Source organism: Neomonachus schauinslandi, chromosome 8, assembly GCF_002201575.2.
Source record: "Neomonachus schauinslandi chromosome 8, ASM220157v2, whole genome shotgun sequence".
NCBI classification, from domain to species: Eukaryota; Metazoa; Chordata; class Mammalia; order Carnivora; family Phocidae; genus Neomonachus; species Neomonachus schauinslandi.
The window spans coordinates 112,123,976-112,194,272 of record NC_058410.1 but is presented as its reverse complement, the minus strand read 5'-3'; the positions used below and the strand labels follow the sequence as shown (position 1 = coordinate 112,194,272).

Below are 70,297 nucleotides of genomic sequence, written 5' to 3'. Positions count from 1 at the left end.
CCCCCATTCTACAGGGAAACTGAGGCCCAAATGGGGCTGCTTATTCGAGGCCACAAGCCAGATTTTGGGTCCAGGCGTCCCTGCCTCTCCTTAGAGGGCTCTTTCCACCGGGCTCCATCTCTGTGTCTTTCCCCTCTCTCTACCTCTCACCGGTGGAAGCAGGACCCCTTCTCTGACTCTCGCCTTGAGGCAGAGATCAGCAGAGGCCTGGATACATCTAGTCAAGAGTCTGAGTTTCCAAGAGGGCTGTATGCCTGCTGGGGGCGGCGGGGAGGGGAGCGGAGATTGGCAGGCGCAGAGGAGTCTGAAAAGGGCCCAGCCAGAGATCTTGCCCCCTCTCCTCCAGGCCCTCCCCTGACTACAGAAGACAGCCCTCCTGCTTCCCCCTGGGTGGCATGTTTGCCCACACACTCACCTCTGCTGGAGTGAGGCCTTGTTAAAATCATGAGGGAGGGCGACAGCAGTGCTGCACTGAGAGAAGAGATCTGGACCCCCCACCCCACCATCACCGCATGCCAAAGAGAGCATGCACCAACACACACATGCGCGAGCCCCACGCACGGGACAGGCGTCCCTCACGCATGCTCCAGGGCCAGGTGTCGGGCACATTTCAAACGCTAGTATTTGTGGCTGGGTAGTGTTATTCTCCCTGGGATTCCTCTTGTTCACAGTTTGGCTTGACAGTCCCACCTCCTCATCCTTGGTCAAGGCAAACCAGTTCTTCTCCTTCACCTCCCAATTATCCGAGTATTTTTATTTGAATAAATCAGCAGGCAAAGATTTCGAGGCCTAAGTTCAAAGCCCTTTCCCCATCTCTGTGATGTATGGTTATAAAAATAAGGCTAAGAACAGAAAATGGTCCTTATTTCTAATCCGTAGTCCTCGATGGCTTCTGGCTTTTCTCAAGAAAATCTATTTTTTCCTGGTTATTAAAAATCAGACATGTTCATGTAAAAATAATCAGACAATACAGAAAAGTCTAAAAATGTGAGTCAGGAGCATCTGCAATTTCATCACTGAGACAACTACAGATAATCCAGTGACTGTTCTTCTAGACTTAAATGTACACACTTATACACACAGATATTTTTGTATAAAGAAATGCAATAGTACCTGGCAGACTTATTTCTTCTCTGCCCTTCTGTCTCAGCAATATATTATGGACATCTCTAAATGGCAGCAGAGACACCCACTGTGCGGACATTTGGCACTCTCGACCTCTCTGACTCATGTTTCACTCTACTTCTCACTGCCTCCAAGAGGAGAGTTGACTGGTAGGTGGTTCTTGGGGGGATGCCCCCACCCCTGAGAGCAGGTTGTTACTTAGGGCAGTGTGTGGAGATGGAATGAGGCCTTGCAAAGTGCTGAGTCCACTCAGCTGAGCTTTGGCTGGTCTCACGGGGCCTGAGGGAAATGGAAGGCTTAAAACGTGTTTAAAGACCAAAAACTGCTAAAGAGACAGCGTGATGGATTCAGTGGTAGGATTTGCATTTGGGGGGCTTGCCAAGCTGACCTCAGAGCAGGGAGACGTGCTGGGTGCTGACAGGGCCGCAAGCTCAGGAAAGATGAATTTAGGAGCAGGGGGTTTGGGAAGCAGTATGGAGAGCCTTCCACTTGGGGTTGGGGTGACTTCAAGGAGAAGAGTTTCGACTTTTTTCTTGGATTTATTTATACCCAACCTCTTTCTAAAAAGGTGTTATAGTAGCTTTCCACAGAGGACATATGCAAAAAGGTCAGGCAGCTAGAAATAGAAAATCAGAGCCAGGAACCATTTCCATCTGAAGTAGAGGGCTGCCCGAAAAGGGTCCAGCTTCTCCCAGCCCTTGGGGATGAGCTGGTGAGAAAAACAGAATGACCCCAAAGGGGAGGAAGGAGAGGAGGCGATCTGGTTGATGTAAATGGACACAGTCTTGACTTGTCTCCAGGTTCTTCCCCTTCCTAATTTTATGAGCTCGGGTAACCACAGCACCTTTCTGAGCCTCAGCTTCCTTATCTATAAACATGAAAATAAAAATATCTGTATGATCATAAGTTTAATACAGACACTGTTCCTGTAAGTTACCTGACCTCCCCGTGTAGTTTACACTGGGACTTGCCCTTGGATGGGGGTCCCTTTCAGGGTGTACACACTGCACAACTGTGCCCCTGGGAACAGATGGTCATTAGAGGAAAGATGAAAGAGGGGAGGGAACTAAGGAGGTACATTTATGGTGCCTGCCAGCCACTGCCCCTCTAAAGTGGGCCCACTCACAGCCTTTCTAGAAGCAGCAGGCCACAGGCAGCCATGTTTTACATGCATGACCCCTTCCTCCAACCCAGCTGATTGGATCTGAGTGATACCTGACCCAACAGTGGCTGGTCAACAGGTTGCCCAATGATGTGTATATGATTAGGCACAAAATGGCGGGCCAGTCCAATCGGCCCTTTCTCTAGAGAGGCTGAGTCAGTGAATGGGAGTGAATGGGAGCTGCCATTGGAAGGTCATGAGGGAGAGTTGGAGCCAGGAAAGGAGCAGACACCATAAATCAGGAGAGGAACTGTGTGGGCAAAGAGAAAAGTGAAAAAGGGAAAGTGGCTGAATCATTCCTGGGTGCTTATCTATTGCTGTTGTAGCAGACTATCCCCAACCTCATGGGCTTTAAATAATAATTATTTTATTAGATCCCTTGATTTTGTGAGTAAGGAATTTGGGCAAAGCTTGGCTGGGCGATTCTTCTGTTCCATGTGGCATTTGGCAAAGGTATTCAGCCAGTGGATGGGCTGATCTGGATGGTCCAAGGCAGCTCTATTCCCATATCTGGTGCTTGGGGGGGTGGGGTGCGGTTGGAAGTCTGAGCTCAGCTGGGTCAGTCCACCGGAGCCCTTCACGTGGCCTCTCCAGTATGGCGGTCTCAGGGGAGTAGGACATCCTATACAGTAGTTCCAGGCTTCCAGAGAGAATGTCCCAAGGGACCTTAGCTGAAGCTTCAAGGCATTTTCATCTCAGAATGTCATATTCTACTGGCCAAATAAGTCACTAAGATGCATCCAGATTCAGGGAGAAGGGAATTAGACTTCCCCTCTATAGGTAAGATAACAAAGGATTTGCGACCATTGTTACAGGTGAGGGGCCATAATCTCCTAGAGCTACCTTAAATCCAGAATGCCATCTGGTTCAAGAATCCCATCCCTGTTCCTCTCGTGTTTGGGTTTCTGAGAGTGGCTGTCCCCCTCACTACGTATATCCTTGCAATAATGTTCCTGTACTTGAGTGACTGAGCTTGAGTGGGTCTCTCTTCCTCATACACAATGAGCCAACCTAAAGAAGTGATGGTCCTAAGCTCTTGGAAGAAGAATCCCAGTGTGGCAGCAAAAAGTTACCCAAGATGTGAGCTGATTAAGCTGGGGTAGGGAACCCCTAGTCTTGTCACCTTTCAGAGCCTCAGTTTATCCATCGGGAGCATGGAAATGAAACTATCTGCTCTACCTACCTGAATCATTTTAACCAAGTAATGTGAGAATTTTTTTGTCATTTGCTTGATCTCACCCTAGTTCGTATCATGACACCCATGCCCTAGTTTGGGGCCACTGCACAAATGTGCACAGGAGAGTGAATTTTCCTCATTACTGCCCACCCCCATGATCTTGGCAAGCTGTTTCTCCTAAGGAAAACAGTAGTAGATGGTTGAAATAAGTGACCTTTAAGGACCTCGCAGCTCTGAAGTTCTAGGATTCTGGGAGGGTTCTGGGAAAAAGGAAAATGTTGGTACAAAATGATTTGGGGACAGGATGGGGCAGCTCATTGGTGGTGAATGATGGAGGCAGCCCCCGTTGGAGTGCCTATAGTGGGGCGTATGGGGCCAGGAAGGAACCCAGAGCCTGTGAGGGGAGTCGGGGAGTGGAGGAGGGATGGGGGGCTGGAGAGCTGAGAAGGGAAAGGCCAAGTTGGTGCAGCGGTTGACCAACTTTATTCCTCCTTCTTCATCCTTCTTCCCCTTCCTTGAGCCTTCTATGGTTTTTCATCCCTCTGGGCCTTTGTTAGTTCTGCTCCCTCTGCTTGGAAGCCTCCCTCTGCCCTGCTAGGCTAACTCCAATCATTCTTTAGGTCTCCCCTAAATGCCTCTTTTGTTATTATTATTATGTTAAGTTAGCCACCATACAGTGCATCATTAGTTTTTGATGTAGTGTTCAGTGATTCATTAGTTGCATATAACACCCGGTGCTCTTCACAACACTTAATACCCATCACCCAGCTGCTCCATCCCCCCAGCACCCTCCCCTCTGAAACCCTCAGTTTGTTTCCCAGAGTCCAGAGTCTCTCATGGTCTGTCTCCCTCTCTGATTTCTCCTTCAGTTTTCCCTCCCTTCCCCTATTGTCCTCCATGCTATTCCTTATGTTCCACATAGGAGTGAAACCATATGATAATTGTCTTTCTCTGCTTGACTTATTTCACTTAGCATAATCCCCTCAAGTTCCATCCATGTCGATGCAAATGGTGGGTATTCATCCTTTCTGATGGCTGAGTAATATTCCATTGTATACATGGACCACCTCTTCTTTATCCATTCATCTGTTTTCCTTCCACAGTTTGGCTATTGTGGGCATTGCTGCTATGAACATGGGGATGCATGTGCCCCTTCTTTTCACTACATCTGTGTCTTTGGGGTAAATATCTAGTAGGGCAATTGCTGGGTCATAGGGTAGCTCTATTTTTAACATCTTGAGGAACCTCCATACAGTTTTCGAGAGTAGCTGTACCAGCTTGCATTCCCACCAACAGCATAAGAGGGTTCTCCTTTCTCCACATCCTCGCCAACATTTGTTGTTTCCTGCCTTGTTAATTTTTGCCATTCTAACTGGTGTAAGGTGGTATCTCAATGTGGTTTTGATTTGAGTTTCCCTGATGGCTAATGATGTTGAACATTTTTTCATGTGTCTGGTAGCCATTTGTATGTCTTTGGAGAAGTGTCTGTTCATGTCTTCTGCCCATTTTTTGACTCGATTATTTGTTTTTTGGGTGCTGAGTTTGAGAAATTCTTTATAGATCTCGGACACCAGCCCTTTATCTGTAGTGTCATTTGCAAATATCTTCTCCCATTCCGTGGGCTGCCTCTTGATTTTGTTGACTGTTTCCTTTGCTGTGCAGAAGCTTTTTATCTTGATCAAGTCCCAGAAGTTCATTTTTGCTTTTGTTTCCCTTGTCTTTGGAGACGTGTCTTGAAAGACGGTTGCTGTGGCTGATGTCAAAGAGGTTACTGCCTACGTTCTCCCCTAGGATTTTGATGGATTTCTGTCTGACATTGAGGTCTTTCATCCTAAATGCCTCTTCTTTAGAGAAGTTGTCCCTGAATCTCTAACCCAAATGAGAACCTGCTCTTACAGCGCTAATTGTATTCATAATGATGTGTTTCCTGGTGTAATTATGAGCTTGGTGTCTGTCTCCCCCACTAAAGCAGGAGCGTCCATGAAGGCAGTATTTGGCTAGTATTTCTTCAAGGAACAAATGAATGAGGACACCAGGCTCATTGGGCTGGAGACCAGAATGCAGGTCCCCACTGTCCGGGGGGGCAGAGCAGGACCCATGATAGCAGGTGCCAAAGAGAAGAGCTCTCTCCAGAGGTCTGAAAAGATCCCCTAGCCACTCACCCGTGCCCCCTCCTGGCCCACCTGCCGCCCACACACACAGCCGGACCCGGACCACTAGAACACTGCAGCTTTATTGATTGAAACAACCGCGTCCGCAACTAGAGGTTACATCTGGGGGGCTTGGGGGTGAAAGAAGGACAAAGAGGTTGGGGTGGAGACAGAGAGCAAGGCAAAGGGGTGAGGATGGGGTCGTCTGACTAGAACAACCCCAAGACCTTTCACCCATGAATGAGGGTCTCCTGTTGTGCTTTTACCTTGGTGGTGGGGTGGGCCTGGGCATGGAAGGGTTGGCTTTTCTCTCAAGTCTGGGAGGCCTCAGGGCTGAAGCAGTCCCCTCCTTCCCCTGCCCCTTCTCCTGGGTTGGGGATAAAGGCCTTGGTGAGCTGGCCACCTGGGGCAGGAAGGATGCTTGGAGACCGCTGGGGCAGAGGGGCCAGCAGAGTTGAGCTGAGACGGTGATTATGGGGGTGGCTGGGAGGGGGTGGGGAGGTACTGGGAGGGAGGGCCCTCCTAGGGGGGCCTCTGGGAAATGAATTCAGGGGACACGAGGGAGGGGTGATGGTGGGCAAGTGCCATGTCTCTGACCTCAGCTTTCTCACCTGTACCATGGGGGCACTGGATTAGATGGTCTCTAAGGTCCCTTCCAGCTCTCAGGATCAAGGGCTCCCTAGGAAGGAGTGGTCCTTCTGCCCCAGCACACACCCCCACACAGACCCCTTCACCCTCACAGATACACACTCTCACACTCAGCACTGATCCAACAGAGAGGGGTGTGCTATCTTGCCTTTGGAAGTGGGGAGAGCTCCCCAGAGCCCAGAACTTGAACCCGTGGCCCTACAGGGACTCTCCAGAGCATGTTCATCCACCCCATTCCTTGGGACAGACCTTGGAAATACTGCCAAGCTCTCTGAGTCCAGGGAAAGGGAAACACAAGACTTTGTACCCTCTCACCCCATCCCTCTTGGTCCTTAGGGGAAGCCCACAGGACAAGGACACCAGGACACACCTATCTTCCCTCGGAGCCCAGGCTCATGTGAAGACAGAGGGCCAGGGAGGGGAAACAGTCCCTTCTCTCTGGGAGCCTGGGCAGTAGCTAAAGCCAGTGTGGGCAGGGGGAGGCAGCGTGGAAGAAGCAGTGGCCTGGGATGAGAGGCCAGAATTTGGGGCAGGAGACAGCACCGCTCCTAGAATAGGTGCCCGGTAACATCTATAACATCTGTACCAGCGCCAGAAGACAGGGCAGGTGGACCAAGCCCGGCGCTGCTGCCTGGTAGGAGGCCTTGGCCCGCAGTGTGACAGCCCCAGGATGGGAGCACCGGGCTTCCAAGGCTGGCTCCACCCCAACTGGCTGTGTGACCTTGGGCCAATCCGCCCCCTGCACCTTTCTCATTTACACAAGGAGGGATTTGGCCCTCTGAGGCCCATTCCACCAGTGAGAGCCTGAGCCAGGGGCTTCCACCAAGCACAGGGAGAAAGGAGAATGAATGGGAAAGAGGCGGCAGGGTATCCCAGAGAAGGCAAGGTGGGAGGAGCATCCCAGGAGGCGGGGGCACGGTCTGCAGGCTTAGCTGGGTACCCCGGGTGGCTGCCCGTGGCCCCAGGGGCAGCACAGCCCAGCTGAGACTCCCCCTCTTCTGCCTGTACAGCACCTGGCCCCAGGGATCTCCCCGAGACATCAAACGGGGGAAACTGGAGTGAACAAACCCCAACACCTTGAGAGCTGACCCTGGACTCCCTGTTTTAAGGCCACAAAATGCCTCAGCCACCCTGACCCGGAGGGCGAGACTGCCACAGGGGAGACGCGCCGGATCCAGCCAGCCTGGTCTCCCCTGGGCTGGGGGTCTTCATGGGCCACCCACCAGCGCATAGACGCTGACGCCCACGGCCCAGGTGACATGACACAGACGTGCTGACTCACAGGCAGACACCAGACACATGAACACCGGGACACACAAAGACCCTTCCTCCTTGCAGACCCCATCCTCCCACACACAGACCGGCACACCCATCACACACTGTTAGTGCTAGTACGCACAGACACACACGCTCCCTGCAGACCTGCACACGCACGCGCACACACACACACACACACACAGGTACCAGCCTCGCCCATGCACACAGGAGGACCAAGGACCTCGGTGCCCCAAGGAGGAGGTGCCCGGTGCCATTCCTCTCTGCACCTCTGTACCCACCCCAGCAAGGGCGCAGAGGAAGCCCCTGGCAGGCCAGTGGTTCGCATTCCTGGGTTCTTCCGAGGAGCTGTTAAACATTTCTGATGCCAGGCTGCCCATCAGTCCAATTAAATCAGAACCTCTGGGGATAGGACCCAAGCATCCGTGCTTTCTAAAAGATCCTCTGGTGGTTCGATTCTGCAGCCAGGGCTGGGAAGCACTGATTTATAGAATCCATTCCACTGGGCAAAGCCCGCGGTGATTCCCCTATCAGGCCCACCTGTGCTGGGCATGAGGTTGGGATGGGCCGGGGGAGAAGGCTGGAAGACTCGGAGGAGGAGCTCACAGTCTAGTTGGGGCAACAGACCCTGCACAGATGGGACAATTAAGGAACAATACTCAGCAGACGGGATGGAAGTGCATTCTGGGAACCTGGAGCCACTCATTTTGGAGAGAGGCCTCAGCTGGGCCGGCAAGGCAGCCAGGCTGGCGGGGGGTCAGAAGGCCCCGCTCCAGGCCTGGCCCAGCCGCCCCAGCTGTTGGTAACGACAGCACAAGCCACGGAGCAGTGAGACGGGCCGCCTTCGCGTCGGTGCCCCGCCTGCCTCTTGGCACTGCCCTGCTCCCCCTGCTGTCCCCTCCGAAGGCTCCAGGCCAAGCCCTGTAACACGCCCCACCAAAGGTGCTCGCATTTCAATAGGGTCGTCCGTAAGCTCTTTGTCATCCGTAGGGGATGAAAGGTAGAAATTCAGGCGGTGGCAGGCAGCTTGAGGCTACAGAATAGGGCTGCCAGTGGTATATTTGGCCAGCACCCCACATACATTCATGTCACTCGTGGAGGGGGGCATGCATGCCGACATCCCGCAGGCGCGCACTGAGCCAGGGGTTAGACCGGCCTCACAGACGGGTATGTGTAACTGCGCGTGCAGACTCCCATTTGCACACGCTCCTGCCCAGAGATGTACCCACAGTGCTACCCAGACACAGACAGGTGCACACGTGCATGAAGACTCACCCTGGAAGGGGCTGGGCCTCCTCTCTCCCATGGATGGTGGGGTGGGGTCTCAAGGGTGACACTGAGGAGGAGAGGGCTAGATTCCACTGTGTCCACCTAGGCTCCCAACCCAGAACCCGAGGACAGGGAGCCCTTTCAGTTCGGGCATGAGCTCAGCTCCAGGGCAACAGGAGGCCTGCACCTGCCCTGCCCCCTGCCCCAGCTCTGCAAACCCCTCTGTCCCCCACTGGGCAGGGAAGGGAGCAGCCAACAAGATGGTGCTTTGCAGTGGAGGGGGAGCAGGGGCACCCCCTTGACACACACCCTCTTATCCAGGGCACCCCTTCCTGCCAAGTATAGAAGAAATGAAGGCTCCGCTCTACTCCCAAATACCATGGGGGCACAAACTCGCAAAAAACAGGCCTTCTCCTCTGCTCCTCTCAAAGTCAAGCCTCAACCCAGAAAATGGCTGGCCAGCACCCCACCCCCACCCCCCCAGCCCCGCTCCCCTGAGACACAGGTGGGTGCTGAGGTTGGGCCAGCTGACTAGGGTGGAGATTGTGCTCTCAGGAATCCAGCTCCTTGTGGGGTGGGGTGGGGTTAGATGGGGCAGGAGGGAAGGTGTCAGTCTTCAGACTGCCCAGGCCCAAGACCCTGTGCTGGGTCCCTCCGAAGGGGCAGGGTGGGGAGGATATGACGTCCAAGAACAAACAGGTCAAGGGATCAAGGTGACTTGGGGTCTCCACCTTCCAGCCCTTGCCCTGAAAACAAAGGGCGTGTGGCAGGTGCCTCGCCTCCCTCGCCACTGCCCGCAGAGGGACATTCACAGAGCTCACAAAGTACCCCGGGCCTCCTTTGACCCCAGCCTCCCTCATCCCAGGGAGTCCCAGAGTCCAGCCAAGGGTGGGGCTCCTGAGCCGGCTCCCCTTCTGGTTCCCTTCTGGTAAAGCCACTGGGCTGAGTTAGGAACGAGGGAAGGTCACCAGTTAGGAAGAGGTGCAGCCAGGACAATGCCCACGTGGCGCCGAGGTCCCTGGGGTGGCAGACGCCATTCCGGCGAGTCCCTTGTCTCCGCAGAAAAGAAGGTGCTGGCCGGTCGGATAGAAACTTGTGCTTTAATATGTGTGTGTGTGCGTGTGAGTGTGTGCGTGTGTGCGTGTGTCAAACGACCGGCTCCAGGGCCTCAGCGCCGGGCCTCTGTCCTTGTTTCTCTGCTCATCCTCGCAGCCAATGCAGGCCCCCTCCCTGGCGGGCCGGCCCTGCCCCTGGGCACCCCGGCTGGCGGGGGTCAGTCTTTGGTACGATGCGGACACTTTGGTGTACCGGGGGCGGGGTGGGGAGGCCACGCAGCTCTCATCATCTCTGCAATGCCAAGAGGAAGATGACCATGGGCCCCCAGAGCTGCGGGTGGGGCTGGCGGGGGGCTCCACTGCCCGGTATCACCACGACTGCGACAGGAGAGAGAAGGGACACAGGCCGGGGCCCTGGTCAGCTCGGTAGGGCCCGGGGCCTAGCAAGCTGCCCCCTCTCTCGGGGGGGACCTAAAGGGGGACGCTGCCCTCACTGCACACAGACACACCCGTAAGCACAGATGTGAGGTTGGGTGGTGTGGGGCTTAACTTAAGCCTCCAGGGTCCAAATCCTGGCTCTGCAGCTCACTAAGACACGGAGCAATTCACCTGACCTCCGTGGGCCTCAGTTTCCTCGTCTGTAAAATGAGTCCAATAGTCAGTGCCACCCCAGGGGGCTGCTGTCCTCACGACATGAGATCGTGCATATATAGCGTTTTGCACGCTGCCTGGTGCATGGAAATGACTCAATAAATCCCAGCTGTTACAATTGCAAACACCTGGCCCTGGGGGGTGGGGCACACGTTCACATCTGCCCCCCCCCACTGCCCCCTCCCCACACACAGACATACCCAGACGCAGACAGAGGAGGCATCTGGGTACTGTAATAACTCAGTAAGTTCACAGGAGGGCACAGTTCTCATTGCTCTACAAATGCCCCATAACCTGAGCCAGGGTGGGGCCCAAGATGGGGCCCAAACACACCAGCCCCTGTTCACGTAGTCCCTGACACACGCATCCCATCACACAGTCACTCTGAACCCCCATTCAGCCCTGACACAGACAGATGCCTACCCACACCGCCCCCCCTACATTCGGCTCCTCCCTCCCTCCCTCCCTATCTTGCACCTTTATTGGGATCCATCTGCTTCCGGGGACACTCTCCCTTCTTCAGTGTGACGTCATCTATGGCGATATCCCCCAGGTAGCCAGAGCCTCGAACCCCCTCAAAAATAATCTGGGGTGGGGTCAGAGAGCAGAGAGCAGGGATTAGGGGATTCTTCCCAAGAGAGCCCCCAACCCCTTCCTTCCCCTCAGTCCACTTGGAAGCCCCCATACCCCCGCCTGGGTTTCTCCCCAGCTCCCCGGAGGGAGCCCGGAGTCTTCCTAAGTGCTCCCTGGTCAGAGCACCGGCCTGAGGGCTGGGGGAGCCTGTGAGGGGCCCCCGGGCCCGCTGGACTCACCTGGAAGGGCCCGCTGGGTTTGATGGGCACATGCACCTGCTGCCACACATTGCCCTTATTGCCACTGAGGGACCAGGCGTGCGTGTCCAGGCCCCCTTTGTTCCGGGACCGCACCAGGAGGTTGAGGGAGCCTGTGGTGGGGATGAAGAGAAGGGGGCAGTGAGGGTCTGGACAAGGCCCTCTCCCCCGCCACTGCCCACAGCACCAGCCCAGACTGGTTCACATCCCGTTATCCCCGGAGGGGGGGGGGCGGCGAGGGGCACCTTCAACACGGGACAGAGACGACAGCAGCGGGCTTCAATTCATCAGGACGCCTGCAAATTTTCTTTCATTCCTTCCCTTCCTTTCTAATCAGCTGATCCCCCCCCCCCCAACACACACACACACACACGTACACACACACCATCCTTCTTCCTCTAAACAGTGGAGTTGTCCCAGGCAGTGGGGCCTATGACTGAGCACAGAGCAGGATTCCCAAAGCACACAGTGCACACCCCTGGCGTGGGATGATTCTTCTGGAAGCACAGGAATGGACTTTAAAACGTTTGATACTTAGATGTATGTTTTGAGAAATGAATAAAGGCGAGTCCTTCAAACTCACGATTTCTCTAATATTGACGCTTCGGACAATGCTAAGAAAAAGAGGGAGTTGCTTTAAAGAGAGATGTTGGTATTTGTGCCACATAGCCACGGGAAAAACAGAGGAAGTGAAACGCTGAGGGCATTTGCCTGTGGGTGCTGAGCTCGTGTGCCCACAGCCACAGGGGCCTGGAATTCTGGAGGTGCTGGGGCCCTGGAAAAGAGGGAGGGGATCATGGCTTGGCGAAGGTGCCCAGGCCATGTCATGCCCCTTCTTGGCTCGTCCAGCCCGCCTCAAGCCCCCAGTGATACGAAGGATCTGGCTCAGAGGGAAGGGGGAATGAATCTTAGCACCTGGTGGCTGGCATTTCCATGGCGCTGTCCAGAGACAAAGCCACACCATCTGTGACACCAGATAGCAGACCCCCGGTGGGGGAGAGTCACCAAATGTTACCTGCCTGAGCTGAAAGGAGTTGGCCCGAAAGACACAAGATCTGGGGACAGCTGGTTCTCAGAGCTGCCAGGTGGGCTACGAGGGGAGGGAAGAGGAGGGAACAGGACAGCAAGAAACACCCCCTTCCCCAGCAGCAGGGCCAGGCCTGGGTGGGGACCCTTGCCAGCAGATGGACCCATCAGATGGCTATGGCCAGCTCCCAGTGGCCCGGGAGGTGCCACACAGGCTTCAATAGGCCCAAGCCCCAGTGCCTTTCAGGCTCCTCACCAGCCCCAAAGGGACCCTCTCTCTTCCCCATCCTGGAGCTCTTCCACCCACCCCCATTCTTATCCCCCTCAATTCCCACATCTTTTCTCCTTCCTCCACCACCCTGCCCCAAGGCCACTAATGGGGGACCCCTCCTTTTCACTGCTTAACCAAAAATTGCTTCCCTAAGTAGCCCATCAGCTCTAGGATCTCCCCTGCTCAGGGGCTTCCTGACAGCCTTTCATAGGGGTCAGCCAGGGTCCAAGACCTGCAAGCTCCCTGAAGGGTGGGCCTGCTCACTGTCTTCCCTACCTCCCTTGCCACCTGCAAAGCCAGAGTGAAATCTGTGCTGGAGCCTGGACAGACAGACTACAGCTTCCCAGCCTCTGGGCTTCTGCTCAGGCTTTTCCCACTGCTGGAGACTCCCTCCCCTACCACATTGCCTTGGCCAAATCCTTCCTGTGATTTGAGGCCTCTCTGAAACGCCATCTCCAGGCCCCAGACCACTCTCTGCTCCGTGGTGTGACAGTTAGCGGGGATTCACATCTTCTCCTCCCCGTCTGACTCTTTGAGGGAAGGTCTGCAGCAAGTTGCTATGGGTTCTCAACAATTACGTGCTGAATGAAAAACTGTTTATGATGGTCCTCACAACTGAAAGAGGACTTTCAGAGAAACTCATGGTTAGAAGTTTCTTTGGGGTTTGTGAACCTTAGGCCTCCCTATCATTCATTCGTTCAACTAATTGAGCCCCACTATGTGCCAGGCACTGTTCTAGACACGAGAGATACGTCAGTGAATAAGGCAAAGACCCCTGCCCTCCTAGAGCTTACCTTCTATTGGTGATAAGCATTACAAAGCTAATAATGCAGGGAAAGGAATAAAGAGGTATTGAGGTGGGATTGTCAGGGACCTCTCTGAGGAGACCTGAATGAGGGAAGGGGGAGAATGTTCCAGGCCAGGGAACATCATGAGCAAAGTCCTCTTCGGCAGGAACCCGCCTCAAGTATTTCAAGAAAAGCAAGGAGACCAGTGTGCTCACAAGCTGAGTGGGAGCCAAGGCGAAACTGGCAGAAAATGAGGTCAGAGAAGGAGGCAGGGGCCGGATCAGATACTGGAGGCCTAGACGAGATGGTGATGAAAGGGGCAGAGCAGGGGAGTAACGTGACTTGGGACAGGGGGCCCCTCCACAGCATCCCTGCTAGAAAGCCCTCCTGTCCAGATCTGATGCTTACAGAGTCTTCCTCGGGTCAAATTCAAATCTGCCTTTGGCTTCTATATGTATATAGTGTTTCCGGAAACCTGCCCCCAGATCTAGCGCAGTGATTGCCTTTGGGGAAGGGCTCTAGGTCGCAGGAGGACTGGGACGGGAGGGGGACTCTCATTACGCGCCCTTTGTACCTCCTGACCCATGCAAAATACATGGCCTGTCTTAGTAAAGAAGTAAACAAACAAATAAATAAAAAATTTAAAAACTTGTCACTTCCTCCGCAGAGTCTTCCCTAATCAAGCCCCCAGCGCTGGTCCCTGTTCCCAGTTGTCTTGGCCACGTGGACACGTGTCACAACGGCCCCTCAGTCTTATCTGGTGCCATTAGCTGTTTAATGTCTGTCTCTCCCACTTGACCGTAGGTGCCAGGAGCACGGGGAACTGCTCTGCCCTGTTCATTGCAGCACCTGATGCCTGGCACAGAGCAGGAGCTGGGGAAGTGATGGCTGAATGATAAGTTCATTGATTCATGTGACTTCCCAGAGGGCAAATGCACTCCCACCCTTAGGAAGCCGGACTGCCCCTCATTGCTCACAAAGCGGCACCCTCCCAATCCTGTGTTCAGGGCTTGGGGGAGTCAGACAACTTGGGTTGCTGTGTGATCCTGGGGAAAATGCTGAACCTCTCTGATTTATATGGTAGTACCTCCCTCACCTGGTGCTTGTGAGAGATAATGGGACTACAGATGCAGAGCACCCAGGAAGTCACCAGGCACTTGACAGGTGCTCAATACAGACACCCTCTTAGCCTTTTTCGCCCTCTCCTCCAAGGCTTCCATCTTGTCCTGCTGGAGCTATCTTCTTTGCAGACTCAGGACAACCTCAGACAAGCTGGCTCTGGCTTCCTCCCTTGCCCAGATTCTGCCTACACCCCCTCCAAGGATTTGTCATTCAGCCAAGTTGGGAAGCCCAGGCCTCGCATGGGCCATGCCCAGCCTCCTGTGGACTCCCTCTCTCCTCCCTGCCCGAGCAACCCTTGGGCAGACTACCTGGTCCCCTGACTCACCGATGTGCTTCCCGTACATGTGGTAGAAAAAGGAGACGCAGTAGAACTTAGCGCTGGCATTGTACAAGGGACTCACCAAACGGGCTCGGTCCCCCAGCTCCCGGGGCCTTGATGTCTCGATGAACATGTAGTAGCCTGTTGGGGAGGGGGAGATGCACCAACAGCCTCCTCCTCACCCCACACTGGCTGCTTCCCGTCTGATTCCTTCACTGCCTTAACTTCACCTGACCCCAGGGGCCTCACCTATCCCATCTGGTCCTCCCCGCCTCACCGCCCGGCACAGGAGTCTAGGCCAGGAGTTCGAGCTCTAGTGCAGTTTCTCTTCTTCTGAGTCCCCATGAAGACAGAATTGTGTCTCCCCCTCAAATTAGGGCTCCCTGAGGCAGGGCTGTGTCTCCCCTCAGACTGGGGCTCCCCCCTCAGACTGGGGCTCCCTGAGGGCAGGACTGTGTCTCCCCTCAGACTGGAGCTCCCTGTGGGCAGGACTGTGTCTCCCCTCAGACTGGGGCTCCCTGAGGGCAGGGCTGTGTCTCCCCTCAGACTGGGGATCCCTGAGGGCAGGGCTGTGTCTCCCCTCAGACTGGAGCTCCCTGAGGGCAGGGCTGTGTCTCCCCTCAGACTGGGGCTCCCTGAGGGCAGGGCTGTATCTCCCCTCAGACTGAGGTTCCCTGAGGCAGGACTGTGTCTCCCCTCAGACTAGGGCTCCCTGAGGGCAGGGCTGTGTCTCCCCCCTTGGACTGGGGTTTCCTAGTGCCAGACCCCTCCCTGAAGCTGTCCTTGCCGCAGTCCATGTCCTCACCCTCAGGGCTGCCACTGATGTCAGTGGGAGGACCAGTGTTGGGGGAGCGCTTGGGATTCTGGGTGAGGGCATTCTGCCGTGTCCAGTCAAAGTTGTCTGTCAGGTCCTGGGTGTAGCCACAGATCTTCTCATCTTCAAAGTGGCAGGTGTTGTCTGCATTGGGCCAAGGAGGAGGGGAGGAGACGAAGAGGGTCAGGCTCCTCAGGCGACCTGGTCTAGCTTCGCCCGCCCTGGCCACCCCGAGGCAGGTGCCGCGCATCCAAGCCGTGGGCCTAGGATCTCAGGACTTCAGAAACCAGGCAACAGGGCCCCTGACAAATTTGTTCCCAGAATGGGACTTCCTAACCTTTGTACACTGCAGACCCTCTGACATCTAGTGAAGTCTAAGGACTCCATCTCAGAATAATAATTTTAGATGCACAAAATGAAATACACAGGGTCACAAAGGAAAATCACTTATATAGAGATACAGCTGTCAAAATATTTAAAAAACACGTTTGTGAGATAACAATAGGTGGGCTTCTTTATTATCTAATTAAATAACAAGATCTAGTTTTAGCTCTAATAACTGCTGTGGTTTTGAAGTCCTGATGAATGTAAATGATATTCAGGAGTGGCTGTAACAACTTTAAGATAATGTGCAAACGGGGCTTTGTCCTGATGACAGGGTCACAGGGAGTGATCATACTAGTGCAGTCTGTTGCCTACATTCGTCCCTGAAGATGTTAAACTTCTGCTAGAAGTTAGGGGAAGATAAAGAAGTCACTGTATGCCCTTCCACGTTCCAGGCTCATGGACCCCCTGAATTCTATACACAGATCCTTTGCGGGGAGGGAGGGCTTCCTGGATCTCAGATTAGGGACCCCTGCTGCAGAGAACAGGGGATGTGGACTAGTCTGGTCTCTCCATTTTTCTTTTAGGGACAGTGATTCTAGGGACAGGATCAGGGTGCTGATTGAGGAGGAGAGGCCCTGAGTTACAGATGTCCCCTACCTCTGCCCCCCCCCCCCACCTTTAAGCCCCAGAATCAATCCTGGATGCACGTGTCTCCAAGCCCAGCCTTGTCCCCTTTGGCTTCTCCTTCCAGCGGCTGGCCTCCACCCCATTTTCTCTCTGGGTATCTCTCGGGGTCCTCTCCTCCCACCAAGGGAGTCTTTGTGTTCCCAAAGGGAAGGGGAAGTGGGGGAGAGGTGTCTCACCTGACAGGTTGGGAGAGTTGATGGCTGAGAAAGCAAGCGGGAAAACCAAGTCAGAACTGAGGTGTGGGACCGTACAGAGGGTGCCCAGGCTTCGGACCAGGGGACAGGGTTCCCAAAACCAGGACTGGGGGCCAGAGGGGCCTAGCCTGCGGTGACAAAGTAGGACACTGCACAGTGGGGAGCCCCAAGCTCTGGAACCATGTGGGGAGGTTGAAGGGGGGTCCCCTGGGGAGGAGATGAGCCCACCCTTCCCACCACCCCTACCCCCCCACCACCACCTACGCTCTGTGTAGTGGATGATGCGGGAGGCCATGTCACCAGCCCCGAAGGTGGTGTAGGGTGTGAGGCGGACCTCGTAGCTGTAGGGCACACGGAGGTCAGTCAGGATGTACTCCAGCAGCTGCCCCTTCTCCACGCGCCGCACTGGGATGGCCTTCACCACGGCGTTGTGCTGATTCAACTGCAGACACAGGGCGTTCCCAGATGCCCAGCAGGCCACACCCTCCACCAGAGCACCGGCCCAGGCCCTGGTGTGACTTGGAGGGTGGGGTGGGGGGCAGTGTCAGGGAGCAGAAAGAATAAAGGACTAGGAAGCCAGACCCTCAGTTTCCCCCTCTGTGAGAGAGAGCAATCACTCCTACCACGCCTCCCTCCTAGGGCTGTCCTTAATAATACGGGATGCTGGGCACTGCTCAAAGTGATTTGCCATTATTATCTCACTTAATCCTCAAAATAACAATCCTCTGAGGTAGAACATTATAATGACTCCCATTTTACAGATAAAGAAACTGAGGCCATAGAGATGTCATTTGCCCTAGCTCACACAGAGCTAGATTCTAGCCTAGGCGGTCTGCCCCAGAGCCACACTTTTACCCTCCACACCTCCTGCCCCTTGGGCAGAACCACATGGAATTAGACTGGACACAAGAACAGCATAGCTCCAGCCTTGCATTCTAGAGACCCTGTGGATGAGACTGCCCCCCCCTACCCCACTCTAAGCTCCTGACTCACAAGTAGATTCTGTGTTTTGTGAGCAGAGCTAGCTCTGTCCCCTTTCCCTTGTATGAACCCAGCAGACATAGCCCAATTCTCAGGGCTGGGCCCAGAGCATGGGGTCGGAGGGCACAGGTCCCTAGAACCTCCCAGCTTCTGCTGCTGTGTCCAGAATACTTTCTCTCTGGCTCTGAAGAGTGGTCTGTAAGGGGGTCAAATATGTCCAATCCCTGCCTCCAACCCCTTCCCATGGCTTGAGGGACACTCCCAGGGTCAGCCTGACCCCGGGCCCCTGTCCCCCTTGGCCCACCTGGCGGACACTGAGTCTGTAGTTGAGCAGGGGGTCGACAGCATCGGGCTCCCTCTGGGTCCACTGCAGCACATAGGAGTAGTTCTTGGACAGCTTGTGGCTGCGGGTGGGGTTGGGGGTGTCGAAGTAAAACTCCGGGCTGTAGGCTTTGGCTGAGAGGGCGGGGAGGGGGGCATGGGGCCGTGAAGGGTGGGGATGGGGAGAGACACAGAGAGAGGAGGCACGGGAGAGGGAGACAGAAGAGGATGGTGAGGAACAGAGACAGGGTATGGGGAGACAAAGAGAAAGGGAATATAGTGAAGAGAGGAGATGGTGGGAGAGGAGGAGATCGGGGGAGTGAGGGTGGAGTAAGAGTGAAAGTGAGAAGTGGAGAAAAGGGAGATTGGGAATTCCAAGACGTGGTATTGGTGAGAACAGAGAGGAAAGGCCAAGGAAAAGCCAGAGAAAAGAGAAATTTGGGAAGACACAGAGGAGGGATATTAGAGAAGACACAGGGAAAGAGGATGGGGGAAAGACGCAAAGAAGGGTCAAGGATATTGAGGTGGAAGGAAGAGAAAGGAGAGGGATGGAGAGAGGCAAAAAGGTGGGAAGACAGGGGAAGTGTGGGAGAACAGGGGAGAGGGGAAGGAGGTGGGAAATGTCATAGGGGCCTCTGGCTGGCAGGGCTGGGTGGGGTGGGGAAGGGCTGGGGAGTGACCTGTGGTCCTGGCCCCCTGCTTTTGAGTGAAGAGATCCACACAAGAGCTAAAGGGGCACCCGGTCAGTTGGGGGCTGCTGAGAGAGCTGGAGGTGCAGTAGAAGGGGACAGGCACACCTGGGGCTCTCCTCCAGGGGCACTGCCACCAGCTCTGACAGGGAACCAGCTCTTCCTCAAAGAAGAGAAAGGGCATCAGAAACCCCTTCGGCCCCTATGCGTTCCCCTCAGCCTTCACCACGACCTCCACCCCTTTCTGAATCACCCATGCCCGCCTGCAGCCCCAAACAGCCCACCCAGGAATGACTTGATGACGAGATAGGCTGAGAGGGATTTCTGGGCATCAAGGGGCCTGAATCTCTGGGGTGACAGCTCAGGAAATGTGTGCTGCCTGGCCCAGAGCCACCCACGACGTTCCAGAGAAGCTGTTGAGGGTCGTCTTCTCTCCTCTTAGCTACAGCTCAGGCCCCTCTCATTGGGCCTGCAATTACGAAAAGAGGGGGTTCTCCGTCCGCAGCCTCTGGGACCAAGGACGAAGGAGGAGGGGCTTGAAATGTGATGGCTGGGATGGGGCGGTGCCCAGGGCTTGAGTTGGAGGGTTTAAACCTGGTGTGGGCTGAGCTGGAGCGCACCAGCTACCAGGAAAGGAGGAAACAGAGAGCTGGGATTGGACGAGGCTGGAAGGGGTGGGGCCTATGCCTCGTAATTGGGGCCCAGGCGCGGTGTGGATGGGTCTTTAAAGAGAAGGGCCCATACCTGGTGCTCGCGGGGCTAGAAGGGCGAAGCCTAAGCCCGGGGAAGTAGGGGTTTGAAAGCGGCAGGGCTATCCGAGGCCAAGGAGAGGGAGGCTGAGCTAAAACGGGCGGGGCTTAGGGCACGTATAAGTGGGACTTGAGAAGTTCCTACACCTGGAGAGGGCGTGAGTGAAGCGGTGTAGCCTGTCTAGAGGGGCCCTAAAAGACGTCACGGTTTGGTCCGAGCGGAGTGGGCGGGGTTTAGACCTCGCATGGGAGGGTCTTGGAAAAGCAGGGACCTGAACTTAGTGTAGGGGGGCTGGAAAGGGGCGGGGCCCAGGTCGACTGTGGGCGGGGCTGGGGTTGGGGCGGAGCCTGGCCCCAGGTGGGCGCGGTTGGGGGCGGGACCCACGGGACGCTCACCCGAGACCTGAAAGAGGCAGGTAGCCGAGCCCACGTCGTTCGAGATGCTGCACTCGTAGCTGCCGCTGCTGTCGCGGGTGACGGCGTCGAGGCGCAGTTCGGAGTGGTCGGGGGCCTCGGCGGCGACGGGGACAGCGGGCGGCGGAGGCAGCAGCTGCCCTTTGAAGCGCCAGACGGCCGAGGCGATACGCTGGGGGCTGCCCCGCAGCAGCGAGCAGCGCAGCAGCACGGGCCGGCCCAGCGCTTGGCGCACATCCTGGGAGCTGGGCTCCACCTCCGGCGGGACTGGGGGCGGGGGCGGCGGTCAGCGGGGCCGGGTGGGGTTGGAGGAGCGGCCCCATCGGAGGCGACGCACTCGACCCTGCTCCCGCACCCCGCAGCCTGGAGGGATCTCAGAGCGGATACACACTCGTAACATACACAACAGCCGCGCTCATACCTCCCTGACCTGCAGATACCCACCCAATCCCGGCCAATTCCTCCAGCCATGCTTCCCAGGCTGGGCCTCAAATGGTCCCCTCACACTCCTCTCCCCGCCCCCTTCCCCACGTAGTGAAAAGCAGCATAACATCGGAGCTCAGAGCAAAATCCCCAGAGCTAGATGCCTTAGGTTCAAATCTCAACCCTGCCTCAAACTAGCTGGTAAGACCTTAGAGAGTCAAAGAGGCTTAGCCAAAGTCAGCCAGCTCCTCGGTGCAAGGGGCTAAGGACTGGAGATGAGATTCTAGAGACTTTCTCCAAAATCATCCCCTCCAAACTCCTGTCATTCTTAAAATGTAAACCCTTATCACTAAGTAACTTAAGCAAGTTACTTATCCTGTGACTCGGTTTCTTGGTTTGTAAAAATAAGGAAATAAAAGAGTCTATTTATAGGGCTGTGAAGGGTTAAATCAGTTCATGCATTAAAATGCTCTTAGAACAGTGCTTGGCACGAGGTGAGTTAACTCTCATCGTTATACTATCAGACACAACGTGCTCCCTTGAAGGTCTTTCAAACTCCCATGTCTACCTGTTATGTTCTATCAGTTATGTCTTTGCTCACTGGGTCCCTGGGAATGAAGATGGGGGTGGGGGGGGCAGCACTTGATAATGGAAATGTGGCAAGAGTCACAGACCTCCCACCTTAGAACACAACACGGGGGTGGTAAGGTTTGGGGGATATGGGCAGTACGTGGAGGGGTTGGTTGGACTGGAGTGTATGAAGGGGTGGAGAGGGGGCAGGTCAGGCTGAGAACCGGGAGGGACAGCTCAGAAGGGAGTCCAGGTGGGGCGATGAGACTCACACTGCACGTTCAGCTGCACCTGGGCCTCGCGGGGGCGCACGTTGAAGCCATTATACCGAGCCGTCTGGCAGCGGTAGGTCCCACTCATGTCGCGGCTCACGTGCTCCAGCCGCAGCTTCCCGTCCGGGGTCTCCTCCAGGGGCAGCCCCGAGGGCAGGAGCGCAGCCTCCTTGTCCACGCGGGACCAGAGCACCGGCGGCCGCGGCTTGCCTCGAACCTCACACTGCAGCTCGGCGGGCGAGCCCTCCCGCACTGTGACCACGGCCCTGCCCTTGGGCACGCTGATGGTGGGAGGCACTGCGGTGGGGAGGCGGGCAGGAGCAGGGTTAGAGCTCCCGCCGGCCCCTGCTTTGGGGCTTCGGCTTCCCTCCCCCTAGGTTTGAGCCTCCCTTCCCCATCCCAGATGTCCCAAAGATCCCTCCGTATTTCCAAAACACAGCTCACCTCCCCCCAATTCTCTCTACCTTCTGGGGTCTCTGCCTCAGGGTCTCCCAACTCAGAAAGAGATCTGAAGTCGTCCCGGCCTATTCCTTCTTTCCCTTTAGCCCAAGGAAAGGGGGTTCCACCTTGTAAACAGTTCTACCCAATGACCTCCTCTCCCAACCCCCTCTCTCCTGCCCACTGACCCCGATCTAGTTAAAGCCTCCATCTTGCCTTCTGGAGTGTTATCCCAGATCGCTAGTCTGTCCCTCAACATGCTCACCCTTTCTTCCAAGGTAATAGGATATCTGGAGTTTAGCAGGGCACACAGCCAGAACAACCATTATGTCTCCCAGCCTGTCTTAGCGCTAGCTAGCTGTGAGCATGTGACTAAATTCTGGCCAGTGGGATGTGACAGGAAATAAGGGTCTTTAAAAGGCGAGGCTGTGCCCCTCTTCTCCTCCTCCTTCCTGCGGGCTGGAATGCAGACTGATGGCTGCAGCTGGAACTGCCATTGTGGACAAGGTGGCCCACACTAGGGATAACAGAATAGCAAGACAAGATGGAGCCTGGGGCCCTGAGGACTTGGTGGAGCTGAGCCATTATTCCAGCCTGGACTGCTCACTTTTATGAGGAAAAAAAATACACATCTAGCTCATTTAAGCCACTAGTAGTATTTTGGGATTTTCTGTTACACACAGCCAAACCTAATCCAACCCAACACATCACCCAACTGGAGGGTCTTCTAAGACTTCCATGGGTCCCATCCCACATCCCATCAAACAAATTAAAATGTCCTACATTAAATATAAATTGTAAATAACTCCACAAGGCAAGCTGAGGTCCAGTTATCTAGTTAGGATCATTCATACTCTTGTAAACATTTATACAAATGCCTTGGCTTTAATTTTACAGTTTTCTCTTTGTATTTTGCAGCCAATTAATTTGTTTTTCCAGGTCTAAATTATTTCCACAGGCCCTTAAAAAGCTTCCATGCCCTAGGCATCAGGCTAATGAGCCAAACTGAGGAAATGGCCCAGTGCCCCGTTGATTTCCCTGTTTCCAAAACGTCCCAGCTCCCAACCTTTCTCTGCCCCCACAGGTTAAAGGGCTGTCTCCTTCCTTTGAGGCTGCACTGCCCTCAGGTTAAAGCTCCAGTTCCTTGGCTCTACAAACAAGACCCTCGTGCTCCAGCCTCTGCCACTCCCCAGCCTCATCTTCCCTCTCCCATCCTGTGTCCCAGCTATGGGATCCACTTATACGACTTGTAAGGGACACACTCCCTGGCTACGAAGTCTTTTCCCTGTGCAGAAGTCAGGATGGAAGGGGCCTCTGAGGCCATCTGGTTCACTGTCTCACAGAGGAGAAACTGAGGCCCAGAGAGTCAAAGAGGCTTAGCCAAAGTCAGCCAGCTCCTTGGTGCAAGGGGCTAAGGACTGGAGATAAGATTCTAGAGACTCTCTCCAAAATCATCCCCTCCAAACTCCTGTCATTCTTAAAATGTAAACCTTTCAGGGGTGGCTCTACAGTCAGACTGCCTGGGTTCGAATCCCAGCTACACCACTTACTGTTTGTTAACTTAGGTGAGTTTCTTAAACTCTCTGAGCCTGTTTCTTCATCTCTAAACACTGATGATAAACTACCCCATAAGGTAAACCATGAAGGTGAATGAGCTAAATATGAAATCATCAGAACACAGAATAAACACTCAATAAATGTTAGTCATTATCTCATTGTTGTTATTTATTATTATTGGAATAAAGACCCAAATCCCTGCATAATCTGGCCCCCGCTGACCCCTCTGCTCTCTCCCATTTCACGCCATTCTCCCAGCTGCACTTTCCTCCCTTCAAAAGTGCTCCAAATGGCCCACGCACTTACCTGCCACAGGACCTTTGCACATGCTGCTTCTTTGGCCTCCCTTTTCTTCCACCCTCCCTTGCTCTCTTTTGCCTAGCAAAATCCTGCCCCTCCCTTAGATCTCAGATCAAACATTCTATCTTAGGAAACTCTTTCCCGACTCTCGTGCATCAGAGTTTGCAGTGATATATTTGTGAGACTATCTGAAAAATGTTTGCCTTCCTGCTTCGTTCAATGCCAGGAGAGCTCATTTTGCCCACCACTCTACCCCAGAGCCTAGCACAATGCCTGGCATACAACAGATGCTTCATAAATGGGTATGGAACACAGAGGAAACACAAATTGTGTTCCCCTCACTCTGGTCTCCTTTCCCCCAAGCTACTGTGCCCACCTCCCCTCTGTGGGCCTCTCCAGTTTCCTCACACACACACACACACACACACACCCATGCCGCTTCAGCTGCCCACCTGTCTCAGAGGAGATGTTCACCTCGACGCTGAGGTCAGGCACAGGTGCTCCTGGGAAGGAAGCCACGCACAGGTAGGTGCCATAGTCGCTGAAGTGCAGGTCAATGAGCTCTAGGCTGCTCGTGACGGCAGGCAACTCGGGGTCATTTCGGGTCACCAGCAGCCTCTTGGACATGCGTGCCGGCTTGCCATTCTTGAACCACTGGTAGGTCACCTTCTCCTGGGGTACTGCATCCACATGGCACGACAGCTTCAGGTCCTGGCCCAGCTGTATGTTCTCACTCTCTTTGATCACATCTGGGGTGATCTGGAACGTAGCGTTCTTCATGGCTATGGGTGGATGGGGAGGGAGAGGTGGCTGGGGCTGGCCCAAGGCCAAGGGTCTATGTCCCTCCCACCCCCATCCGGACCCAGCTTCTCTCCTTGAACTGGCCTTCCCACACCACCACCACCCCCAAGAGAAACCATCACTTTGCTTGGAAATCGTTCTGCTTGCTCAGATGCATTTTTAAACTGATAAGAACAGATACTACACTTGATCTTAGCCAAAAGGCTGAGAAGCGATCAGATGCATTTTTAAAAATCCAAAAAAGCTGGCTGTAGGAAAGTGGGTTTAGGAATTGTTATAGCCACAGTTGGCTGAACGTCCATTATGTGAGAGGCACCATTCCAAGTGCTTGACGTGGGTTTACTCATCTCACCCATCCCACAATCTTGGAGTGAGGCACTTTGCTGTCCCCATTTTACAAAGGAGAGAACTGAGGCTCAGACAGCTTAACTAACTTGCCCAAAGAAATAGCCAACCTTGAATTCAGACTCAGCCTACACTCTTAAAGGCTGCACTGCTTTATTTTTATTCTTGTTTTAAACCTTGAATATGCAAAGTACAATTTTTGGAAAGAGGCACCAGAATGTATTAATGCTTCTGTCTAGAGAGTGGGGCTGAGGGGAAATTTTATCCTTTTGTACTGTTTGCTTCTTTGCAACAAGTTTGTGCAATTTTAATAATAAAAGCCTAATACAATTATTTTACGTGAAATTACATAAAACACAGTTTAGAAAAAAAGGGTCTAGCCTCTTTGAAAAATCTGAATATTGTCTGACATAGCCAAGAGTTAGACAGAATTTTTCTTCTTCTTTTTGTAAGTAGGCTCCACATCTAGCATGGAGCCCAAAGCAGGGCTTGAACTCATGACCCTGAGATCAAGACCTAAGCTGAAATCAAGAGTTGGACACTTAACTGACTGAGCCATCCCGGTGCCCCTAGACAGAATTCTCAATAGTGGGTGCTAATTCGACAGGTCCCTGGTACAACGGCCATGAACTAGGACTGGACTGGGCAGAGCAGGCTGGACATCACCCTAAGAGGCGATGTAAACTGCAATCTCAGGAACCTAGGTTTTAAAGGCCAAATGGAATTAGGTGGAAAAAAGTAATCTGACAAGAAAAGTACCATCAAAGGAAAAAGTAGTCATCAGCAACAATCTTGCTACTGTCTTTCTTGCTCTGATTAAGTAAAAACTCACCGAGAGCTAGCTTCTTTTTGGGATGAGGGAAGAACAAAAAGGAGAGACCATTTCATCAGAAGACTCTCCACTGGATTTGACAGAAGCTATACTTTATTTTCAAGGGCTAAAGAGCTGCAAACAAGCCTGGATCTTTAAAATTTTCAAATAAATAAACAACAGCCAAACAACAACCTAAAGTTACTTCTAAGTCAGAAGAATTTTAAGTTTTCTCTTTAGGGGCACCTGGCTGGCTCAGTCAATAGAGCATGTGACTGTTGATCTCAGGGTCGTGAGTTCGAGCCCCATGTTGGGTACAGAGATTACTTAAATAAATAAAACTTAAAAAAAAAAAAAAAGCTTTCTCCTTCAAGCACAGTAGCAAAATCAAGATCATACTGAGAAGCTAATGGGGCTGAGGTTTAGTAAGTAGGGTGTTTATACTTCTTTAATCGTGCCCCAAGTTTTGTATCATTTTTACATTTAGTAATTACCTTCAGACTCACTGACACACTTTGCTAATAAAGATTTGCATATGAGGTATGTACAAATCCATGTTATTTTCATTTTAATTCTGTGGAAAATGTAGAAACCATTGTATGGGAAGAGTCAGGAATTTTCTCTTAAAGACTGGAATGTCCACATTTAGCTTTTGGCAGCCTCAGTTTCCCAATCTAAGAAAAATGTCAGTAATTGGGGTGCCTGGGTGGCTCAGTCAGTTAAGCGTCTGCCTTTGGCTCAGGTCGTGATCCCAGGGTCTTGGGATCGAGTCCCGCATTGGGCTCCCTGCTCAGCGAGGAGTCTGCTTCTCCCTCTCCCTCTCCCTCTGCCTCTCTCTCTCATGAATAAATAAAATCTTAAAAAATATATAGGAAATCAACGCCAGCCCTTCCCACTTCTTCCACTGTCAAGATGACATTTGGAAATGTAGATTATAAATAAAACTTTATACAAATTGTAGTCCAGCCGCTGGCAGACAGATAAAAGGAAGCAGACAGGCTCCTTTCCCAGTTCCCCGGCGGTTCCTGGAGGGCAGGGCCCCCGCCCGCCTCCCGAGTTCCCTCCCGCCCTCCGGACACACGTACATCGCACCAGCAGGTTGACCGTCTTCTTGGCAGGGTTGCCCACGTTGTTGGTGGCCGTGCAGTTGTAGTAGCCAGAGTCCTGGGCCTGCACTGAAGGGATGCTGAGGGTGCCACTCTGGGCCACAGCACCCAAGGGCAGCGGGCCCGGCCCGTGGGACCACTGCAGCTGGGGTAAGGGATCGCCGCCTGCCAGCAGACACTGTACTGTCACATTCTCCCCCGGGTTGACCACCAGAGTTTCATTCACAGACACCTTCAGGGCTGGTGGTGCTACGAGGACAAGGAGGTGGGGTCTTAGGGACCGTGAGGCAGCGCTGGGGGAGCTGAGGGGGGAGGAGAAGCCATTGGGGAAGGCCTGGAGGGAGAGGGTAGGGAGCAGGCGGGGGGCGGGGTGGAGACACGCTCACGGGGAGGGGCCTAGAGTCCCGTGTGGGGCGGGGCGCTGTCTCCTAGCTGGGGAGTCAGCCCCAGGTGGGCGGCGGGGGGGGGGGGGGGGACGGGCAGGGAAGGCCTGTACCCGTGGTATTGGTGAGCCGGAAGGTGATGGCCTTGTCTGGGATGCCGCACACGTTGCGTACAGACACCTGGCAGGTGTAGCTGGCATAGTCCTGGGGCCGCAGGTTCTTCAGCTTCAGGACCTTGGTCTCCCCCTAGGCAGCAGCAGAGCACTGGGGTGAGGGGCCTGCTTGGATCTCTAGGGATCCCACACACATTCACCCAGCACCCGAGGCGGAAGCAAATTCCTACTTAAATTTCTATCTTTCCAACCTCCACACTGTTTAGCCTCAGGGAGCCAGAGCCTGGGGTGGATATTGCAGTCTCCATACCTTGGGCTTCTCTGCATCTGGTGCTGTCCTGGGGCACACCGGCCGGGACAGCCTCAGTTTTCCCACTCTGGGAAATGGACGGTAAGGAAGGACTCCTGCTCTGTCTTACAACCCATACAAACATGGGTCTGGCCCACAGGCCATGGCCTCATGTGGAGCTTTGCCACCTAGGATAGCCACCTCTGAAAGATGCTCCTGGTAGGACAGCTGCATCACCACCGTCCGGGACTGTAGGGGTCCCATGGGAAGTGCAGTCATCTCTCTGCCCCCAACTGCTACCGCGCCTGCCCGAGAGTTCCCAATACTCTGCCAGCCAGCAGCACGCAGGGATGACATGCCTGCCCCTGGAGGGTGCCTTTCCTAACTAGCAATGTCCCCGGAGGACTGGTGCCTGGGGGACTCTCCTGTCCTCCCTGACCTTTCTGTCCTGATCTCATTTGGCAAGGGTTGTCTGAAGCCCAATCAGAATGCATGCTTCTGACGTCAGAACAGAATTACTGGAGTCAGGGCATCGTCCCTGGAACACAGGATAACGAGGCCTCGGTCTCTGCGTCCCCCTCCCTTGCTGGGTGCAGAAGGAAGAGTGTGGGGCAAGCCATGAGGAGACCAGGCCGGCTGCTGTCCATCCTGACCTGGGTGTAGAGGGGCTCATAGATGTCGACCCCATTGTCCTGGCTGTGAGACAGGGTGTCGGAGCCCCGCTTCCAGATGAAGCGGGCAGGCGGGTTGGAGTTGACCGTACAGCGCAGGAACACTGTCTTCTCCTGGTAGAAATTGCCTCGAACATCGCTCACCGTCTGGTGCACCGTCAGCATGGGCTCGTCCAGGTCTGCAAGGACACAGCCCCAGTGGAGTCAGGGCCAGCTGACCCCAAGGTGGGGGGCTGGGTTTTCTGGCAGCCCGCAGGGAAAGCTAAGCCACCCTCAAGGGATGCTTCCAGAGAGCCAGATGCTCTCCCAGCGCACAAGCTTGACCACCCATTAGAGGCAGGGGAATGGGCTTAATGGCTTCCCAGCTGTCCCTCCCCCTGGCCCTGCATGCGGGTGTCTATCTTCACCCTCCCATCATGGGATGGAGGAAGTAGCCGCAGACTGGAAATCAGGACACTGGTTCAAATCCCAGGTTAGCTGTTAATTTGCAGTGTGACCTGCCTAAGTCCCTTCTCTCTCTGGGCTTGTTTCCTCGCTGGTAAATTGGACTAGATTAGTGGTTCTCACCTCTGTTTGCACGACAGAATCACATGGAGACTTTCTTTGTAATACCACTGCCTGGCAGAGCTTATTGATGGTGTCAGAAGTCAGAAGAATGATTGCCTCTAAGGAGATTATTGACTGGGAGGGAGCATGAGGGAACTTTCTGGTCCTGGAAATGCTCTTGAACTGGATGGTGTTTACACATGCATAGACATAAGAATTCACTGAACTGGGCGCCTGGGTGGCTCAGTTGGTTAAGCGACTGCCTTCGGCTCAGGTCATGATCCTGGAGTCCCGGGATTGAGTCCCACATCGGGCTCCCTGCTCGGCAGGGAGCCTGCTTCTGCCTCTGACCCTCCCCCCTCTCATGTGCTCTCTCTCTCTCATTCTCTGTCTCAAATAAATAAATTTAAAAAATCTTAAAAAAAAAAAAAGAATTCACTGAACTGTACATTTAAGATTAGTGTACTCTATCGGATGTAGCTTAATCCTCAATTTAAAAAAAAGAGTTTAAGAAAAATCCTGATGCCGGGGCCCCACGCCCAATTATCAGAATCTCTGGAAGTGGAACCCAGGCATCAGTAGTTGCTTCTAAAGAACCCCCTAGACATTCTAATGGGCAGCCAGTGTTGTGAACCAAAGGCACCCACATTCCACAGCCTAACATCCTTCGACAGGTGTCCCATCATTCTGTCCTCACACAGCCCACTTGGACAGAAGTCATAACAAAGACCAGAGGTGGAGGTAGGGCATTGGTAACACCCGGGCCATGTCTGCCACCCCCTTCCAGCACCAATAAATCAAGAAATGACCCTCAGCCCCAGGATTTGGCAGGCCTGTGGTTGACTGAAAGGGGACAGAAGGGTCTGAGGTTCCATTGCTCACCACTTGGGGGTCTCACTTGGGTGGGGGTGCATGGGCATATTTAATGGGTAGGTTCATTGTAGACATTAAGATGGTGCCAGACAGGCCCCTTGGCTTGGCCCTACGGCTTCTGGGTAACTAGGATCAGCCTGGGCAAGCAGTGAAATAGCCTCTTGGGGCTAAGGGGGGTATCTCTATGGCGGGCAGGTAGGGACTAGGGGCTTCCCATTCAACCAGCAGCCAGGACTGAGGGGTGCTTGGTCCTGTAAGTGGTGGGAGTAAGGAAGTTTCAGAGAGGCCCCTGGGGCAAAAGCAGAGACATGAGGTACTATGGGAAGGGCACCAGAGCAGAGTCCAGAGAACCTTTGCAGGTGAACAAGTCACAAACCCCCAGTACCTCAATTTCATCTGTGAAAAAAGTATAATTCAACCTGTCCCACCCTCCCTGATCACTTGAGAGGGCTGTTGCAAGGTACGTATGGATTATGGAGGGAAACGTGTGAAGGGTATAGGGTGAGACACACTGGAGGAACAGCAGGTAAACCCCTTCAGTCCGGAAGAGATGAGTCTCTACTGTGCTCTTCCACGGAGGTGTCGCTTCTCCAGCCTCCTTTCCACCCCCCTCCTCCCGCCGAGCCTGAGCGCCCGGGGGCACCCCCGGCCGAGACTCACACTGCACGTCCACGCGGATAGACTTGATGGCGGGCACGCCCACGCCGTTCTCCGCCTTGCAGTAGTAGCGGCCGCCCTGCGTGCGCGCGATGCGCTCGATGCGCAGCGTCTCGTTGAACACCGATGTCTCCTGGAACTTGTCTGAGGCGCTGCCCGCAGTCTTGGTCCAGCGCACCTGGGCCCGCGGGGGTGGACCGAGTGAGCCGCGGCAGTGCGGGGGTGGGGGTGGGGGGTAGGGTTCCGGGCTGAAGGCCAGGCGACCGTGCCTTCCCACCCCCCGGCCCCCACTGTTTTTCCTGAGTGCCCGTGGAGACCACCCTGGCCTGGGAAACTAATTCCCCCAGGGGAATACACAGATGGGGCAGGGTGCCTCGGGAAAGAATCCGGGGAATCTGGGGTCAGAGGGAGGAGGCTTTAAAGAAGGCAGGATAGTGCAGTGGTTAAGAGGCAAGTTGGATTGGGGCAAGTTATCCCACCTTTCCTGCCTTCCTTTCCTCATTGGGAAAATGGAGAATATCCCACCTAGGCTTCCTGGGAGGATTAAATGTGCCTTAGTGCCTGTAAGACTAAGAATTTGATAAAGTTTTTAGTGGCCTTGGGTAGGTTACTCCTCTCTCACTTCAGATTTTTCATCTGTGGAAGAGGTCTATGGGGTAGACTCCAAGATGGTCCCCAGCGATCCCAGCCTCTAGTCCTTTTTTCTGGGGTGCCCTCCCACTTTGTACCAGGGATGGGCTGTGTGACCAATATAACACAGTGGGCATGATGGTATGTCACTTCCAAGATCAGGTTATGAAGGACTGTGATTTCCATCTTGGGGAAAGCCATCTGGCTTGTCATGAGCAGCCCTCCGGAGGGAGGGGTCCACAGGGGAAGAAGGGAAACCTCAGGTGAACAGCCACAGGAGGTAGCCTGCAAGTGGGTCCTCCCACCCCAGTCAGTTCTCAAATGGCTGCAGCCTCCTGAGAGACCACGGGCCAGAACCAGCCAGCTAAGCTGCTCCTGGATTCTGGTCCCACAGGAACGGTGAGGCAATACGTGTTTGTTGTTTTGAGTTGCTGAGTTTTAGAGCATTTGTTACGCAGCAGTAGATAACTATAACTATGACATAGCACAATTTCTGCTTTGCAGAGGTTTAGAAACAAAGTGTATAAAGCACCTAAATGTAGCCCCCAGTATATATTACTCACTCAACGAATTTCCATTGTTATCAACATCGCCCTAGATTGTGGGGAGCGAGCAAGAATCACACAAGACACTGGAGCTACTACTCAGAGTAGCAGAGGTTTAAGAAAAATTGGTCAGTTCCAGATGATTAAGTCTTAAGGACTGGAGGATGGGGTAGGGAAGCTTCCAACTTAAAGTTGGGTAGGGTTGCTTATTACTGAGACAGGGCAAGGCCCCTGATCCCGGCGAAGAGGTCAGGCTGTAGGCCATGAAAACAACAAGGCTGGGGAGAAGTGGGTGAAGGGCAGCTTTCTCATGCAGAGAGCAGCCACTCCAGGGTTTGTACTTTTCTTCAATTCTACAAAATTCTCAGCCTTTATCTCTTTAAATGTCGTCTTCTCTCAGTTTTCTCTAGTCTGCCCTAAGTTTATGTTGTAGCTTGTCATTCTATCCTCCATGTCTCCCAACTTCCCTTTCACAATTCCCATCTCTTTGTCTTCTCCGGGCTGCTTTGTAGTTGATCTCCTCGAATCTATCATCCAATTAGCTAATTTTCTCTTTAGCTATCTCTATGGTATTGAGGCCAAATTTTTCAAAAGACCGTATTATTTTTATTTCTAGGATTTCTATTTGGTTTCTTCCCCCCATATCTAACTGATCAGGCTGTATAATCTTTTGTTATCTCTTTAAACACTTTAAACATATTTATTCTCAAGATCCTTTCAGATGGCTCTGTTTACTCTGTTTCCTCAGATATGACTTGTTCAATTCTTTGAGTCTCTGGACTGGCCCTGCTGGCACTGTATTTTTAAATGTGTTTTAAATTTTACTCCACAGGCCTGTAGTCCATGGGAGTTTTCTTCCACAGAAATTCCACATGGGCCCTCACATGCCTGTCTGTGGTGTAGCTCTGTGGTTGCCTATGCCCAAGACCCATGGGTTCACAGGTTCCAACTAGTTTTTACATTAGTTTCTCAGCTTTGGGTGTCCTCACCACTTGGACAGTGTAAGAAACAGACAGCCCAAGGGGTATGCTCCTTTAGAGGCGACCATTTGTACATACGCCCTGAAGCAGAGTCTGCTCCCTGCTGTGACTCTGGGCTGTGGGACAGAGAGCTTCTGGTCCCCATTCACAGGGGGTGCCCTTGTCAAGCTTCCTTCTTTAGGTAGAGAGTCTAAGTCTAGCCTCCAACCATAGATGGACCTGGGGCCTCAGCTCATACCCCCTGTGCGTGTATTCATACTATTATCCCTGAGGTGAGTATGTAGTTCAAGCCCCTCCAAGGACCATGTTCTTCACCTTCTGCTCACTGCCATTGCTCCAGATTCTTTCTTCATTTTGGCCCTTGAGATTCCCACTCTCTTGCTATTTGTTTGGAGTGGGGAATTCCATGCCCATTCCATCCCCCATCCTGACCTCAAAGTGGGCCTTGAGATGCTCCTTCCCTGTTCTCCTGCTAGATTGGATGCTCCATGACAACGGGAACTCTATCTTCAGGGCCCATCACAGCGCTGGGCACATAGCAGGTGCTCAATAAATACGTGTTTAATGAAATGAGCAAACAAGGAGGTAGACGCATTTCAGGAGAGGTGAGCAGCAGTGGCTGACACAGGAATGAACAGCGTGTACTTGGGCACGTGTGACTAGAGCACAGTATGGGTATGAGGAGGATGGCAGTGGAGGTCAGACAGGAAAGGCAGGTGGGGCCAGACTGGGGTGGGAGGGGGTCTTCCCTTCCACCCCTAGCAGCCTGAACTGGGTCTGGTAGTTAATAGGTAAACCACTGAAGGTTTCTGAGCAGGGGAGTGCTATGATAGAGCAGGTTTGAAGATTACAATTCTGGGAGCTGGGTACAGAAGCGAATTGGAGGGGGAAGCATGGAGGGGGGCCAGTTAGCCTACTGCAGTGGTCCAAGGGCTAGGATTGCAGGTCTGACCTCCAGAGGTAATGAGGAATAGAAACAAAGACCCATGCAAGAGACATAAAAACAGAAGCCGCAGAGGCTGGCTAGATGTGGGGAATGAGATGGCACAGAGCCATATTGTAGCCCAAGGGTTTGAGCCTAGGTAGCAGGAAGAACAATGACATTGTGGATGGAAGTAGGAAAAAGAGTGTGTGCGCACACACACTGAGCCCCAGCCATAAACCACTCATGAATGCAATGCACAAGGGGACACACACAGGTGGCCAGTGCAGCCTGAGGGAGAGATGGCCCAGTGGCCTCCCTGGCCAGGGAGGACCATCCTGACGTCACGCCCGATGCAAACAGCAACCTGAAGCCTGGCAGCATCACTATCACTTTGAAGCAAAACTTTGAGAAGAAGCAAGCGGTGATGATGGTTTCAGGTTGAGTCCTCAGGGGTTTCCTTGTCCCTTTGCTTATCTCCAGGCCAAACCTACCAAAGCCATCTCTGTGCCCAAAATTATCCCAAAAATGCTTCTGCATTTCATTGCCCTCCCTAGGAGCCAATGAAAAATTTTCTGCTGCTCTTAAATGCCACAGCAGCTCACCAGCAAATTCCAGCCACCCCTCCAGCCCGCCTCCTGCCTCTTCCCATCAGCTTCAGTGATAATTGGACAACCCTTCTGACTAAACCACATACTTGGTCCGTGACAAAAACATACCTGGCATTTCCAGGTACTCCTCTTCTGTTGCTTTCTAACTGCTTTCAGTCTTTTAACCTCAGGGTGTGGGGCTTGCCTACCTGAAGCCTCCTGAAGAGGCTCCCGGAACCCCCCAACCCAAAGACGGACACACTGGGGGGAAGTGTGCTAAGCTACAGAGAACACTGGTTCTGGATTCAAATTCTGCTTCCACCCTCCCAGGAGCTGTGCGATCTTGGGAGTTCACTCAACCTCCCCAAGCTTTGATTTCCTCAGCTGTGTAACAGAAGCCCTCATGTCTCCCCCACAGCCTGGTTGTGAGGCTCCAAAGAGAAGACGCTGGAGGAAGCGCCAACACAGTGTTGGCGTGTGAGGTCTGCCCTCAGACTGAGGTGGAAGGTGCATCTGAGGAAGCGTCTGCCCAGCAGATGCAACAGGAATGAAGTGGAATTGAACAACTGCCATTTAATTTGTCCCCTCAGTCATCCCATGTTTTCAGGAGAATAAGCTCACGGCCTCCAGCCCTTCCCCACAGAGTTCACTTTCTAGCTCTCTCCCCGCCCCAGTCTTCTGTCTTGTGTTGGCTTGCCAACTTCGTGCGCCTCTTATTCCCAGCTCCCACTGCCTCTTCGGCAGCTCTGATCCCAGGGCGGGGTGGGGAGTGAGAAGCCAAGGCCGTGGGGGGGGTGGTGCTTACCTGGGGCCGAGGATGCCCCGTGACAAGGCACTGCAGCACGAGAGTGTCCCCCTCCCGGATGGTGTAGACACGCTCGCTGATGTTGTCCTCCTTCACCACACATGCCTGGCCGGCGTGGACAATCTGAGCCTGAGCAGGAGCTGGGGGCGGGGAGTGCGTGCGGGGGGGGGAGACACAGGTTTAGGCAAGAGGCACCAAGGCCAGAGGGGGTCTAAGGCTCCCTCCTCTGAGTACGTAAGTGGGAGGAGGAGGAAGCCCAGACCTCCCCAGGCCACTCCTCAGAGGCCTGACCTGCTGAGCTCTGGAAAGGACACTCCCAGGGCCCCAGGCCAGAACCAGAAAGGTCAAGGACTCAGGATGGGGGCAGGTCCTCCTCATCCCACTCTCCTTTCAGGAGATCTGTGCTCTCAGTGAGCTGATGAGCATGAGGGGCTCGGTGGGTATCTATACCGATTGGTTATCACTCAATGAGTATCACTGTCTCAGCAGGGCCTGTAGTGGAAGCTGCCGGTGCTCCCCACAGCTCCCTATACCTGGCGGGGGCAGCCACCCCCCAGCTGCTGAGTGTTAGCTGCTAGGTGCACAGAGCTCCCCTTCCCCTGGGAATTGCCCTTTGCCATGGGGCTGCCTGGGCCAGAAATGCCCACAAGATCACCCCTTCCCCAGTACGCACACACGGAGCCCAGTGACTGACAGCTACACCCCGCCCCCCACCAACCCCGCTGGTGGGATGACTATGGTGCCATTTACTCTCCAGAATCCCCTTGGGAGCAGGCTGAGGCTAAAGCAACTGAACCACGTTTTTGCCTGGCTGCTTCCCCTTCCAGTGTCTCCTGAGAGCCCTTTCTCACAAATCCCATGCCTGACCTGCACCCTCTCAACCATCCCAGGCTTTACTTTTAGAGAGCTTGACTAAGATATCTCCCAGTCCCACAGACTGCTCATTCCCCTCACCCAAAGGCCTGTTACTCTTCCCTCATTGCTCCCTGAGCCTGGGCCAACCTCTTTAAGGGATGGAAGCTCTCTCCAGGGGCCTGGAAGCTCTCAAAAGACTGGCTCCTCCCTGGCCTTTCTCACAGTGACCAGGGCCAGGGGACCACAGCTGTGACACCCAAAGGGAAGATGAAGGACTGGGAGAAGTACACAGCCCCTCCCTAAGTGTCCAGCCCCCAGCCCAGCAATGTTTGGGCTCTGAAAAGGAGGGCAAGGCCCCCGAGTTCATACCTGTCTGCTCACAGCTGAGGGTGGAGAAAGTGGAGGCGGGCACCAGGGGCACAAGGGGCTGAAAACAGAGTCCTTGCCCCAAAGAGGTGCACAAAGATGAGGTAAAACCTGTACATAAAATGTGTAACTTCCTCCAGGAAGCATCCCCTGACTGACCGGCGCCCTCCCTCCTTCTGTACCCATCACTCCCCCAGTGCAACAGCAGAGCATCATTCTGCCTGTCTGCCAGATCCAGGGCTCTTGTCCTTCTGTCTACCAAACCATGAGTTCCATCTTGTTATCCCCAGCACAAGGCCTTGAATACAGTGGGCACTCAGCGAACGTTGAATGGATGAATTTACAAGACTATCCCATGATGATGTCCCTAAGCATCTTAAAGAGATACAGAAGGCCCTAGGAGATCAGAGGAGAGAGAGAGTCTGCTAGAGGAAGGATCACAGAAGGTTCTAGAAGAGGCAGCTTTCTCACCAGGCCTCAGAGAATAGGGGAGATTTTTGCTGGGTGAAGGAGAAAGTCCTATATAATATATATTACCTGGAGTAAACCATGAGTGATCTTTGGACCTTTCTTTTCTTTTTTTTTTTTTTTTAAGATTTTATGTATTTATGTGAGAGAGAATGAGAGACAGAGAGCATGAGAGGGAGGAGGGTCAGAGGGAGAAGCAGACTCCCTGCCGAGCAGGGAGCCCGATGCGGGACTCGATCCTGGGACTCCAGGATCATGACCTGAGCCAAAGGCAGTCGTTTAACCAACTGAGCCACCCAGGCGCCCCTGGACCTTTATTTTCTCATCTCTAAAACAGAGAGAATGCTGCCAGCCCTGAGAACTCACGAGGGTGGGTGTGACAGTAACACAGGCTAGATGAGACGTGCTTAGTAAACCCTGATGTGTCCTGCAGTTACCACAAATAGTGCCTTACCGGAGCCTCTCCAACCAACACAGATGGGACAGTCATGAACTAATTACAGAGGTGGGTCCCCAGAGGCAGCCCGGCTGTAGGTCAAAAAGCCTGTGGGGCAGCGACTGGGGGCAACACATGTTGAACCGCGAGAGTCTCTGCAAACAGTAACAGCTACCAGCAGCCTAGAGTCTGAATGTCCAGACAACCATCCTGCCTGCCTGGCTGCCATAGAGGAATGAACTGAGGCTAGTTGTCAGAGACAAGCTATGCAACCTTGGGCAAGTCAGACCTCATGGGCCTCAGTTTCCCCTCCTATAGCGGGGGAGTGGATTAGAAGACCTCTGAGATCCTTCTCAACTCACACTTTCTATACATTTGTAATCAGCGTGTAGTCCATATATAAGATGCACCCTGGAATCCGGGGAATGGGTCTGAAACTCACACTCTGCGACGAAAATGCATGAACATCACCATACCATGGCAGAGAGTCATCTGTGGCCAAGGACCTCAGGAAATCTCATCAGGAAACAACCCCCGCCATGCATGATGTGCATGCCAGTTGCTGATAAGACCAGAAGGTCCCATCGATGTCTACAAGAGGCCTGGGGTGCCTCTCCACAACACAAGGAAGACATTGATAGAACAGGCTCCAGTGGAAGATAAGCTGTAATCTTGGACACTGTGGCTTGCCCGTAGCCAAATAGTGTTATAACCACAGAAGGTTCGGTGACTGATAAGGAATACTGAAAAGGAGCTGGAGAGCCTGACATTCTCAGGGTCTGGCCAGCAGAGGCCAGAAAACACAGGACCTGGCCAGCAGACACAAGGCCTCTGGCCACCAGCCACGTTTCCTCACTGGAGACCGGGCATCATGAATGATGACATCATTAAGATGATCTAACTCCCTTTGATGACATTAACTCTTAAGAGTATCAAACTCTAAGATGATAGAACCACTGTGGAAGAGATTTTAGCAGTACCTACTCGAGCTAGACGAGGGTATAGTTCATGACACAGCAATTCCATTCCTGGGTAGTACCCAGTGGAAATGAGTGCTTATGACAACAAAACAATAGGTCTAAGAATATTCATAGCAGCTTTATTCATTACGGCTAAAAACGAGAACCACCCATATGTCCATCAAGACTAGCATGGATAAATAAATTCTGGTATATTCATATAATGGAATATTACACAAAAATAAAAAATAAAATAAAAAGAACTCCTAATAGATACAATGGCACTGTTGAATCTCACATGGACAATCTGGGTGGAAGAACTCAGACACCAAAGAGTAAATAGTATATGATTTCATGTGTCTGAAATTCAAAACTGGAAAAACCGATTTTAAAGTAACAGTGGTTGCCCTTGGGTGGGGATAGGGATTATTTACTGGGAAGGGCACACCAGAAGTTTCTGGGGAGAAGGTGGGATCCCATCTGGTACGGTGGAAATGTCTACATCTTAATCTGAGTGGTAGTTATATGAGTGGACATATATGTAAAAATGCATCGGGTTATTTGCTTAAGATTTGGCTATACCTAAGTTACACTTCAATTTTTAAAAATTGCTCATTGAGGTTATCAGGTTTCTTTGGTTGACACTAACCATTACAACTACCTACTCCCTTTACTCTGATTCCTATTTGATTTTCTGCTTCCCACGGCTGACTTCTTCGAGGTGTAGATTTTCCCTCTGGAGCAAAGGGAAAATGCCCGTGGCTTCCCACTGAGCTTCGTTAACGTGAATCAGCCTCCCCCACTCTGCTCACCCCTGGAATGGCTAGAACTGTGTTTCGGACCCTGAACCAACAGAGTCCCCACCAAGTCGCAGGCCCCCAAAGGCTCTGCCTCACTTAACCTCAGCCTCTTGTTCCATGCGCCCTGGGAAGGCAAGGCCAGCAGCAGCATCTTCTGTTCCAAAGGCAACCAGGCAAGGACCTGTGTCAAGAGGCAGCATGACATCATAATCCCTTCATTCAGTCTGTCAAACAACAAATGCTTCGAGCCGGCCGCTCTGCGTGGGTGCCGGAGGCCATCAGGAAAAGCAAACAACAAAGGAGCACTGTTGGGGAGATGGATAGCAAACAAGGGAAAAGAAATGAACAGGATGGCTTCAGAGTGCTCTAAGTGCTAAGACTACTCTAGAGCAGGGGATTCGTCAAGGAACAGCAAACAGAGGAGAGAGATGCCTTAGAGAAATGGGAAAAGCAGACAATCTGGGCCTAATGCCTGGCTCTGCTACCCCCTAAGCTGGGAGACGTTAGGCAAGTTACTTAACTTCTCTGAGCCTCAGCCTCTTCCTTCATAAAATGGGAACAGTAATGCCTTCTCCCGGGGCTGGCATGAGGGTTTAAGACAACATCTATAAAACATCTGGCCAGGGGCGCCTGGGTGGCTCAGTCGTTAAGCGTCTGCCTTTGGCTCAGGTCATAATCCCAGAGTCCTGGGATCAAGCCCTGCGTCGGGCTCCCTGCTCTCCCATTCCCTCTGCTTGTGTTCCCTCTCTCGCTGTGTCTCTGTCAGATAAATAAATAAAATCTTAAAAAAAAAAAACCAACACAAACATCTGGCCAAACAATATGTGCTCTCTTAATAAATAACAACTCCTGAGATGATTAAGTAGGAACAAGAGATGGGGGCAGGAGAGCGCCCTCTGGGGCCCCCCCCAAAATCCCAGGTTGGAGATGCTCAAAGTGGACATTAAGCCGGTAGGGATGTTTCACAGATATGTTAAAATTCATGTTGAGGGCAGTGCAAGGCTTCAGAGGAGCTGGGAACAGGGGGGAGGGATGGGGCCCCTTCTGAGCATCCCTCTCAGCTTCCCAGCACACTCAGCTCTCAGCAAGTTACTTCGTGACTTTAGCAAGTTACTTAAGCCTTCATTTGCTCACTTGTAAAATGGGCTTGTTGTGAGGAATACATAAGTAAACTTACGTCAAGCACTGAAAGCAGTGCCTGGTACACAGTAAGCCATCTAAACATGGTAGCTAGCATCATTATTCTATAAATGATCCTGCGCTCCTCTCAAGAACCCACCTCCCTGGAGGGCTGCAAGTCCTTTGCATGAAAGGACCTGGCCTTATCTGCCACAGATGGTGACGAGTGATACCTTCCTGGGGTCCACTGTATATATTTCCAAGCTCCTTGCCTTGTTCTGAGAGGCAAAAAGAGTAAGTCTGATTTAGCCTCTTTTGGCAGAGAAGACAGCGGAAGCCCAGAGAAGGAAATGCCCTGTCCATGTCACTCACTGACACAGGACAGGAGCAGAGTGGGGACTTGAACCCAGGCCTTTCACCTGCTAGCTTGGAACTCTAGTCCCTGTCCCAGTCCTCCATGACTCCCCTACCCCCGCCTTGTGTCACCAGGGAGGCTGTTGCCATGCCAACTCCAAGGCTGTCAGAGTTTGTATTTGTAACAAGCTCTTTGGGAATTTTGGAGGCTGGATTTGATCATCTCTGCTTGACACCACACTGGTGGATAGAAGATAGGACGGGAGTTTGGAACCATGTATGTTTCCCTGCCTCTGGTGTATGAGACATTTCTGATTTCACTCTCCTGAGATCTTTCAATGAAGCCCCGTGGAAAAGGAAAACGGTATCTCCCAACCCGTGGTGCCATAAAGTGTTCATTGATAGCCCTCTGCCAAGTCAGGATGCTGATGCTGCGTCTTCTCTCTCCTTCACAGAGTGTCTTGGCACCCAAAGGTAGATTATTAAAGGCTCTGAAAAGTCCTGCAGTAAACACACCTATGTAACTTAGTTTAAGCCAGTGCTTTCCAAATGTATTTGACCATAAAGCCCTTTCTTCACAGAGGAACTCTTAGCATCTTGAAAGAGAGAAGCGTTGTGGAAAACAAGTGGAGAAATGCTGATCCAAAGCTCAATATAAAACTAATGGCTGGGGCGCCTGGGTGGCTCAGTTGGTTAAGCGACTGCCTTCAGCTCAGGTCATGATCCTGGAGTCCCGGGATCGGGTCCCGCATCGGGCTCCCTGCTCAGCGAGGAGTCTGCTTCTCCCTCTGACCCTCCCCCCCTCATGCTTTCTCTCTCTCTCATTCTCTCTCTCTCAAATAAATAAATAAAATCTTTTAAAAAAAAAACTAATGGCTGTCGAGTCAAGTATCACGGCCCTCCCCAGCCCTGTGGCTGGCTGAGCAGAGCCAAACAGCATGAGAGGTGTCACCCACAAGGCAGCATCATAAGGAGTACAGCTGAGGCAGAAATAGTGGGTCCCTGGTACAATGCTTCGGGCCTACTGGCTCACTCCTTTTTCCTCCAGAAAGCATACGGCCCAAATTATAGGTGGGGGTCGGGACAGCCAGCACCCAGCAGGCCCAGTGAGGAAGCCACAAACTCTCAAGGATTCATGTTGAAGCAAATTCAACTCGTCCACCAGGCTTCAGAAGAGAATTCTCACTGGAACCTGGAGGGGAAATTTCCTCAAAGACCCCCATCCCTCATAAGAGACTCTCCTCCCGGGCACTAGCCAAAGTGTAGGAGGTGCTGTTAAATGCACAAGGATGCGGCAGTAAGACGTAGAGCCAAATAAGGCAGGCAGGCAGGCAGGCAGGCAGCTAAATGAATGGAAACCCTTAGTTTAAAGCTCCATCAGCTTTCCTTCTGGTTTCTTCCCCACGCCGCATTTAAAAAGGTTAATCATAGGGGCGCCTGGGTGGCTCAGTCATTAAGGTGTCTGCTTTCGGCTCAGGTCATGATCCCAGAGCCCTGGGATCGAGCCCCGCATCGGGCTCCCTGCTGAGCCGGGAGCCTGCTTCTCCCTCTCCCACTCCCCCTGCTTGTGTTCCCTCTCTCGCTGTGTCTCTCTCTGTCAAATAAATAAATAAAATCTTTGCAGAAAAAAAAAAGTTAATCATCGTCAAGTGGGGGCTGTTATCCTGCTTCCAACTCCTGATTCTTTCTGGGAAGGTGTGTGTGGCTGGGAAACTTCCAGAGGAACAGGGGGGTGGGGGGGAGAAGGGGGCTGCAGACTTCTCCACCTGAAGTCAGTTCTATCTACCCCATTAGCAGATGGCAGGGCAAGAGCCACCATCCTCACAGCCTCCCACAAGTATCACTGAGTGTTCTGGGCCAGGCAATATGGAATCAGGATCTGTGTTCCTGACTTCCATCAGTCAACACATCCTTATGAGCATGAGGTGCTGAGCTTGGTGCTGAGGGGTACTAGAGAAGTGTGCAGTCCGGAAGAGCTGGGATAAGGACAATGTCTATAAAGGCCTGCTGAGCGGGTAGGGAGAGATTGGCCGTGAGCTGGAGTTAAGGCTCCAGTGTCCCCCGACCCACCCCCCTAACATAACAATAACATCACGAGATATACATAACAGTAACAATTTACTCTGTGCCAGAATGTGTCAAGTGTTTTATGTCTATTTTCTCATGTATTACTCATAACAAGCCTATTACTCCCATTTGTCAGATCAGGAAGCTGAGGCTCAGCAACGTTAAGTAAGTTGCCCAAGGACACCCTGCTGATTTAGAGTCTGACTCTCTGACTTTTATGCTAAGCCCTGTGCTCTTCCAGCTCCCGAGTGCCTGGCACAGTGCTGAGGACTCAGGGCTCAGGATGCACGACATAGTCTCCGAGTCGCTAGTTAGGCCAGTCCCATGCAGCATCCTTAGAAACCATCTTGCCGTGGCCCTCCCAGCTCCTGGTACGCACATGTTTATCGATCCTTTTATACACGTAATGTAAATGGACACTTAATAATTTAGCAGAGTTAACAGTGCTGAAATATTAACAGGCTTTTCTCTTTTAATTAGCTGCTGAGAGAATGGCAGCCAGGGTCTGGGAGGAGGCTCATGGGGCAGGCACCTGGCCAGCTCCACCTGGGCATCCTTCTGCGAGGGATGACGCTCCACACGTCTCCAACAAACTGTGGGCCATCAAACATGGGCCTCTTGGGAAAATTCACCCTTCTGTGCTGTCCACAGCAAGGCTTTGCCCTCCCTCCCCCTTGGCCTTGGCTGGTTGTGGAGCTGGCTATCACCTGTCCTCTGTTCACCACCCAGGATGGACCAGGGGACTTCTCCAAGTCTAGGGGAGTCTCCAATTCAATGCTGGGAAAACCAGCCTGAAACAGTCTCCCCCATCCCACACCATCTCCTCTGACCTCATCTTAATGCCGGTCATCTTGAGGGGCGTCTGGCCTGGCTTAGCCAGATGATCATTCGACTCTTGGTTTTGGCTCGGGTCATGATCTCAGGATTGCAGGATCAAGTCCTGCACCGGGCTCCGCGCTTAGCGGGAAACCTACTTGGGATTCTCTCTCTTCTTCTGCCCCTCCCCCTGCTCACATGTGCACACGCTCTCTCTCTCTCTCTCTCAAATAAATAAATAAATCTTTAAAAAAAAAAATGCTGGCCATCTTGAGGGGAAGCATCATCACACTCTGCCCTGCACCCCTCTGGACATTCTCTTGGGTCATTAGACCTCAGTGCAAGCTGATTTCCTCTCCATCCTCCCTCTCGCTCCTGGGCTCCCAACCCTTCAGAGGACACACACAATTGCCTGTTTATTTGCCATTGATTCATTGATTCTTTCTGCAGTATTTCCTAAGCACCTATTGTGTGAACTGTCCTGCCCTCAGAGCTGGGATGCAGAGCCATAAAGGCAGAGCTGTCCTCTGTGAAGAACCTCTGTCCTCACTTGGCTGCAGATCCCACTAGAGTTTGCCCTCCACCCCAGGGTCCTTTTTTGGCTCATCACAACCAAACCCGTATTCAACCATCCTCCTCTTTGGCCACAAAAATCTCTCCCCAACCTGAGCGTGTATGTCTCTGACCTCCAAGTACAAGGTGCTGTCACTGAATATGAGAGCAGCCACAGAAGAAGGGATGAGTGCTCAGCCTGCCACCCTATCACCACGACTGAGCATAAAAGCTCTGCTTCCCCGCTCAGAGGCAGGGCCTGCGACTGCCTGCAGAGCCTGCTCCTATTTGCAGGACTGGATACTGTTTGCACGGCCTAGTACCGTGTGCAGAACCCGACACTTTGGGCAGCGCCTGGCCCTCTTGACAAATTTCCTCTGCCGAAGTGGTGGCTGGCCCAACTGTGCCCCAGTCCCAGGGAATGTCCAGCACCCTTGCACCCACATCCTGGCCTCATCGGAAGGCACACAGGGGTTGAGAGTGCCAAGTGATACTCGTGGACTGTGGATCAATGGAAGTCTAATGGGCACCCCACTAAATGGAACTCCGGGATGTCGAGACAGGCCACCGGGAAAGCCCCCTATGTGGGGACTCTGAGGTGCCCTGGGAGAAGCTGTAAGGGACTTTCTCCCTGGATTGCAGAAGACCAGGATCAAAAGTCTCAACAGTGAGGGGACCTAGGGCAGCTCTAATAAGTGCAGGCAGGACACTCAGGAAAGAGAGCAGAGAGTCACATGCCCTAAATCCGGCACTGCTTGACCTGAGGCTGCACATGTAAGCCTGAGGGGCTGCCCAGATGGTGTGGGACAAGGGGTGGGAGGCAGGACTCTACCATTCATCTCCTTACTATTGGGCAAGTCCTTCAGCCTCCTGAAGCCTCAGTTTCCTCACTCTGCAAATGGAGAAAAGACATCTCAGACAGTAGGGGAAGTAACTTCTGGGTTGTGAGAATTAAATGAGATCACACACATCGGGTACATAACACAAGGACTCGTATCGAAGTAGGTACTTAATAAATTCTAGACCCTTTTCCATTTGATAATATAGCCCGGGACCCTGTGGGAACCTGTTCAAAGGGCCTGCAAGGAGAAAATGCAACACTGGATGCGGAGGTCTACTTTGGGGGGAACGCCACGAGCCGTAATCTTGAGAGACCAGAACAGCAAGGTGGGCTAAAGGAGGTAATCGTGGGAAGGAGAGATCTCCCCAAGAGAACATACTGGATGATGGTGGAAGAGAGAGGCTGCCACCCATAGGGCAGAGAATGGCTTCTAGAACATAGGACCTGAGCCTGCCTGGCCCAGGGATGTGAAGTCCATGGACATGTCCATTTTCCTGCTTGGGTCCAGCTGCCCAGCCCTGCCAAGCTCTGCCAGTCCTGGGGACCAGTCACTGCCGTTCTCTTGGCCCTGCACCCTGGCAGCAGCCCAGACATTAGATATGACCAAGTCCCCACCCCAGCCCCACGCTAAAGCGTAACTATTGACCCAAACCCACGGGAGGCGCAGGTCTAGTGTAGACCCAGCCTGGGCACGGGGTTCTTGTCTAGGGAGTTGCAGCAATTGCTCTGTGGCCTGGGGCAGATCTTTTAACTCTCTAGTCTAGAGCTTCAGTCTCCTGACTATAAAATGGGCACAAGCGCGCTCCCTATGGTGAGTGTTAAATACAGTAAAAACCAGATCCACCAAGCACAGTGCACGCTGCCTAGGCGATACTCAAGAAGTGTGGTTTGAGGGGTGCCTGGGTGGCTCAGTCATTAAGCGTCTGCCTTCAGCTCAGGTCATGATCCTAGGGTCCTGGGATCGAGCCCCGCATCGGGCTCCCTGCTCAGCGGGGAGCCTGCTTCTCCCTCTCCCACTCTCCCTGCTTGTGTTCCCTCTCTCACTGTGTCTCTCTCTGTCAAATAAATAAAATCTTAAAAAAAAAAAAGTATGGTTCGAAGGGAGCAGAATAAAACCTGCTAGGTCTGGGTTCCCCACCCAGAACGTAGAGCTTGGGCCAGTCCTAGGCCAGGAAATGGAAAGTGTCATGGCTTTGCTAAGGCAAAGAACCCCCAAAGCCCCACCTGACCCCCAAACCCAGTGGCTTCCTCCAAGCCCCACAGAGCTGAGGCCCAACCTGGGAGCATAGGCATAGGGCATAGGGTCTGGCACAAGCTGGCTGTGGGAGCAGAGGGGAGACGACAGGGCTAAGGGCACTGAATTGGGGCTGAACTGGGCATCTGGGGACCCTGGGCCGACAGAGAGAATGGGATGGTGGCAGGCGGATGGGAATCCTTTCTAACCAAACCTGCAAGAACTGGTTGGAGGCCTCACTCCAGCACTTAATGTGACTAAACTCCCATTCTGCCGTATAAAACAGAGGCCAATAATATTATGCTCACAGTGCCTCACCGAGATGGCATACCAGAAAGCTCCATGTAAACTGTAAAGTTCTGCCCAGATCAGGTACTTATTAGGTGCCGAGAGACCCAAATGTGGCTTCGGGAAGCAAACACTGGAAGTTAAGAAACAAGTCATAATGCATCTATTAAACCCAGGGAAATAAATTCGGAGGATAAAATCCACTGTGGCTGGGCTGTGTGCAAAGCTGGCTCAAACTTTTTGTATGTGACCCGGCAGGGCGAAATGAGAACCATAAAACTGTTCCTATCCTAGGACCTATTAGGCAATCTCACTTTGGGGAATAGGCCCCAAGGAAATAATTTAAAAGGAAAAAGTAATTCATATAAGGTTATTCACGGCAGAGCTCTCTAGAAGCAGGGGAAACTGGCACCTGCCCAAACTCTCCGCCACAGAGAAATGGTGACCCAACTCCAGCACATCGATGCAGGGGGTGCCCTGCAGCCATTAAAGTGACAGGGCTGAGGGCTCAGTCAATACTGCGAGACGTGCGTGGGAGATAAAGTCGGCCGACAGTGCAGAACGGACGACTGTTTACCGCTATATAAAAATGTATTGACAGGTATGAGCAGGGAATTTAGAATGAACGGTTAATGTTTGATGGTCATTGGGTTCCTTTTTTTTCTTTTTTTTTTTCCATGAGGTTGTTTAAGTGGGTAATAATAACAATACAACCCTGAAAGCAAAACCAATCCCGTGGCTTGAGAGCAGGTGGGGCCTTAGACCCCAGGACGGAAGAGCAGGGGAGGGGAGGACAGAGTTTCTGCAGAGCCTCCAAGGGTCCCACCCCCAGGCGCTGTGGGTTTCGGGGCCTTGTCCCCTACCCCAGGGTGGGGTGGAGTTAAAGGTGCCATGACCTGACTGCGTGAAACGTCTTGAAGCCACCTCCCCACAGTTCTCCAGACCGTCCTTCACCCCATCCAGCTCAGGAGGTGGCAGGAGGATTAGCTCTGAGGTTTAAAAATCAGGGAGCAGAGCTGTAAGGGCCTGATTTGCTGTATGCCTCTCTCTGCACCCAGTGACATCAGGAGGACAGCCGTTACCGTCCCCCAGCGGCCTGAGAGTCATTCCTCACCGCATCCCCATTAGTGAAAACACAGTATCCCCTGCCGTCAGCCAGAAACAATCCTCACCCCTTCTCCCACAGACCACACCCAATCCACCAGCAAGCCCTCTCAGCTGCCTTCAGAACAGATCCCCATTCCGACCCCTGCGATACCACCCTACTTTTAGCCATCACCATCTTCTGCCTGGATTTCGACAGCAGCCTCCTGATAGGTCTACTCTGCTTCCTCCCTTGCCCAGTACAGTCTGTTCTCCACAAGAAACCAAAGGGATCCCTTTACAACACTAAGTCAGGCCCTGTCCTTCCTCTGCTCAAAACCCTACCATGGCTCCCACCTCACGTGCAGTCAAAAGCCAACACTTTTTTAATAGGCTGTCACATCCCCTGTCATCTGCTCCCATCCCCACTTATGTTTTACTGCCCCCTGGCACTGTGGTCACACTGCTCTCAGATCTGTTGTTCTTCAAGCAGGCCAAAACCACTCCTATCTCAGGGCCTTTGCACTTGCAGCTCCCGCTGCCGGATTATTCTTCCCCAGATTTCCAGAGCTCACTCCCTCACTTCCTTCAGCTGTGTTTTCAGGGAGGCCTTCCCTGACCACCCTATTTCAGACAGCATGCATGCCCCCACTTCTACCACTTTCAATCCCTTTCCCTGCTTTGTGTGTTCTTCATAACACTCATCAGCACCTGCATATTAAACAGTCACTTGTTCATTCTTTACCTGTGTCCCTTTCAAAAGGCAAACACCCCTGGGAGGGAAAGCATGTTAAATCCCTGAAAAGGATGAACAATCTTTTCTTTCCAAGAGTCAATGCAGGAAGCATCAAGTTGGGGAACATATTTTCTTTAGCACTGGGTACATTTATAAATCAAGAAATGCCATACCTGCCCTCCTGTTAAGTATTCTCATTATTTTTTTTCTCCATCACTGAAGGGTTTCACTCCTTTTTTGGCTAAAACTTTAGAAACCACGTAAGTGGCATGCACCGTAGGATCTGATTATAATGCTGAGCCTCCGAACAACCTATAAATGATTTGGAACCCAGTAGGTCGGGGGAGAAAAGTGAAGGACTTGGGGAGGGGGGAGGCCAATTGCACCAGAGTTCAATCACAGCCAGAGACAGAAAAGTCATTGCCCTTAGGAAGCTCCTAGGGGCTGAGGAGGTGGGGGCGGGGGGGGGGGGGGCTGCCTCTTAGGAGGAAAATGAGGTCTGGGAGAGGCGGTGGTGCAGTAAAGGCCGGGGTGCAAAACATACCTGTCTCCCAACCTACAAAGTGGCTCGAAGGGAACATTCTGGCTATAAATTTCCCCAAGAGGAAGATGGGAGGAGGGCTGGAATTCTGCCACCCTTTCTCCGGGGCCAGGGTCTCTGTCTTGCTCCCTCTTCCCCCTAATAATGTGTCACACGCCGGCACATAGAGCCTCACGTGCAGCTTCCCTGGTGGCAGTCTCTGTGACTCACTAGCTTCCCGAGCCAGGCCCAGGCACGGACATCACTCACGTAGCAGGGCCGCCTCTGAACAGCCGCCACCACTGACCCCCCGTGGGCCAGGCACCGGGCTCAGAACGGCCTTTTACGCGCTCCCACCGCCTCTTCACCACAGCCCCCTCGGGAAGGCGCTGGGACCGCCATCTTGAAGCTTGTGCGTGAGGCACAGAGCATAACCTGCCCAAGATCACACAGCCAGGGAGCGGCTGAGGCAGAACCTGAACCCACATCTGTGTCCGAAGCCTCTGCTCCTTTACGCCACATTCTCCCACCTGGGAGAGATGATTCTTCATCCACTTTGATATATTTAGTTGCTGGCTTCTGAAATTAGACCTTGGTGGTGTCATGGAGCCTGGCAAATCATGTGCAACAGCTGACCTCCGAGCTGCTAGTCACTGACACCTGAGTGTGAAGAACGTCTCTGGTTACTTCCCTCCCTGCGGGCACTGGCGCAAGAAAGAAAGAAACAGTGGGGGGGGGGGGGGGGGGGGGGGGGGGGCGGGTGTAGCTGTAGGACCATTTGGCTGACCCTTCCCAGAATCCTCCTCTCCCGTTGCCATGGCGTCACCTCTGCAGAGGCCTGCGCCCTGGCGGTGAGGGTGAGGTGGGGCCAAAGGAAGCTACCTGGAAAAAAAGGAGCTAGCCTGTTCATGGGGTCCCTCTGGAAAAGGGGGCCTCAGAGGCGTCAGTCCTGAGACCTTCAGTCACCAGGGCCACCCTCAGGTAGAAGGGAGAAGTGATTCTCAGGAGGAAGTGAGAAGGATCGGGCAGAGGTGGGTGAGGGAGGTGACAGAAGGATCTGGAAGGGTGGGGAAACTGAGGCACCCAAGGACGCCTGGACCCTGCAAGGACTGGATACTTGATAGCATTAGCCCAGTGCCCGGCAAATAGTGGGTCCTTAATGAATGTCAGTCAGAGCTGTGGTTACTGTAAGTGCTCAAGAGAGACTTCCTGGGTCCGAGAGTGGTGAGCCCCCCATTTGCCCAGACCAGGAACAAAGCCTGAGCAAGGCACCAGTCAGGTGCACTCGGGGCTCCTGTGGTGAGGGGCTCTCCACCCTGCACAGCAGCTTTTCCGAAGTGTCAGCTCCCCTCCGAGCCTGAGCAGCTCTGCTCCTGCAAGGCTGGCTGGTGAGGGCTTCAGGAGAATAGACCCTCCTGCCACTCAGCCCAGCTGGGGCCACTGTCCATGGGCCCGGCCCAGCCCCCATCCTGGCATGGGTGCAGTGGGTGAGCACACGCCTGGCACGGGCCCCAGTGCCCGGGAGAGAGGTTCCGAGCAGGCGGCTTTGTATTTTGTGAAAACCAAATCCACAACTGAGCTCTGCAGCCAAGCCGGGCCTGCTGGGAAGGCTGACGGGCCTCTCTTCCCGTCCCCCTGCTGGGGCCCGCCCTCCCTGCCTCAGCCCTCCCCCAGGAGCCATGGGGAGCACCAGCTGCCACCCTGGCTGGCATGGGGGGCCAAGGGAGACGGGCCTGGGCCCATCCCCCCCACCCTGACCCCCTTCCTGCCTAGAATAAATTGGAATACAAATCAGAGGGAAACGCTTTCCTCTGTTTGAACAAATTGCTATGGATTCCTCCCTGTCTCAGGTCAGGGCTCGCAATGGGGGATATTTTCACTCGCCGACTGCTAATAGACTCAGGAGAAGCTGCTGGATCGATGGAGGCCGGGGAAAATTAGCCGGGAGCTCCAGGCCAGCCTCGGCCTGCCCCTGGCCCCCACTTCAGGTCTCCTAGAAGTGGGGGGTGGGGGGGACCAGCCATAACCCAGGCTGGACATAAGCACTGGCCGACAGCCCAGAGTGCTGAATGTCTGTTCCTGCCCCCCGCCTGGGAACCAAGGGCTGCCTGGAGGGGCAGGGGGATAAAGGTGGACCCAGAGAAGGTCCCCCAAAGAGGTCTGCAGTCTCCCCACATGTACATGCTTGGCCCCATGCACATAGGTGCACGTTCTTGGGTGTATCACCATGCATATACACACCTTCAGCATAGGTATGCCCTCATATATTTACAGGTACACACAAAAATACAAATGGAGTACACATGCACAGGATAGAGAGAACTGAGGGGGATGTATTTCAGCTCCTATCGAGGTACCCAGTGGGAGCAGTTTATCCCATGCCAGTGGTCCTACACACACACACACACACATCACCAGAGCTCCCCACCCAATTACCTCCTTTTGCCTCTCAGCCTGGCTCTCTGGAGCCACTCCTTACACCTGCCCCAACTCCCACAGAGTGAGGGGAAGGAGACTGCGAGGGATGCAGCCCACTGAGCCTGCTCCTTCAGCTCCCGAGAAAGTGAGGGAGTGAGTCAGACAGGGGTGTGGATGCTTCAGGCACATCGGGGCATCCCTCAGTACTGAACCCTCCCTGCACTGCCTGAGGCCACTGTGGCCATATGCCATGGCCATATGGGGGAGCTAGGGGAGGCAAGAGGGGAGGGGAGAGCTCACTGCAGCCTCTGAATGCCCTGGAAGGAGGTGGGATGGCTTGATCACAGAAAGCCACTTCATGTCTCCTGCTGGCTGCCCTAGCCCACATGAAGCCACACACACACACACACACACACACACACACACACACACACACACACTCACACTAGTTTGGTGTGACTCTGCCTCTGGCCACTGGTTTCTGCCTCTAAAAACTGACCAGTTAGGGACAGCTGACCCCTTAGCTCATTATCTCAGACCTTCCTTGATTCCAAGCTGGGCTCCCTATTTGCCGTGTGGCCTGAGGACTTGTCTTGACCCTTCTCGGCCTCAGGTTTCTCTTCCGACAAATGATTAGTTCTGTCCTAAGATCCCTCCTGGCTCTGACTCCACGAACCGGTAATTCTAGGTCCTCTCTTTGTCTTGCTCTCTGCTGTATCCTCAGCACCTAGAACAGTGTCTGGCACATAGGAAGTACTCAATAAATATTTGATGAATTAATTAATCTCAGGTGGACAATGAACTGATACAAAAATTCACAACAGGGTGGAGGTGCTCTGATTTAGATCTATAAGTCCCAGCGATATTCAGGGGTGCAGGCTAGCCTACTCATTGCCCACGGGAGGAGGTTTTGTTCCTGGAGAAGGAAGTGGACAGAATACGATCAACTCTATTACCCACATGGAATTCTGCCTTCAGAGAGCTAGTCTCGGAGGTTGTCCCCACCTCTTTCTTAGTTTTGAATTCAGCAGGTGGGGAGCTAAAGATCATGCCTCTCATGGCAATGCCTAAAAGACCTGTAGACTCTGGGTTTGTCCTCAATGATCCCCCAACCCTGCCCTCCCCAAGTGTGAGGCCCCCTCCATCCTTCAGGGACAGCCTGGATTCTATTAGGAAGGTCTTGGGAAAATCGCTGTGCTGGGGTTCTGGTCACAGAATCCAAGGAAGTAAATGAGCAGGTCACAGGTCTGATGGCCGCAGGGGAGAGTGTTCAGCCTGGAGTCAGGGCTTATATGTGCATCCAGAAGACAAGACCTAAGAACAAAGAGCTCAGCAAAACAGGCTGGATCTGAAAAAACAAGGGGGATGGCTTAGGCAGGATGTAATACAAACTGTCGGTGCCTGCCGCCACCCCCCTTCCCCTAACCACTTGATTGCACGCTGGCCAGAAGCTGCTTCTCTCTGCCTGAGGCTGTCTCTGGCCACTAGAGCTTACACTGCATGTGGACTGGGCTATAAGTACCAGGAAATTAATACCCCCGGAGCAGCCCTCAACCAACGACAGATTGGAGCTGGCGTATACATGCCCCAGCTCCCTCACCACAGTGGGAGAACTCTGGTGTGTTTACAGTGTCCCAGAGGTCCCCAATGGGACATGGTGACTGACTTGACAAGGCACATTTCTTGGTTCCCTTTGCGTCCCTGTCTTACATCTCTATTTCCCTACCAGAGTTTCTCAGGCTCACCTGCCAAATAAATTACCTCACTTGGCTTCTTATCTCAAGGTCTGCTTCTGGGGCACCCAAATGAAGACTGAGAGTCCAAGCCAGGTCTGATCATCATGATGTCCACTATTAAATCTCTCACATGGCTATGACCCAGAGCCCTCATACTGCTTAACCATCACACCCACAAACATCACATAACTGACCATGGTCCCCAACCTCGACCCATTACTTCCTCGGAATCTTCCTTGTCTGAGTACCAACACTTCAAGATCCAACTCATCTGATCAACCGACCAAAAGGCCTGAGGGCTGCCAGGTATTCCCAGAGCAACCTTCTGGTAACAGTGTCTATGGTTCTGCTGGCTCACTTGTTAATAACTCTAAGGTGGGACTTAGGCAATATGACAGAGATGTTGGACCTGGTGGGGCCTGGCAGCAACCTCCAGTTCACACTGCCAAACCAGATGGCTGCCTCCTCTACCCACAAGGGGGGCCTCCTTGAGATTTCCATTAACGGCTTCTAAAATCTAAGCCAGAGTCTTGAACCGGGAGCAAGCCCCAGATCCTATAGTCCAGATACAGAGAGGCCTGGGAATAAGAAATAGGGTTCAGAGCAGGGTGAGGGGGAATTATGGACATAAAAGAGCTTATAAATGCCATGTGGACATGTCCTGGCTTCTCCTGAACCTATAAGGTGATACTGGAGAATGAGCAAGATCTAGCTATAGAGTCCCTTGGCATGGCTTTTAACTTCAGCCTTGGTACCTAATTGCTGTGTGACCTCAACAAGCCACTTACCTTCACCGGTCTCAGTTTCTTCCTGCACTGAATCTCAAGGATCTGCTTCTGGGTCACTTAAGGCTACTGGCTAGCAGCTGAGCTCACTCCTTGCCACACCCTCTGGCCCCATCTCATGGGCTTCCCTCTGTCTACCCTGTGGCCTTATTCCAAAAAGGAGAGAAGAGCCAGGCCTTGCCACCTCCAACTTGCCTTGTGGGCCTCTGTATTTTACTGGAAGTTAAACTGACCTCCCCAAGGTCTCCCGGCATTTCACTGAAACCCCAGAACCAAACACAGGTAGATGAGGCCACCGGAATCCAGCTCCTTACCTCTACCCTCCTGATGTCCCTCTCAGAGTTTCTTAAGAACCACATAGGGGAAAAATCTCAGGGCCAAACAGATGTTCAAGTTCAGCTCAGAGGCCTCAGCTCCTGAATCTTACTGATTAGAGATGATGTTATGGCAAGTTGAAACAAGGTTAGACAATGAGAAGTTCCCAGCAACAAGGACCAGAGAGACACTGAGCAAACAGCAGTGGAGTAGCCTGGTCTCGGGTGGGTGTGGGTCTGACAGGGAGAAAGATGAGCTGGATCACTTCCACAGTGCAGTCCCTGGCTTCCAGTATGGACCCTCAGTTTCTGACCTCAAAATCAGGAGGGTCGGGGCGCCTGGGTGGCTCAGTTGGTTAAGTGACTGCCTTTGGCTCAGGTCATGATCCTGGAGTCCCTGGATCGAGTCCCGCATCGGGCTCCCTGCTCGGCGGGGGGTCTGCTTCTCCCTCTGACCCTCCTCCCTCTCATGTGCTCTCTCTCATTCTCTCTCTCTCTCAAATAAATAAATAAAAATCTTAAAAAAAAAAAATCAGGAGGGTCCTCAGAATGCTCCTGTGGCTATGACTCAAAGGAGCCACCTGCTAGTGGAAAGAGGTACCAAGCAACAGAAATGAACAAACTCGGGCAAGCATGAGTGGTGGGGGGAGGGGGAGGGAACAAGAGCAGATGAGAAGTGGGACCCCTCATGAACGTCTGTCCCTTCCTTGTGCCTCTCGGTCTTCTCTGAGGTTCCTTCTGGGCATCCTCAGAGCGCTCAGAGCCGCCCAGCCCACTTGAGCTAGCCTGGCAGGGAGGGGTGATAACAGCGTTCCACATCCATCTAAATCCTTTCTCATTTCAAGAGATGCCAACGGGCCCTGAGGTGGGGATTTGTGGTTAAGACTACTCATTACCTACCCAATATCCATTCTCCTCTTCTAACCGAACCTCATGTTTTCTTAGGTGAGAATGTGCCCATCTAAAAGACTTCATTTCTCAGCCTCCCTTGCAGCTAAGACTAGCCAGTGCAATGTATGCAGAAGTCATTGGAAGGGGGCTCCTGGAAAAGTTCTTTAACAGAAGCTGACTCAGCTGGTAGGTCCACCCTTTTATGATGTTCCTCCCTTCCTCCTGCCTGGAATGTGTCATGATGGCTGAGCCGCAGCAGCCCTTTGGCGACTTTGAGGCAAAACACTCTATGGCTGGAGTTCTTTAAAAATACATTTATATCCCAGAGCCTGGTTCTTACTCCCAGACATTCTGATTTAATTGCTATGGGGTATGACCTAGGCATTGGGATTTTTAAACACTCGCCAGGTAATTCTAACATGTGGCAGAGTTTGAAAAGCACCACTCTAAGAAGGAGAGCAGAGCAATAAGATGGAAGGAGTCTGGATCTCTAGTGACCAAGGAGTCACCATAGCAGTCATGGAGAGCCTACCTCTTGACTTAAGAAGGTCAACTTTAATTTGTTGGAGGCTCTGTAGTTGGGTCTTTGTTTCTGGCAACAGAATGTGATGTCTATCTGATATAGAACCGAGGGTCCTCACGCTGCTCCCATCAGCCAGCCCATCCTCCACAACACAGGCTGGGGAGTAAAAAATGGCCAGATACCACCCTCAGGAACCTCATACATGGGGCAGCAGGCAGACCCTAGACTTGGCACGAGCCAGGCTTGAGTTCAAATCCTTACTCCACTACCTGTTAATCGTACAGCCTTGGGTAAGTCACTCAAGCTTCTCCATCTGGAAAATGAGGGCTGTGGAAAAGACTGCATTCTCCCATTTCCCTGTGAGCTCCTTGGAGGCAGGTGCCCTTCCCCTCTGCAGCCCCAGCACCCACCACCCTTTCAGACACTTAACAGATACTCATTAAATATTTGCTTGGTTTACGCTGAATGGCTGTGACATGGCCCAGCTCTGAAATTTTCATTTTCTCTAAACCAAAAAGAGAAAAGAATAAACAACAGGGCAACATTTCAAAATGGTAACAGAATTTACCTACTGAAAATCAATGAAAAGAGTTTCTGGGGCATTGTCCTTCTGGCTCTTGAGGTTCGGGACTGGAAATCCCCCGGTTCCAAGCAGGGGGAGGGGCCGGTCTCCCAAGCCCGTGACCTGGACTTGCCAGTTAGAACTATTAAACTAGAAAGCCCTCCCTGCTCATCATTTCCAAAATAATAAGTGTGGGTTGTTGTTGTTGTTGTTTTTTAAAGACCCCAGGGTCCAGATAAGCTTGGCTGAATCAAAGCTTGGGCGGTGACCTGGAAAACCCAGAAATGCCCTCAGAAAGCCCAAGGGAAGAAGACATCTGTTTGGGCCTGACTCATTCAGATGCACGGTCTACACCAGCTGTGCCCAAGAATCAAATGGAGAGCTCTTCACGAACACAGCTGCCTTGATGCCACCTGCAGAGCTTCTGATTCGGGAGGTCTGGGGGTGGAGCCAGGCATCTGTCGTTGGAAAAGCTCTCCAGGTGGTTCTGAGATGCCCCTGGGGTTGAGAACCACTTCTCTACACAGCTTCCAACCCTCCAGATAATCAAAGTCTTTTTCAGCTGAGTTTCTGGCACTGGAAAGGAACCAACAAGAGCCTGGGGTGGAATCTGCAAAGCTGGCCAAGCAGCGCCCTCCTGCCCGCCCAAGTCACTACCCCCTGACGGAGACCACCGCCCCTGCGGCCCCAGCTTCCCATGGGCAGGAGGCCGGGTCCAGGGAGCAGGGACTGCGGTTCAGCCCCTCCCCGGCCGGCCACGTTTCTCAAAAGCACAGCCTGCACCTCCTGCTTCCACACACCACCCACACCCGGGGCTCCCTACCATCTGCCTGCCACCCCCTCTGCTCTCGGGAAACACAGTCCCCAGAGTTCACCTGAGAGTTTACAAAGCGTTATCACTGTCGGGCTTCTCTGTAATCCCAAGAGGCGGGCATGCCTGAACCAGCCTTCCAGAGAGGGAAACTGAGGCTCAGAAGCGAGGCTCCGGGGCCAGGGCCCCGCACAGGCAGCAAGTTACCCACTTGGCCCTCCAACCCAAGTCGGCCATTTGAGTCCAGCGTCTCTCCTGCATGCCCTTGGTATTCGAAGAGCAACGCGGACCAGCAGCCCGGGCAGCACCCAAGAGTGTGTTAGAAATGCAGAATCTCCGCCTAGCCCCAGACCCACTGAATCGGCATCTGCGTTTTCACAAAAGCCCCAGCGGAGTCCTTTTGGATCTCGAGGAGCCCTGCTCAGAGCTGCAGCTGCCTCCCTGCCAACCCCCCAGCCCCTAGACGGCCCTTACTCTGTCTCCTCCTCCACCTCAGCTCCCACCGACCCTGTCCCTTCTCCTCGCTTCTCCTCGTCCCTGTCCCCTCTTGGGTCTCCTCCCACCTCCCTGATGCCACCTACTCTGTCTCTTTTCATGCCTCCCACCCCCAGGGTGCTGGTCTCAGTCCAGTGCCCCTCACTCTACTCTCTCCTCCCTGGCAGTTTTAGTCCATTCATGATTTCAACCCACATCGTTCTGTGCACATAAATCCAGATGTGCAAATCTGCCTCTCACCATGATCTCTCTCCTGAGCGTGAACACTTCTGTCCATTTACCCCGCCAACATCTCTCCCAGACATCCCACACGGGGATCCCATGAACTTCAAAACTGCACTGGCATTGTTGTTAAAAGAAAACCATGCACTGAGGCCTGGCTGAGAGCCGAGCATGGGGCTCAGGGCCTCCCAGGCTGTCTCACTGCCTGCTTATCACAAACCCACGCCATGGGTTCGACTGTCTCTATCCGACAAGCAGAAAAGCCATGCCTTCCACAGCTGAGGTAACTTCTCAGGCTCTCGTGGCTGGTGCAGGGCAGAGCTGGGGTTCGGACCAGGTTTCTTACCCAGAAGTCCCAGCTCTTAACTCCGTCACTCCATTGCCCCAAGCCTGCCTGCCTTCCATGGCCCTTGCTGTACCTCACCGCCATTGTGTGCCAAGCCTCAGAGCCATCGGCAGCCCCAACTCTTGCCTACACTCTTCCTGAAGCACTTGTGGAAGCTAATGATCATATGGTCTCATTTCTTGCCTTTTCCCACAATCTCTAAGTGGATCCCTTCCCCCATACCCAACCCCCTACAGCCCATTCTCCACAGGGCAGCCAGAGGAATTCTATTTAAAAAGTGTCAGTTCATGTCCCTCTCCTGCTCAAACCCCCCCCCGCCATGGCTCCCCACATCTCTCAGAATACAAGCCAACATCCTTACATAGCCTTCAAGACTGCTAACAACCTGGCCCACTAACCCTCTAACACCCACCTCCCAACGCCCCTCCCCATTGATCACTGGGCTCCAGCCATACTGGACGCCTCCTTGTTGCTAAACGGGCCAGGCACGCTTCTACCCCAGAGTCTTTGCACTGGCTAATCTCCTGCCTGGAATATCCGTCCTGCAAATATCCACCGGGCCTCCTCCCTCCGCATCTTCAGATCTCTGGTCAGGTGGCACCTACACAAGGAGGCCTTCCAGCCACTGTATTTGAACGTGAACTGCAGTCGACCACTCCTTGTCCCCTTGGCTCCTTTACCCTTTTTCATAGAACCCATCGTCATACGATGCATTACATACTTGTTCATTGTTTACTGCCTATCTCTCCTCGGTTTGAATGCAGTCTCCGAGAGTAAGAGCATGTTTCTCTCGCCAGATATCTCAAGTGTTCCATCCAGGGCCTTCACTCAGGTGTTTGTTCAGTGACCACAGTCCTTGTACCCACTCCCTCCTGTCCATCCTCCCAGCCACCACCCTGGATCAAGTTCTCTCTATGGCTTCCCCGGACAACTCCAGGACCTCCTGCCCAGTCTCCGTCCTCCTGGCCATATCCTCTTTAAAACACACAGCTGCACAGCGGCCTGAAAGATGGCTCACGTCAGCCCATTTCTCTGCTTGAGAACTTCCTGGCAGCTTCTCCCACACCCAGGATTCCAGCCTACTCCCCCCAAGCACAGGCTCTGTAATCAGCTCTGGGTTGGAGCCCAGCTCTGTCACTCCCGGACAAGTGACTTCATCTTCCTGAGCCCTCAGTTTACTTTTTGGTAAAAGGGGCTGACAATGACTCACTCAAGGGGCGGTGGTGAGGATTAAAGACAATACACGTTTGTGATCTCAGCCTCTGCAGGAAACGTGAGCGGTTGTTATTATCGTTCCTTAGCGGTTCCAACTCTAACTGCCCAGTCCTTTTCAGCCTGTCCTCCAGCCCAACTGAGTGGGGGCAGAGGCATTGAAACAGTGAGGCAGGCACACGACACTTACACGCCTATAAGGGATTGTTGTTAAAACCAATGAGTCTCCTTGAAAGATTCATTCCTCTTTGCACAAAAGGATGCCTGGAAGAACCCTCACCAAATGCATGGCGGGGTGTCGAGTTTTACTTTCCTCCTTATAATTTAATATATTCTCTGATTGTTACATGTTACTCATTGACTTGGGGAAAAGAGAGATTTCATTGTTTAAAAAGGATTCCTCTGTGTTAAGCATTGCTCTTGCCTCCTGTATCAGCACTGAAACGTAATTGGGCCCCTTCATACCCAGTTCCTGCCATGGCAGCTGCGTGCCTGCAAAGCAGAGTCTTCTGAGAAGGGGAGGAAGATGAAGAACAGGGGCCACGCCCCAGGTTCACAAAGAGGCAGCTCTGCAAGGGCAACAGTCCCTGCTCTGTATACAGCCCCACCTGGGCAGGATCCCACAGAGCTGAGCCCCACCACAGAGCTCTCCTGTGGCACTAGGGGCAGGACGCGTGGCTTTGGCCACAGGCAAGTGCCGTGGGACACTGGGGTGAGTACGTAGGAGGTGGAGGGGGCCCAGAGCTTCAGCCGGCCCTGGGGAGCCCCGATGGACCCCAGGCTGAGGAATTGGACTAACTCTCAGCCCACCAGGAAGCCTGAGGCCCAGGGAAGCCCAGGAAAGGCAATGTGGTGGCCAAGCCCTCCCCCTGCTGGCCACATCTGGAGTGGCAGTGCCAACAGCAGGGGGCAGCGTCCCCAGGCTGCTATACACACTCCCTGCACCTGGGGCCAAGTCAGGCTCAGGTGTCCAGAGGCAGGTAGGGGGCAGGGCAAGGCTCTCCCAGTCCCACTGTGTTGCAGGGGCATCTCCTAATCCAACATGGAGATGGAAGGCAGGTGGCAGACAGGCGAGGGTGGGGGGGGCTGAGATGCAGAGTAGTCGTGGGGGGGGTGGGAGGAGGTGGCCCAGAGGGGTCCTCCATACTTCGGCCTGTCCCACTCCTCCCAGGCCCACCCATGCCTCCTGGGCGGCTGGAGAAGCTGGGGTTGCTCCCACTGCCCAGATTTCCACTCCCGCCCCCAGATATTGATTTCCTGCATCATTCATTTGCCGGGCCTTGGCGGCCGTGATTAGCTCCCTCTATTCTCCCTCCGGAGCAACCCCCACCCCCACCCACCCCACCTGTTCTTCCCTGTTCTAGCAAAGCAGAGCTAATACCAGGCTCTAAATGAGGCTTTGCCACCCAGCCCCGGCAACTCACAGCCAAGCCTGGCCAATTACAAGTGGGCCCTTGGCGTGGCCCCAGCACACCCCCTCAAGGGTGCTTTCCTGGCTAATAACGTTCTCTCTAACCACCCCCTCACCAGGGCCCCCAGCCAGTCAGGAAACACAGATTCCCAGCCTGCAGTGTAGGATGGGACATCATGCCGATCTTGACCCAAAGTGGGGCTCTCCAGCCTGCTGCTGGGCCTGGGGAGCCCTTGGCTGGCTCACCGGCCAACATCAACTTCAGCGGGGAAATGTGGGGGGCGGGGCAGGGAGACAGTGCTGGCAAGGCAAACAAACCAGCCGGCTTTGGTGGAACAAGGCCCCGTCTCTCCCTCATGCTGTTTCTGTAACTGGGGAGGAAGAAGGAACAGAGGTTTGAACCTTCTTGAGGACATTTAGAAAACCCCAAGCCTTCTGTTAGCCCTAGGGGACCAGAATTTTCTGATGCCATGCCTTCTCCAGGGGGAGAGTCAGATACGGACAGCCAGTCTCAAGGCACATGATAGAAACTCTAGTGAAAATTCCCCAGAGTGCCCACACCCAGATCAACACCCAGAAGATGGTACTGGGAGACACACTTCCTGAAATTCCTTCTCTGCACCCCTCAGTGGAGGGGAAAAAAACCTGACTTGGTGATAATTCTGTAAGCTATGTTGCTCTTGTCAAATTATTCAACATCTGTCTTCATGTTCCCACAAAAATTAGCATAGGATAGTAGTTTCTGATGACACCTTTGGTGAAATATTTTGACTTCCACCAGTAAGTTGCAAACAACCTGTCTTAAGGATAATGTCAATTCCTACTCCTGCATATTAAATAATCCAGGGGTTTGTTGTGTTTTTGTAAGGGAGAGGAATCCCACCGACCTGCCCTGGCTGGAAGTCCAGCAGCTAGGGGAGGAAAGGAAGCCGGGATGGAGGAGGGGGTGTTTTCTGATGCTCTCCACACGCGGGAGACTCTTCCTCCATCACTCTGGGGCCAGCCCACCTCCCTTGCCAGCCAGAAAACAAATTACAGGATCCACCACGGAGCACAACAGACTGGGCCAGGAGATTGGGAAGCAGGGAGGGAGGAGGGGATCAGCTCCAAATGGACCATCTGGTCCAGTACTCGGCTGCTATAGCATCTGTGCCCCAAAGAAGAAGGGAGGCCACCTGGCCAGACTGAGCGCGCACTTCCCCAGCCATACTGCAGACAGCAGAGCTCAGTGCCGGCAAGAGGACCCTCAGAGGGAAGCGGAGTATAGGGTTCTGAGTACTTGCCTCCCACCAGCCTCAACAGAGACCCACAGCCCAGGCTAGATCCTGCCAGCTTTGCCCTCCATGTCCTCCTGTTCTTCCTCCCTCTCCTCAATTTAGCTTCCATGTTAATCTGCCCCTCCTTCAGCCACACAGGCCTGGGATAGAGGGGAAGGGGCTGGAGTTCCCTCCCCAGGACACACTGTTTTCTTTTGTGCCTGGGCTTTAAGCCTCTTCTCTGTTCTCCCTGAGGTCCCCTAGGCTGCCAGCCTAGGGCTCTGTGACTCTCCCTAAACAGAGACCCTCAGAGTATGCCCCACTACCCTGCTGGAAAACATCCTAGACTGACTTATTGGAGGAAAAGAATTTCAAAAAACATTTCCTCAACCTCCCCCCACCAACCATGGCCCTTCATTCCTACAACAAATGTTTGCCCAGCTTCTGCTGTGTGCCCGGTACCACGTTGGATGCCAGGATACAATGATGGACACAAGTGACCATCCCTCACCCCTACACTCTACTCTTTCTCGAGCTGCTTTATCTGCTTTGGACGGAGAGAGAAACTGGGAGGGCAGAAGGACTACAGTCCTACAATTGTTCCCCCTTCTGCTGTCTCTGGCCAAAGCTTCTAGCATCACAAAGAACTCAGCAGCCTCTTGCCGTCCTCCTTCTCCTACTAGATTGTCACTTCTCTCCATCAACCTCAACGAAGACACTCCACTCTGCAATTCTTCTGAGGCCCCAGGCTTCTTTGGAGCCAACACCCCAAAGGCGCTGTCACCCCAGGGCCCGGGGCTGGCCCCAGTACACCCAGCTCACCTTGATTTGCTCCAAATGGAGAGCAACGAAAAGGGAGACCCAGGCACACGAGGGAGGAGAAACTACAGAAAATAGGGGGCAGATAAGCCAATGGCTAAATCCTGGCCCCAAGTCCTCTGAAATCAGAGCCCGCAGACACCACCCCTATCTCCCTCACCCCACCCCCACTGCCCTCATTGCTGGGGCTTCCAGGCTAGGCTCAGAGGACCTTCCTCAACAAGGGCCCTGTGTAGCCCTGGAGAAGGCTGGAAATGCTGGAGGGGATAGAGGAGAGGGATGGCCAGGAAACAGGTTGGCCAGATCTCCCAAGGACATTTGGAGGGAGGAGCAGGGTAGAGGACAGACAGCAGGGAATAGTGCGAGGTCTCTGTCACTCTCAGAGCCCCTGAGGTGTGGGGAGCAGGCGGCAAAGACCTCAGTGACATCCCTCCTTAGGCCAGCTCTTGAGGCAGTGAGGCTACGAGGAAACCTTGGGGGAAAGAGGAAAGAGGACTCCCGCCCCCTAAACCCCCGGTATCTTCCTCTGCCCTAGGGAGGCCTCTGGGGCCAGGTCAGTGGCCTCCTCCCTACAAGCCCCCTCCCTCCTCAGTCTCCGCTGCGCTCCTCCTCCCCCTTCCCTCTTCTGGCCTCTGTAAAGGGCCAGGCAGTAAGAGACACACAAACTAATTAAGAAGTAGAGTTTGGCCAGATGCCTGGGCCCGCCTCCCCAGGGAATTAAGCCAAAGCCAGCTAACTGTGTAGGGCGGGGAGCATGTCACCTCCCAGACACCCCTCAGGACACCCTGCCTCTTGGGAGGCACAGCAAGGCCAGCCGCCCCCAGAAGGGAGCATTTAGCATCTGCACTTGAGGCTGGCAGGTGTATGCCCAGCGCCAGGGGGGGGGGGGGGGGCAGCTGAGGGACAATACCTCTGCCTCCGCACCCACAGAACGAGTCAAACTCTCCTCTGATCTAAAGATGAACAATCAGACCCTGGGCCCAGGGAAAGAGGGACAGGGACCTCTCCCCACCCCAGCTACACACGATTACAAAGTGACCCACACAGACCACCCTGCAGTCAGGAGAAGGCAAAGTAAGGACCACTGGGCCCCGAGACGGACTTTTTCGCGCTCTAAGGTCAGGGTACAGAAGCCTGCTAGAACTCAGAGGGAGGGTCCCTGAGAGGGGGGAGCTCTGGACGATCGTGCACAGATGATGCCTGCTCTCGGGACCTTTCCCCGGGGAACACCCTCTGGAGAGTCTGGAGAAGGGACACCCAGCCAGAGTCCCCTGAGCGCCGGAGAACACGGCGTAGGGACGCAGGAGCAGAGCTGCGTGGCAGGAGGCAGAGTTTGAACACGTAGCCCGATGGGTGCGTGCAGTGTTCGCGTTTTCTGGGGACGGTGGCTGAGTGTGTCCGTGTGTGCGCTCAGGGAGAAGGAAGGTGGAGCTGGGATTTTGTAGCTGAGAACCGGGGACAGGAGGAACTGGCTCAGGCTAGGTTCGAAAACGGATGCCGGGGTTTTAGGCACCCAATCCGGGGGATGCTGGCATTCGCTCTGGCCGTCAGGAAGCGAGTAAAAAGAAGCGAAGCCGCAGCGAGAGCCGGGAAGGCGAGCCCGCCGCCGGGCCGTGGTGCCGGCAGCCAGCTCACCCGCCAGCCACGCGCAACTCCGGATCGTGCATCGCTCGGCTTCTACTCCCGCCGAGCCAGGGTAGGACCAGGTTTCCGTGCAAGTCGCTGCCCCAGGCCCAGGTTTGGTGTCTGTCGGGGTCTCCCGAGCCGACTGGGTGTTCTCAAGGGTTCCGAGTCACTCCTACCCCTGGCAAGGTTTGAGGAAGTGGGTCCCTCCCCCTGGCATCCCCGGCTTCACGCTAGACCCTACGACCCGTCTCCGTGCTCCGAAACAGCTAGCTCGATCTCCTCGCGCCCTGAGAAGGGCGGGGACCCGGGCATCCACTCCAGAGTCCGAGCCGGGGTCCCCACCAAACCCCGGCAGCGCGCACTTTGCGCCTCTTGCAAAGTTTCCGCGCGGTGCTAAGCCAGCATGGAGCGGGACGCGGGCTCTTACCGTAGACTCCTTGTCCCCGGCAGTGGAAGGGGATCAGCGCCAGAAGTAGAAGGCAGGTCACCTCCATCTTCACGGCCGGTGCTTCATCCCCGCGAGGCGGCGCAGCCCGAGAGGTGGCGGGGGGGCGCATCCGCCGGGGCCCCGCGATGCCCCCTGCGTCCCCCCCCCTCCCCCGAGAGGCGACGGAGGGGGCGGCGGCGGCGACGGAGACCAGGAGACTGAGGAGGCGGCGGTGGCGGCGGCGGCGGCGACCCGGGTTTCTCCTCTGGCGGGGCCGCTGCCCGCGTGGGGACGCAGGGGGCGCTGGCCCGGCCCCGGGTGCCTTGGCGCGCCCGGCGCAGCAGCCAGCGCCCCGGCCCGAGGAGCCCGGCCGCCGATGCGCCCGGGGTCCCCAGGGCTGTCTGCTCCGTGTGCTGGGCGCCAGGGACCCCTCTGCGGCGGCGGGGGCGCTTCGACCCAACAGGCCACCGACGACTGACAAACTTGTCGTTTCCCCGCCCAGGGGACGCCTCTCCGCGGAGCGGGGACGGGAAGGCCCAGACTTCGCTCAGGGTTAATCCGCTGTCACCAGTCCTGCGGCGGGTGCTGGGGTCTCAGTAGCCCGACCCAAGCGGGCCGGGTTGGGCGCCCTCCCGGAGGCGAAGGAGCCCCGGCCCCCGGCCCTCCTGAGCGGGGGAGCAGCGCTGGCTGGGTTCGGCCGAGGGGCGAGAGCCACGGGTCCCCAGGTCCGCGAAGTTAACGGAGCCACCGAGGAACCCCGGGGAGGAATCGCGCCCCGGCGCCCCCGCGGGAATCAGGGGAGCAATTCCAGCCAAGAGAGACCCCAGAAAGCGGGGAAAGGAGGAAAGTTTGAGTCGTTTGAAAAATATTCGCGCTCTCGGCGAGGCCGGGGCTGCGGCGCGGGCGCCGCTCGCCGCCTCCGCTCGCCGCGCTTCGCTCCCGCGGTCTGGCCGCGGCCGTGGCGCTCCCGCGCTCGATGCTCTCCGGAGAGCGGGGCTGCGCCGCGCCCCAAGTTGGTCGTCCCCACCCCCGCCCGGCGGCCTCGGCTGGCGGGGGCCCCGAGCGGGCGGGGCCGGGCCGGGCTCCCGGGCGCAGCGGCCGCTGGGCTCGGGGCCGCGTGAGCGCTCCGTTCGCTCGGCAACTTGGGCTTCGCTGTGCTGCTTTTTCCCCCCTCGGAGCTTTTCATTCCGCGCTCCCCCCGCCTCCCTCCCTCCCTCCTCCCTCCTCCCTCCTCCCTCCTCCTCGCGTCTCCTCGTTCGGTCTCTCGCTCTCCCACCCTTTGTCGCTCGCTCTCCTGTTTGATTCCCCTCCAGTTAAAAAAAGGAGCCAATTAAAGGCAGCCCAGCTCGCCCGGCCCAGCCTCTGTCCAATTTCCTCGCCTCCCCCAGGACCAATTAGAGAAAACAAAACAGGGCTGGGGGAAGCAGACTGCCTGCTTTCTTCTCTCTCTCTCTGCCCCTCCCCGTTCTCTCCTCTCTCCGCCCCCCCCCCCCCCCCCCCCGGAAAATGTCAGAAAGCAGAAATGGATCCATCTATCCCGAGGACAGTGGCGGAGGGACGTGGGTTTCGGCGCGGGCTCTGCAGCCGCGCGCTCGCACGCGCGCTCTTCGCCCGCCCTTGCACACCCAGACTGGCTGCCGAGCCGGGTGCACCGATTCCAGTATGCTCGCGGGGCAAGCACGGCCGTTCGCCCCGGGGACCGAAGCCTGCGGGGCAGTGCACACTTAGTATATGTTTTGCACTTTTGGTGGTCGGAACTAAAGCGGGGTTCGGAGGGAAAGGCCACGGGCCCGCCTCTTTTGGGGTCCTGCAGGCGCGCGAGCCGGCCGCCAGCTGTCTGCAGGGCTGTCTGCGCGGCCCCGGAGTCCCTCCGCCCCCGGCCGAGCCCCCGCCCCTTTCCAGGCAGCCGCGGCCTCTCCCTGCGTAGGGCGTGGGGGCCACCGGCACCGCAGCTGGCGGAGCCGGGGGCGGAGAGCGCGCGCTTGGAGCTCCTGCCCTTGCCTCGGCCCACAGGTTGCCAACAGGTTTGTCCGCAGGACCCCGCTGCCGGAGCTCCCCTAGGCCACCCACACTCTCCCCGGCTCGCCCCTGTCTCTCCCCCCATCCTGCCTCTCCTTAGGACCTCAGGCGCCCCCAAGCGCCCCAGGGGCGCACTTTCTTCCGGTAGCCAAGCCCCGCGGCCCGCTCCAGCTGCGGGGGTCCGGCACTCCGGAACTCCGCTACCTCACCCAGGCTCCCGGAGCAGGGGTGGGGAGAGCGCTCCTCCCAAACGCCAGCGGGGAGGAGCCGTAGGCTGGGAAGCCAGGTGGGCGGCCTCCCCTGCGCCTCTGATCGCGTCCCCCCACCCGGGTCCTGCTAATCTCACCTGCTCCACCTGTCGCCGTTATTTATCTCGGCTGGTGCGCAAGACTGTATTAGGGCGGCCGGTGGGATCGCGGACGACCGCAGCAGCTAACAAGCGGGGAGATTATTAACCCTCCTTCCCCCACTCCCCGGAACTGTTCGGTATCTTGGCTGTGATGGTGGTTCCGCGACTCTATGCGTTTGCCAAAACTCAAAGAACTTACACCAAAAAAGGTTTCATTTTTCAATATGTAAAATTAAAACATAAATTTAAAAAATAAATAAAATAAAATAATAATAATAATAATAAACCCCACCCCATCCCAGGCCCATTTCCTGCTAGGTCTCTCCTCCCCTGACCCTCGAGGGACTGACTGCTCACAGGAGAACGTGCCGGGCAGCAGTGGGAGGTGTTGGGAGAAATGCCAGGCCGCGGTAGGGGGATGTGCCATCCACTGACACCTTCTCGGTTCCCTTTCTGTCCATTCTGGGAAGTCCCAAAACATCTAAAGAACCTTATTCTCCAGCCCACCTCCAATTGATTGCTCCTTCTTCCTTCCCCTCCCCCCTTTCTCTCTCCTTCCTTTCCTGTGGATCCAAGGCTGAATAAGGCGATCTGATTTAGTGCTGGGCACCCAACAGATGCTAGCTGCAGATTTGTTAAATGAATGGATGAGTGATGCCCCTCATAGGCCAGATACCACAGACCTAGGATACCCCCAAGAGAAAAATCCATTTTCTGTTCCACCGGGCTACAGAGCTATCAGGCCTCTTCCCACCTACCTCCCCCACCCATTCTAAAAAGGAAGTGGCACCACTTGAGGGTGTGGTGATGACTATTTTCTTTTATTGTCATCTTCCTACTGTTCAAAAATTCCTAGAAACCCTCACCACCTCCAGGAAGCTCTCAGGGAGTGATCACAATGATTCCTACTCTTCTTGGCTTTGCACATTCTGAACTGAATGACCATGTGTCCAAGCCAGAGGAGACTACCTTCCTATTTTCCAGTCAGCCGGTCCAGCCCCCCCAAACAGCAGTTAATTGCTCCTCTTTGGCTTTGGGGTGTTTTACTGAGGGACGGAACCCCACTGACTCAGCTGATGTACTCTTGAGCATGTACACTGGCTTGAAGGAGAGAGAAGACTCATGGTCAGGGAGAGACCAGGAGGAGGGGGGAGCCGGGCTGGGATTGAACATTTGCTGTAGCGAATTCACTTGTGAATATTCTGCAGCTAATTGTATGCAGTGTAAGAACCTTGACAGCCTGTTTGTGTTGCATGTAAATTCAGCCATCTCCTCCCCCAAGTGTGCCTGGCCTGCTGCCTCTGACACAGCCCTGTGTCTGACAAGGGGAGGCAACCAGGGAGAAGGAAAAAAGCACTAGACTTGGGAGCCATCAGTCCTACGTTCCAGTCGTTACCTCTCTAGGCCTCAGTTTCCCCAACTGTAATGTGAGTAGGATCCCTATCTACAGAGTGGTTGTTAGATGTAAGTAATAATAACAGCTGATACCCCAGGCCAGGTACTGTTCTAAGCCCTTCATGTGGATAACTATTTAATCCTCATAACAACTATGGGAGATAGGATTGTTATTCTCATAGAATAACATAGAACGATTTAGTGACTCACATACCTGCTAAATGGCTTTGACCTAGGTAGCTTGGCTCCTTGACCTTGTTCTTTCCCACTGTTCTATACTGAAGAAACGTAAGGACCTAGGTGTCTAAAATGTTTTCACAAGAAGTGTTTCCTAGACTTTTCACACACAGAGAACAATTCACAGGGCCCCAAAATGGACTGTTGGCGGTGGGTGGACAGCACATGAGCTCTAGACCCCTGGACCTGAGGCCGACTGAGGTTGGGCTGCCTGGAGGTTCGGTAGTCAGCACCTGACTGCCAACTCCTGGCTTCCATCCAAGATACTAAGATTCTTTTGCCCCAGAGAAAACCCAGCCCTTGGGCTCCAGGAGGTTTCAGGAACTAGCTGCTGGTTGAGGGGGTGTGTGCCACGCCAGGGAACCAGGAATGCCAGATCTTGGCCAGGCAGGGCAGCTCAGGGCTTTTGTTGTGAGAGCTCCTTATAAGAAAGCTCCCCCATCTCCTGCCCAAAGGAACTCAGAGCCTGGGAGAAGAGAAGAGAGGGAGAGAGAGCTAGAAGAATTCTGTGGGAATGGTGTCGTGGCTTGCTAGGGAAATTGTCTCTGAAAATCGTACAGTGGCAGGCATCGATTCAATCTCAGGGCAAGACACTTTCTGGTTGGGGGGGTGAAGGCTGGCTGGGGTGGGAGGGGGTGAAGGCCGAGGAGAGTTATGACCCCACTGAAAGACCAGTTTATTAATTCAGGCTCTAACAAATGGCCAATTAATGGTTCCAGCAGCTAATTAGTAAGCAGTTAACTCCTGTTATAAAACGTGTGCTCCAGACTGGTGACAGTGCAATCCCGCAGTGAAGCCTTGGAGAGGAGGGGCCCCCGAGACTTGTGACACCCAGGTTCTGTAGCTCCCCCCACTCCGTCTTCCTTCCAAACTGCCTGCAGACCCTCTGCTCTGGAATGCAGGCTTCCTGAGAGCGGAGACTCCGTCTGTTCACCATTCGTTCACGTAGCAAGCATCTCCTACTATGTGCCAGGGTCCACTCAAGGCACCGCAGATTCAATGTGAAAACTGACAAGAACCTCTGCCCTCAGGGAGCTTATATTCTAGTGAAGAGACAGACAACGGACTATGTAAATAAGGAAAATAGATAGTATTTAGACAGTAAGGACAATGCTACAGCTAGAAGAGGAGTAGGAATGACAGGGTGTCTGGACAAGATTCCATTGACATTGGAGTCATGCCCTTAAGGAAGAGAGGGATCCACCTGTGCCAATCTCTGCGGGGAGAACACTGCAGGGAGATGGGGCAGCAGGTGCAAAGGCCCTCTGGTGAGGAGCATTTGGTGCAGCTGAGCAGGTGACGGCAGAGCAGTAGGAGCTGAGATCGGAGAGGTTCAGGGGGCAGGTCCTTTGGGCCTTGGGGTCAATGCAGGAGGTTGGGTTTCACCCCAAGTAAATGGGAACTATGGCAGGGTTTTGTTTTGTTTTTTTTTTTTTTTTTTTTCAAAGATTTTTTATTTATTTATTTGACAGAGAGAGAGACATAGCGAGAGCAGGAACACAAGCAGGGGGAGTGGGAGAGGGAGAAGCAGGCTTCCCGCCAAGCAAGGAGCCCGATGTGGGACTCGATCCCAGGACCCTGGGATCATGACCTGAGCCGAAGGCAGACGCCCAACGACTGAGCCACCCAGGCGCCCTATGGCAGGGTTTTGATCGGAAGAGGGAGAGGATCTGACTTTCATTTAGCAGGCTCACTCTGGCTCTGTATAAGGAACCGATTGAAGGGGCTGCCACAGTATCCCTAGCACCTGGCACAGTGCCAGGCACTTAGTGGGTGCCCAATAAATGCTTATCGTATGAACTGGCACCTAAAAAATGATGGGGCTAGGTTGTGAGAGAGGGAGACAATCACTTTTTTTTTTTTTTTATTTTTTTTTTTTTTTTTTTAAAGATTTTATTTATTTGTTTGACAGAGAGAGACACAGCGAGAGAGGGAACACAAGCAGGGGGAGTGGGACAGGGAGAAGCAGGCTTCCCGCGGAGCAGGGAGCCCGATGCGGGGCTCGATCCCAGGACCCTGGGATCATGACCTGAGCTGAAGGCAGACGCCCAACGACTGAGCCACCCAGGCGCCCCGAGACAATCACTTTTGAAAGTCCAATTTAAATGGGTCCTCTTGTAAATTGTTTTACAGCCACCAAGGGTACCCTCACATTGGACCTCTCCAAGGAATCCCACGCCCACTACCCTGCTTGGTCCTTAAAATGTCCCTGTGAGTTAAGGCACCTCCTTCATTTTACAGATGTGAAGACAGAGCCAAAGAGACATTCGCTGACCAG

General features: G+C 53.9%; 1 protein-coding gene and 1 pseudogene across 1 annotated transcript; both read right to left on the bottom strand.

Annotated features, from left to right (window-relative positions):
* Positions 1 to 9,917: 9,917 nt before the first annotated feature.
* Positions 9,918 to 64,086, bottom strand: MDGA1 (MAM domain containing glycosylphosphatidylinositol anchor 1). The gene is made up of 17 exons (XM_021684615.1): positions 64,020 to 64,086; positions 34,672 to 34,811; positions 30,203 to 30,377; positions 28,106 to 28,302; positions 27,164 to 27,296; positions 26,647 to 26,916; positions 24,057 to 24,386; positions 21,310 to 21,606; positions 20,027 to 20,311; positions 18,176 to 18,327; positions 17,155 to 17,332; positions 16,873 to 16,896; positions 15,674 to 15,826; positions 14,875 to 15,009; positions 11,325 to 11,455; positions 10,990 to 11,098; positions 9,918 to 10,239 (listed from the first exon to the last, which is right to left on the bottom strand). The coding sequence occupies exons 1-17, from the start codon at positions 64,084 to 64,086 to the stop codon at positions 10,148 to 10,150; spliced, it is 2,868 nt and encodes a 955-aa protein (XP_021540290.1). The 3' UTR covers positions 9,918 to 10,147.
* On the bottom strand, positions 24,513 to 24,621 carry LOC123325656 (annotated as a pseudogene).
* Positions 64,087 to 70,297: the final 6,211 nt, after the last annotated feature.

What these genes read in the sequence shown, in the direction of transcription:
- MDGA1 (XM_021684615.1), bottom strand. Translation starts at nt 64,086, where the DNA reads ATGGAGGTGACCTGCCTTCTACTTCTGGCGCTGATCCCCTTCCACTGC. An exon ending in GGTCAACCTGCTGGTGCGAT is followed by an intron (nt 24,387 to 26,646) that starts GTACGTGTGTCC and finishes ATCCACCCATAG; the next exon opens with CCATGAAGAACGCTACGTTC. An exon ending in CAACTCTCCCAACCTGTCAG is followed by an intron (nt 15,827 to 16,872) that starts GTGAGACACCTC and finishes GGCCCAATGCAG; the next exon opens with ACAACACCTGCCACTTTGAA.